This window comes from Castor canadensis, chromosome 19 (genome assembly GCF_047511655.1).
Source record: "Castor canadensis chromosome 19, mCasCan1.hap1v2, whole genome shotgun sequence".
NCBI lineage: Eukaryota > Metazoa > Chordata > Mammalia > Rodentia > Castoridae > Castor > Castor canadensis.
The window spans coordinates 8157516-8212395 of record NC_133404.1 but is presented as its reverse complement, the minus strand read 5'-3'; the positions used below and the strand labels follow the sequence as shown (position 1 = coordinate 8212395).

Sequence of the window (54880 nt, the reverse complement as noted above, 5' to 3'; positions counted from 1 at the left end):
TTGGGCTTGTTTGCACAAAAGCAACTGGGCCTTTTATAGGGAGGAGGAGCAGGGAGAGGGACAAGCAGGAGTCAGGGAAGTGAAAATTTACAAAGGGTTGGTCAGTGTAACTGTGATTAGGTCAGCTGTGCGCACAAACTGGCAGGAGTCAAAGGCAGGGTTCCACCCTCACACAGATCCTGGGAGCCAGCAGCCCTGTCCTCAGCTATTGCCAGAAACAAACAGCAAATTCTTTGATAGCTTTGCCTTTTCTTGGGTGCTGGTGTGTGTGTGTGGGGGGGGGCAGGGAACGACACCTCAGGGTTAACATGTAACTCATGTTAGCGTCTCTACACATCTGGGTTGAGGCCTGGTCCAAGAAGAGGGCTCTGCCAGGTGCCAATGGTTCGCGCCAGTGGCTCACACCTGTAATCCCAGCTACTCAGGAGGCAGGGATCAAGAGGATAGTGGTACGAAGCCAGCCCGGGCAAATATTTCATGAGACCCTATCTCAAAAAACACTTCACAAAAAAAAGGCTGGCGGAGTGGCTCAAGGTGAAGGCTCTGAGTTCAAACCTCAGTACTGTGAAGAAGAAAGAAGGGAGAAGGAGAAGGAGAAGAAGGAGGAGGAAGAGGAGGAGGAGGAGGAGGAGAGGGAGAGGGAGAAGAAGGCACAGAGGAACCTGGCTAGAGCTTGATCAAGGACAGAATTGTCATCAATTTTTTTAGCTTAGACAAAAGCAAAAAAATTAAAAAATTCTCAGCTGGGTGCTGGTGGCTCATGCTTAGAATCCTAGCTACTCAGGAGGCAGAAATCAGGGCGATCAAAGTTTGAGGCCAGCTCACATAAATAGTTCCTAAGACCCTGTTTTGAAAATACCCAACACAAAAAAGGGCTGGCAGAGTGGCTTAAGTGGTAAAGCACCTGCCTACCAAGCACCAGGTCCTGAGTTCAAGACCCAGTACTGCAAAAATAAAAAAACAAATATAAAAAGTTCCCAGCACTGTAGTAGATAAATAAAAGCCCATCATGTGTTGAGACTTTGCACAAAGGACATCACATGGTTAAGGCAGGTGCTATTAATATCATTTGGCTTGAGAAAAGTGAGGGTCAGAAAGGTTAAGCCACCTGCCCAAGGTTATACTGTCAGAAAGCATAGTGTCTGGTAGCCACGTGTGTTAGTGCACACCTGTAAACCCAGCACTGGGGAGGCTGAGGAAGAAGGCTCACAAATTCAAGGCCAGCCTCAGCTACATAGTAAGACCCTGTATCAAAACAAAACAAAAAGTAGTGCTGGGATTCGAACCTTGGCCTCACTGCTATAGCGTTCTCAGTCCCGTTCTCTGCCTCTAGCCTCTGATCACCATTAAGCCCTATGCCCACACGCCCACCTTACCCAAATCAGTGGTCCACAGTACTGAATCTGACAACTCTGGCTGCATACTGGAACTTGGGAGAGTTAAAAAGAAAAAAGAAAAAAATACTGATTCCTGCATCCCAGTGGGGAAGCTGCAGTAACTGGGTGCAGCCAGGCCACAGGGATTTTTTTTTTTTTTTTCTTTTTTAAGTTTCCAGGTGAAAGTTCCATTCCCAAGCCCTTCCAGCTGCTTTCACATCTGATCCTTAATGGAAGCCCGGTGAGAAAGGCAGGCATTTGGATTGATCACATCCTGCTGGCAGCGAAACAAGAGCAGAAGCTGAGGTTTGCATAGGTTTGCATAGACATGGGATATGGGATCCAAAATTCCTGACCTCCAGCTCTGAGTCTCTGCCGTATTCTGCAGGGGCATGAATCAGAGGGGAAAAAAACAACCACCATGTAGCCAAGAACAGAAACAAGTAGCTTAATTTCTCTCGGATATTAAGTCATTTGTATCCCCCACTGAACACGTGGGAGAAGGGATGGTGCCTGTTTTAACTATAGGAGCCAACACAAGGCCAGGGGAACCAGTGCTCTTTCCTTAGTGTCAGGGCAGAAGCCAAGGTGGCAAGGCCAGAGGGGCCTGCAGTTTTCTGATAGCGCTGGCCGCCTCGCCACACCCACGTTTTCGCAGTAAGTCTTGATCTTGGAGCTGAGAATCACCTAGGAAAGTCAAAGACTTGTTGCTGCCCTTTCCGGCCACGTCCGGGCCACCGGGCTGTGGGAGTTGGGCCACAAAACCCAGGTGTGTGCACAACAGTGGCTCACTAGTCTGGTCCTGCCTTGGTGCTTCACCCACCTGATGCGCAGAGGGGCGGCGTCCCACCTCTGGGAGAAGAGGGGTCACTGCCCACCCTTGGGAGAGCTGGGGGACGTCACTGCCCACAGCTGTGGGGCGTCACTGCCCACCCGTGGGGTACTTACAGCCTTCCCAGTTGTGGACAGCGGGAGGCCACTGTCCACACCCGGGGTGCGGGGGGAGCCACCTTAGGACCACTGAACGCATCTGGAAGGACTGAGGTTCAGCCCAGCCTTGAAGATGCCACGAGGGGAAGCAGCAAATACCAGTTCTCGGGAAACGGGGCGCCACCACGGCGGGGGGCCCCTGCCCACTCCAAGCCCCTCAAAAATGCAACAATCCGAGGCCGGCCTCAGGGTGCCCAGTGCCAGTGACCGAACAGAGGTCGGTCACACCCTGAGGGAGAGGGCGGGTGGGGACCGCAGGCCTCAGCCATCCCAGCCCAACCCCTCGGCGCAGGGTTCCCGCCGACGCGGCCCTGCGGGCCATCGGATCCCGGAGCCACGCAAGGGCAAGGGGGCGGGCTCGGGGCGGCGGGACGGTCGTCGGAGGGCGCCCTGCACCCCGAAGCCGGCTGCCAAGGCCCCCACCATGGCCCGGGGCGGCAGCCAGAACTGGAGTTCCGGGGAGTCGGACGAGCAGCCGGAGGAGCAGGCGCCGGAGGAGGGCGGGTGAGCGCGCGCCAGGCGGCGGGGACCGGGCGGTCACGGCCGCCCCTCCCCCGCCCCCGCCAGGGAGCCCCGGGCGCCGCCGGAACCTCCGCGAAGGTTCTGGGCTTTTGTGGCGTCACCGTCTCTTTGCGGAACCTTCCGCCGGCGCCGAATAAAACCCGCCGCGGAGGAGCCGGCGGCTCGAGTGCGGCGGTGCCGGGCGGGGACGTCGGCCCGGCGTGGGCGCGCGCGCGCGCGGGGGAAGGAGCCCCGGGCGGGCGGCGGCCGTGACCGTGACCGTGACCGTGACGCGCAAGGCCAGGCCAGCGGCGGGGGGGCGCGGGCCAAAGGCCCCGGGGTCGTCCGGGACGCGCTGACCGGGCTCGCCCGCCCCTCCCCGCAGAGACAGGATGGTGAAGGAGACCCAGTACTATGACATCCTGGGGGTGAAGCCCAGCGCCTCGCCGGAGGAGATCAAGAAGGCCTATCGCAAGCTGGCGCTCAAGTACCACCCGGACAAGAACCCGGATGAGGGCGAGAAGGTGCGGGGCTGCGGCAGGACGCGGGCGGCGGGCAGAGGCCGTGGCCAGGCGCAGCGCGCACAGGCCGGGGGTGGAAGAAGAGGCCTGTGCGCGCCCAGGGGGACTTGGATCCCACCCGAGTGTCCAGCGCAGCCCAAGCAGCAGCCCCTGGGCCACTCCACAAGTGTTTGTCGTGGGGCCCCAGCCTCCCCGGGCCGCACCCCAGCTCCAGGGCTTGTGGGCATTTCCGTGAGAGAGGCAGCCAGCCAAGTGGGAAACTGAGGCGCGCATGACCGCAAGCTCCGTACCGCCAGGCATCACTAGCATTGAGTCATTTTGCTTTCCTTCCCTGTTGTTGCGTTTCTGTCACCTGAGTTGTACCTTCTCGGTGTCCTGTTTGAGAATGACGGAGTGGATTTGGTCTGCGAGCCTGGTACCAGTTGTGCCTTGTCTGCATGGAACAGGGCCGGGGAAGGCTGTAACCTGACCATCCACGTGTAATGTGGATTCCGGGTCTCCTGTGACAGACGACACACAGGTGATAAGAAGTAGGCTGAAAAGGCTCTGCACGTTAGAGATCTAAATTAAACCGTTCCATCCTGTTTTCAGAAACAGACACTTCTGCTTTTTGTCCCCGAGGAGGACATGACCCACCTGACTAGGTAACTTGGAGAATCACACATGGCAAGAAAAGCTGTTGGCCTTCCCCTGTTTTCCTTCACTTGCTGTCACTTTCTTATAAAACTTAGGCTGTCCCGTCTGGGACAGGTGGGGCCCCCGAGTAAGTGATAACGATGACATCTGGGCCACTTCAGAGGCCACTTGTGGCAGTGACACCCAGATCAGAATATCTGGCTGCCTTACTAATTCTGAGCTGGAGCAAGCTTCTTAAGGAAGGGTTGGCTGGGTGGCAGCAGTGATAAAATACTTGTATTTAGCCACATGTGCCAAATGTTGCTGTCACAAGCTTTAAAATGCTTCCCTGTAGGTCTGCTACCTATTTGCGTTCTCGCTTATCTATATTTAGGTGGCTTACTGTAGCTTTGGAAGTCACTGGCTTTCCACATGGTGTGGGTGATTCATAGACAGGCTCCCCAATTCACTGTAGTCTGTTGCTGCTCTAATTTCATGCTTCAGCAGGGTGGCTGGCTGGTAGCACGGTATGGGAAAACCCTAGTCTCAGGTCCAAGCCCCCTAGCACTCAGCCGGGAGTGCGTTCATGGCCATGTGCAGATCGTTTGAGATCAGTGTGTTTTTGGCATCCTGAAGCTTGTTTTTACTTGCAGACACGCCCTTTTCGTGTGTGTAGCTTTCACCGTGTAACTGTCTGTCTGGGCAGGTCGTTTATCCTTTGTTTTAAATTAATATTTGTTAGTCGTCAGGCCCTGAATTAGTGTTCTATAAATGAGGCTCTTAGCAGGTCCCTTCTCAGTATTGGAGGGGGCTCTGCTGAACCCTCTGCCTGGAATACTTTACTCTCCCTCCCTTCCACGGAGGGAGCAAGACACTTTCATTTAGTTATCCACTATGACATCTTCCTGGAGGTTCCTTCTGACCACAAACTGGTCTGCTGGCCCTGTCCCCATCCTATGCTGGTCATCCTGTTCATGCTAGCTGTTGACTGGGCAAATGAAAGCAATGCCACAAGAAATACACTTGTAAGAAACTCAGTGAGGAAGGAGAGAGCTCTCCAAGGGCAGAGATTAGACAGAAGGGGAATTGGAGAAAATTTGGATTAGCAATCAAAAGGGGAGAAGATGGGGCCCAACTGAAAGAAACTGCTGTGACATTCCCTGAGATGGCTTTCTCCATTTATTCACCAGATCTCGCCTGTGCTGGGCCTACTGTGTGCTGGGTGCCCTGTGCAGGTCTTTTCTTTTTGGTGTGAGTCTGCATTCTGGTTCACTTTATCTGTTATGTGTTATCTTATTTTTTTCACCTAAGTTTGTCACTGTATTATTAATGTCTCTTAAAGAATGGATTAGGGCTCTGGGACAACTGAGAAGGCCAACAGTCGGGTGTCAGGCTTTGTTTTTTGCCCTGTTGTCCTGTGTTGCTAAGCATTGAGCAGCCTGGGTTTGTTGTCAGACGCTGTGCTCTGTGTGAGTCTGTGTTTGTCTCAGCTGCAGCTGTGTTTCAGAGGACAAGGTTGCCAGGTGGCAGGTCAGAAAAATAGTTCCTTTTTACCCACAGTGATAGGGCAGTTACCCTGTTGAGATGAGTTTGGTCTTTCGGTCAAGTTCATTGCAGCTTTTTGCTTGAATAGATTTGCAAGGTAGGAATCCAAACACGTTGTAACAGAGCAGAAAATCAGAGGAATTCAGAATTCAGAGGAAAACCCACCAAGAACACATCACTCCACCTCTGTACAGGGGCTTTTCCTAAGGTGATCCTCTGAACATGGACTTCTCTCTCTCTCACTGAATATTTTATCATAAGTATTTTTCCAAGTTGCTGTGTAATCTTCAAAGAAATTTTTTTCCTGGCTATATTGTCCTACTTTTAAGGTTCTGTGGCAAAAGATCAAAGTCTAAAAGGTGAACTGGTCAAACTGGGAGAAAGAGGATCCAGGCAGGAGCTGAATTAGAACCTGGAGTGCTGGATCCCAGAGATGGGGGGTTCCACTACTGGCAGTCAGATTGCCCATCCTCTGGGGGATCTGGCCTCTGATTAGATGCCCCAAGCAACAGGGTGTTCCTTTCCCGTTCTTAGATTCATTCATTTAGGCTAAGTGTCCAGTGAGTATCTGGGGTATTTGATGAGTATATTTACCTAGATATGCTAAGGGCTGAGCTCTTTAGATAGGCCCAGCCTGGTCTAGCTGCCCTCCGATCTTCCAAGCCAGGCACCTAATCCTTAGGCACCAGTTTTGGTTTTTTTTTTGGTGGTGGTACTGGGGTTTGATCTCAGGGCCTCACACTTGCCATGCAAGCCACACCTCCAGCCCTTTTTGCCTTAGTTTATTTTTCAGATAAGGTCTTGTTTTTCACCCAGGGCTGGGCTCAGGCTGTGATCCTCCTACCTTCACCTCGTTCCCAGCTGGGATTACAGGTTTATACCATCACACCTGGGGACTTTTGCCCTAACCGATCTCAAACCTCAATCCTCCTCTGTCTGCCTCCCTCCTACATGGGATTATAAGTGTGTGTCACCCACCACATTCAGCAAGACTTAATTTTTTAAATTGTCAGGGGTTTTGGTAGTGATTATTATTATTAGCTAGTATTTACTAGTTTTTTATTAGGGATTGATCAGAGATCTGTAGAACAAGGGATGTCCTAGCATCTCTGTTAATTTCCATGTTTGTGTCTTGTGGCACTTTTTTTTTTTCCCATGTGCTCTCTGGGGCCACTGCATTGAAGGATGGTTAGATACACAGTTGTTTTTCTGACAAAGTCTAGCCTCTGCAGGGCCAAGACCCAATGCCATTTATTCATTTCTAAATTCCCAGAATTGAGCATGTATTTACCAAGCACTGTCTGCATGGCAGGCACAGGTGTGGGCTCAGGCATGCCCGGTGGGCCAAGATGGCAAGACTTCTGTATCACAGTGGGTACAGCACAGTGCTAGACTACAGGCACAGTAGAGGGCAAGGCCATGGGAAGAGCTTGCAGTGTGAAGGTTGGGGCATTGGGGAGGCCTCTGTGAAAGGGGAGGGCTTTGAGCAAAGGCTTGAGAGAGGTGGGGGGGGTGCTGTGCTCACTTGAGGGGCCACCAGAGCATGTGCTGCAGTGCTGAGGAGGAATGAGGAGGTTGGCAACGCTGGAGCAGAATTGGGGGCAGGAGGAGAAGGGCATAGGGTGGCTGGGGCTTCTGGGTGACAGGCCTGGCTGGCCTCGGGAAGGCTTGGGCCAAGCAGTGACAGGTCATAGGCTCAGATGAGGAACAGGCTAAGAAGGTTTTTGCAGTGGCCTGGGCACAAGAGGGTGGCCTCGGCCAGTGTGGGTGGTGGCGGTGAGAGAAGGATGGAATTTGCATGTTTTAGTGTTCCAGGTTGATTTGAGAGGTGTCCATGTGCAAGGAACACAAGCGCGTCCTCCACCTGCCTTCACCAATTGTGAATACGTTGCATACTTGCTTTATCCATCTCTAAGTTACTGCCAAAGTTTTTGAGAGTAATTTGCACATAGCATAAGTGCTCAGCACTAAACATGGATTTCCTAGGAACAAGGAGATCCTTACCATTAAACATAGTACAGTTACCAAATGCAAGAAGTTTACCACTGGAGGGTTGCACGTCTGTAATCCCAGATACGTGGGAGGGTTGCACATGTCTGTAATCCCAGATGCGTAGGAGGTGGAAATTGAGAGGATGGCCTGATAGCTAGATCCCATCTCAACAAAACAAGGCTGGTGTGGTGGCTCATGCCTATAATCCCAGCTACACAGGAGGCATAGGTAGGAGGATTGCAGACTGAGGCTGGCCCAGGCCAAAAGCACAAGACATATTTAAAAAAATTTTTAAAAAAATTAACCAAAGCAAAAAAGGGGCTGGTGTGTGGCTCAAGTGATAAAGTTCCTGTCCAGCATTTGCAAGGCCCTGAGTTCAAACCCCTAGTATTGGGGGGAAAAAAGTTTTGACATGGGGGAAAAAAAAAATCACATTTTCCACTTGTTCTGATAACATCCTTTGTGACCTTGCTTTCCCTGGGGGGTAGGACCCAATCCAGATCACCCCCTGCATTTAGTTTTCTTTTGTCTTTTTTTTTTTGGCAGCACTGGGGTTTGAACTCAGGGCCTCATGCTTGTTAGGCAGGCATTCCACCTGCCCCTGGTTTTCCCATCTTTTGGATCTGAGGTATGCCCTCCCAATTTTGGCTTTCTGATTCTTATCTTACAATTGAATCCCAGTGACAAGTTTTTGGTAGGAATGCCTGGATTTACTGGAGATACAAATGTTGAGGTAGCACCAGCAGAGCTTGTTGACAGGTGACATTGGCATTGTGAGGTTGGGGGAGACGGTGGGAAGGGCAGGCAGCATTTGCGGTATCTAGCCAGGTGCTTGCACACGCCTGTTGCAAGTTGAACTTCACGCTTGTAAATTAGTAAAGTGATTCCTGTGAGGTGGAAGTCACAGTGGAACCAGGAATCCTGGGCTGTGGCCGTTCCAGATAAAGCCCTGGCCACGCCTGCAGTCTCCCAACTGGACTCCATGGCTGGTGCAGCCAGGGTGGGAAGGCTGCTGCTTTCTTTCTGTCCCTATTCTCGCTGTGCCCCCCACCACACCCCACCCCCAGCCCCTTCCTGACGTGTGTCCTGTGTGTCCCACTTTACAAAGGCAGCAAGTCAAGTCAGGTTCACAGACAGGCAGCTTTCTCGGGGCTGGGTTGGCTTAAATTTGGCTTGCTTAATAAAATGGCTCAAACTCCTTGCTACACCTCTCTTTTTAAATCTCTCTTTTTTTTTTTTCCTTTTCTTTTTAAAGTTTAAACTCATATCCCAGGCATATGAAGTGCTTTCAGATCCAAAGAAAAGAGACATTTATGACCAGGGTGGAGAACAGGCGATTAAAGAAGGAGGCTCGGGTAGCCCCAGCTTCTCCTCCCCCATGGACATCTTCGACATGTTCTTTGGTGGTGGAGGACGGATGGCTAGAGAGAGAAGAGGTAAATGCTCTGAAAGAAATGTAAGCAATTACTCCTTGCTGGAGTCAAGGGTGAGCCTTGCTTTAAAAGGGTGTGGCTGTCCTGTTTGGGGCCATTTATTTATTTTTTTTTCAATTGTGCTGGGGCTTGAACTCAGGGCCTCACACTTGCTAGGCAGGCTCTGTACCACTGAGCCACTCCGCCAGCCCTTTTTTGTGATAAGTTTTTTCGAGATAGGGTCTTGTGAACTATTTTCCTAGGACTGGCTTCGAACCACGATCCTCCCGATCTGTGCCTCCTGAGTAGCTAGGATTACAGGTGTGAGCCACCGGAGCCCGGCTTTGGGGCCTATTTAAATAGTTGATCACTATCTGGTACCCAGGCTGCTGGATTCTCTTAGCATGTTTAGGAACTGTCTGACACCCTTCAAACACCCCATATGAAGGTATGAATGGGGTCGTGGATACAGAGGAGGAAGGTCCAGTTTATCTTGTCCTCTTTTGCCCTGTTGAGGACTCAGGTACCAAGTGTCCTGAGGGACAGAAGCGAAGCCTCTGCCACAAGTGCCTCTCTCCCTTCCCACCTGCCCTTCCTCCCTGGCTCTTGGTCCCCAGCCAACTCTCTCATATTCTGGGTGGGTCTCCACCCACAGGTTGGGACTCCACCCATGGCCTCATTCCCAACAAGTGCAGAGGATTTTCCAGGGAATAGAATTCGCCTCTTCTTTCAATTTTTATAAAAGAAACAACCTGCCTGTTCATCAGGCCTGTGATTAGCAGCTTTACCATCACCAGGAGGAGAATGAGCACATTTTCCTGGAAGGGCCTAGGCCACTGCGTTTGAGTTCTAGGGCTTGCTTTTGTAGCCTGTGGGCTGTCACCTGCCATCTGTAGTCTCTTAAGCCTTGTCTAGTTCAATGCTGACAGTCTGCTTTGGATCTTAAAACCAGAGTGATAACCAAACTTATTAGTTCTGGGTAAGACCAGAAGAAACAAGCTCGTGCATTGGATTTAGAAAACTAGTGAAGAGGCCCCTGGATAAATGTATTTGTTCTCATGTTATAATTGACTTTGAGCTTTAAAAAGACTGAGTGTCAATTCTCTAAAGACAGTGTGCTGAACAATCACAAAGTGTTTATGAGGGAGAAATCCCCCTTGTCCTCTAGGTTTGTCACCTGCTCATTTAATTGATGGTGTGGACGTGATTAAAACCTTGGGTATTCACTTGCCTAGCCCTCTCACTGTCTTGAGATGAAAAACGTCATGTCCTTAATTAAGTCATCTCCAAAAGCTTACAGCTAGTAAACCAGGACACCTGGTCCCAGTGATTGCAAGAACTCTGGACAACAGGGAAGGTCCTCACAAGCAGGCAGAGCACTGGATCAGACAGTCACCCACTCTGGGAACTAAATGCACACCGTCCTGACTGCAGAGACTAGATTTCAGCAGAGGGAAAAATCCCCATTTGGCCACAAATCATGGAAAGGCTTGGAGAGTAAAGGCTTGGTGCTCAAGGAAGAGCTTCTGGAAGGTCCAGAGAGTGTGGTGGCCGCACATTCCTCTGTAAGGAAATGGCTTTTTTCCTGAGGAGCCCATAGTTAACCAGTTCCATTGGTTAACTGCCTTCCTTTTCTCAGCTAGTGATCTCACCAGCCTCAGATTAGTCTCAGGAATAAAGGCAACCATCTTTTTCTTGACCTCCATAAATGACTGGGTACTTACCTCAGAGTGAGACAGGTGTTAGTTCTTGGTTTTGGTAGAGGGCCAGCAGGACGGGTTGGCAGGATTGGAAGTATTGCTTCCTGCAGAGAGGAGTGGACGGCCAGGCTCAGCTTTGGGCAGGAGTCTCTGGACATCTGAGAGTTACATGGGTGAAGTTTCAGGAGCAGTTTATTTAATACATATTACTCACTGGTTTTTTTTTTCTCTCCTTTGGTAAGGCAAGAATGTTGTACATCAATTGTCTGTAACTCTTGAAGACTTATATAATGGAGTCACCAAGAAATTAGCCCTCCAGAAAAATGTAATTTGTGAGAAATGTGAAGGTAAATGTTAATTAATTTTGAATGAATTTCATAGTTCTGATGTGGTTTCCTAGGTCAGAGGAAAACAATTTATCTTTTTTTTTTTTTGACAGTGTCTTACTGTGTAACCCAGGCTGGTCTTGAACTCATAATCCTCCTGGCTCAGCCTCTTAAGAGTGCTGAGTTTATAGGCATGGTGGCCACCATGTTGGCTTATCTTTTCAAATTTGAGTGTCAAGCAGTTTGCAAAAAGGTAGCCTTGAAGGCTCAGTCTGTTTGCCTGAAAGTTTTATTTGGGTTATACATTTATTTAACATGTTGACATCACTTCAGAAATCTCAATCAGGACAGGTCACCTAACCTAGGGGCTGGCAGAGGTTTTCTGTAAAGGGCAAGATACGGACATTTTCAGTTTTGTGGGCCAGGTGATCTGTTGTAACTACTCTGCCATCACAATACTTAAGTGAATGGGTGTGCCCATGTCCCAGTAAAGCTTTATTTACAAAACCTGGCAGTCTGGAATGGTTTCATGACCCCTGACTTGCATATAAGTGTATTTGACATAAGCTTTTAAAATCTGAGTTTTCAAGAGAAGTCTGGTCTGACCCTGGAGCCACATTGGTCCACAGAGAATGTGACGCCCCACTCCCAGAGCGTGCATCCTCTGTTCTCTGCAGCCCCAGCCTCATCAGTCAACCTGCAGGCGTGGGGATTTTGCACCCTGAAAGAAAACACATTTAATGGGACTGAAGTATTGAGCTTGGGTTGATGCAGCCAGAAACAATTGTTAGAGAGGAGGTGTTAACATGCGCTATTACCTCTTAGCTGAACTCCTCCTCCAGCCCCTTCCCCATTGCCTTTCACGATTATAAACAGAAGTGCAGCCCCACTGCCCAGTGCCGTGGGTCACTACCCTTCTGCCATGGAGGGGCCCGGGAAGGGAAGAACATAGCTCTTCCTCCTGTCGCCTCTCACCCCTGCAGGCATTGGCGGGAAGAAGGGGTCGGTGGAGAAGTGCCCCTTGTGCAAGGGGCGGGGCATGCAGGTTCACATCCAGCAGATCGGGCCGGGCATGGTGCAGCAGATCCAGACGGTGTGCATCGAGTGCAAGGGCCAGGGCGAGCGCATCAACCCCAAGGACCGCTGTGAAAGCTGCAGCGGAGCCAAGGTCATCCGCGACAAGAAGATCATCGAGGTCCACGTGGAGAAAGGTGAGACTGCGGCTGCGCGAAACCAGTGGGCAGGCACTCTGTGCTAGTCCTGGGCCACCAGGTAGGTGTCCTGGGCCGGATCACGACATACTTAAAAAGAACGGTGTACCTAAATTCCCTTTCTGGTCCCTTTCATGACCTCCCTGGCCTTATTTTCATATCGTGTCACCTGCCAAAGTTTTCTTGCTCCCTTGAGGTCACAGACAGCCTTGCTTTACAGTTTTCTCACTCTCTGAAAGTGGTGACTTCAGTTCTGCTCAGTTGCCCTCTCCTGCCATTCTCAGAGCTTATCTCTGGAGTCTTTAGAACGGACTGTTCTTCCTAACAGCTTTCTTGCTCACTGGCTGTCAGAGCTTGTGTAAGTCTCTGTTAGCTGTGTGATTCTTTCCCCACGTTCCCCTTCTGCTGCATCACCTCCCAAACACAGCTCCTTCCCGTGCTATCCATTTTGCCTATGGCATGTTTGAAGGCAGATTTCGGTCCCAGCTGGTTGCCACCATCCTCTGATCGTTCTTGAGACTTTCTAATCCAGCAAATATACTGAAGATCAGAGATGAGACCAAAAGTCAAAGAATCAACACTCCACTCAACACAGGGGCTGTTCCAGGACTTCTCACTTAAACAAAAGCTTTTGCCCTGTGCCTGTGTGGACACTGACATACTAGAAAGGGAACTGGCTGGCTGTCCTCTCCTCTCTAGAGCCATGCACTGTGGGCACCAGGACATGGGCAGTCAGCTCATGCTTGCAGTGTGGCCTCAGTGTAGCATCACAGGGCCCAAGGCTGGGGAGGCTGGTGTGAACCAACGTAGAGCCTTATTCCATCTCTCCCTGCTGCACATTTGGCCCAAGGCCCATGGCGCAGAGGAAGTGACACATTTCCCAGTGATAATCCCAGGCATCCCTCCTCTGTCCCATGCCCGAATGTGATTGGGATTTTCCATGAATGAAGGACCCCCAGGGACTCTGTGTCCTCCTTCAAAAGCTCTGAGCAAGTCTGCATGCCATGAGAAGCGGCTAATCAGAAGGGGATGATGTTCCATAGGTATGAAAGATGGGCAAAAGATACTCTTTCACGGAGAAGGAGATCAGGAGCCCGAGCTGGAGCCTGGCGATGTCGTAATTGTGCTTGATCAGAAGGATCATAGTGTCTTTCAGAGACGAGGCCATGACTTGATCATGAAAATGAAAATTCAGCTTTCTGAAGCTCTTTGTGGCTTCAAGAAGACGATAAAAACACTGGATGATCGAGTCCTTGTTATTACATCCAAATCAGGTAAGTACTCCTTGTCCTTGTTCTGTATGTTGGTGTAGGAGCAATGGCAAGATCACCTGCTTTCACACTTAAGGCAGACTTTTTTTTTGTCTTTCTTTTTGCAGTACCGGGCTTTGAACTCAGGGCCTACAGCTTGAGCCACTCCACCACAACCCGATTTTTGTGAAGGTTTTTTTAAGATAGGGTCTTGTGAACCATTTACCTGGTCTGGCTTTGAACTACAGTCCTGATCTCTGCCTCCTGAGTAGCTGGGATTACAGGCATGAGCCACCGGTGCCCAGCTAAAAAGCTGTCTTCTTTATGTTGGCTATTGTGACTTGATTTTTTTTTCTCTATCTAAAGTCATTACTAGTGACTAGAGAATTTTATGAATTTATTTTATATTGTTAGAGTGGGAGGAGGAGCCTCAAAGAGGAATCTTGGGGTGAGAGGTCTAAAATTCTAGCTGGAATCTGCCAGTTAAACTTAAAATTTTTAAATTTGTTATATCATAGAATACAGGCTCTTTTCCATCAAGTGGGATGCATGCTGATTGCTCCTCACATTCCGTTCCTCTGGCTTCTGTGTTGTCTGTTCTACGTGAGAGCCGTCTTAAAAAAAGACACCGTGAGCCTAGTGTCGGACACCCTTCTGTACACACCCTTGGGAGCCACAGGGAGCAGCCCGAGGGAGCTCTGGGCCCAAAGGGGTTCCAGAGGCCTGGGCTCAGTCTCTTGGCAGCTGTGTAGACACCAGGGCTCTCTGCTCCCAGGAGGGTTGGTGTTCACTGCAGGTTAGGGTCTGGGTGGGCACCAGAACACCTGCTGAGAGCAGGGCAGAGGCCAGGCAAGGGACCTTGATTTATCGGTGCTTCTGAATTACACGTGAAGTCAGTCGTGCACAGTCAAGAAGGTCTGGACAGGTGTGGAGGAGGCTCAGTCACCAAGGTGTCATGGGCTCGGCCCATGAACAAGCAGTGCTGTTCAAGCCCCTCGCTGGCCACGGGGTGAGAGAATAGCTTTGTCTGAAGCTAGAGAGGCAGGTTGAGGGCTGCGTGGGAGGAAACCAGTTGATAAGCCTGCCCCGAGCCGTGGCAGGTAGTGATAAAGACTCTGGAGTTCAGAGCAGAGGTGTTTGTGGGGCGAGCAAACACCAGAGCCACTGCACCTCCCTGGCCAGGGACCTCTTCTGCCTCTGCCCATCTCATTATTTCCATCTCTTTCTGTTCTCCTCTTTCTGGCCTTGCTCTCTGTTACTTTCTTCTCTTTGATTCCTTCTAGTTCCTCTTCTGGTGATAATGTGAAATAGAATTATATTGCTAAGCCTTGATCAGTTTGTGGTGTTTTAGAAAATCTTTTTATTTGGAAACAAGTTCAAGCTTTCAGCCAGATGTGGTGGGGCACACCTGTAATCCCAGCAACTCAGGAGGCTAAGGCAGGAGGATCTGGAGTTCAAGGCTGACTTGGGCTACATCATGAGATCCTGTCTCAAAACAACAACAAAAGAAAACTTACAAGAAGTTGTAAAATCAAGAAAGCCACAGCCCATCCATACATAATTTGCCTATTATTAACATTTACCACATCTGAATGTGATTTTTCTCCTTTGCTTTGTGTGTGTGCGTGCACACTTAAACCAAGGACTGGTGGAAAGCAGTGCGTGATATTCAAAAATTAAATGCCTTTCTTTAGGCTCCATGCCACAGCCCTCCCCTCACTTGAGTCATAAAGTTGATTGAGGATCACAGTTCAGAGACCCTAGGCCCACTGGTTGTGCGGGCACTGGCTTCTGAGTCACAGCCAATTCTAGCCCTTCAGAGAGCCGGGGCTGGCAGCATCAGTGTGTGACTTTGGAAAAGCCTGTCCTTGGTCAAGGGTGGGTGATGTAAGGTCAGGTCAGCCTGGCAGAAGTTCCTGGAGCTGGGCTGTGCTGTGGGATGGGAGCCCAGTGCTCCTGCCACCTCCTGTGACCCTAGCAGGGGAACCTGGGAGCCAAAGAGAGAAGAATGAGGAAGGGTCCCCAGAGGGAAGGGGGTGGCAAACCCAAGCAGCCATTCTCTTGCTGAGAAGGAAGGGAGGGTGTCAGAAAACCTGCTGGGGATTCCTTTTGTTATTTTTCTTGCTTTTTCTTTACATTTATCGTTTCTTGTCCTCTTCTTCCCTCGATTTCCTGTCCCTTCCTTTCCTCTTCTCCCCCTTCCTCTTCCTCCGTAGAGCTGCCTTCCTCACCAGAGCCCCTCAGCTGCCTGTAGCCTTGCTGAGAACTGTTAATGACAAGTGACTTGGGTGTCCCCCAGGGTGTTACCTGCTGGAGGAGCTGGCTGGGTCATCTTCCTTTCTTTTGTAGTTAGTCTTGGGGTTCCCAGCTCCCAGCAAGCCAGAAGCAAAAGTGTAGGGAGCTGGGCACAAGAGCAGGAGGCAGTGACACCTGATAGGAACTGGGAGGCAGAACTGTGTCCAAAACCTCCACCAAGAGCACAAACTTTGGGGTCACCATCCTATAGTCAGTGGCTCTGGGGGCCACATCTGAGTCATAGTCCTGCCTGTGAACAGCCCCTGGGATAGTCATCAACACACCGTATTTTAAAGAACTCATATGACATACTTGAAATGTTTCCTCTGAAAGAGGTTTCACTTTGTGGATAGTCCCCTTGTGTGGAATGCAACGGGGCTGCTGACTACATTAGGGTTAAACATCATCACCACCCCTTCCCCACGCTTTCTGAACATGTCTTCCCTCTTCTGTCCATTTTTATGACTCAGTGAAAGAGCAGGAACTCTTTCTGTCCTGTGCGGCTCCCTTGCCTGGATGGAGGGAACTAACCATTTTGGACCTGGGTGGGGAAGACTGCATCCAGGGCTGGGGCTTTGGTGCCTTTTGAGATCTCTTCCACAGAGTAGCCAGTGGAGATGGCAAGAGGAGACCATTCCAGCTACTGGGCCTCCCGCAGGTGCTTTGTAGCCAGGAAGGGGACTGCCAGTGGCCAAGCCACCTCCCCAGGAAGCTGGCTGTCACCTGTGGGGATGGGGCAGAGGCGGGGTGGGGCTCCTGGGAATCCCCTTCCTGCTCTAAGCTGTCCCTAAGTCTGATGCTTGTGGCAAGAGGCAGGCTGGGAGGTTGTCAGCCCAATTGAACCAGCTGGGGTGTTCTGAGTTCTGGTTCCCTTGTTTTACCTCTATACCTTCCGACGAAGGCTTCATTGTGTTTCCTTCTGACCCAAGTGCTGGAGGCCGACTGAGTGTGGGCCAGAGAGCCCCAACAACCCCTTGCTCATACAGTATCTTAAGGGGTAAGGCCCCTTCTTGTGCCCGCCACCCCAAGGCTATTAGGGCCTGCCCCTGGCTCTGCCTGACCCGTCTGGCTTCCTGTTTCCTAACTGAACCTTCTCTATGGCAGGCGAGGTGATAAAGCATGGAGACCTGAAATGTGTGCGTAATGAAGGGATGCCCATCTACAAAGCCCCCCTGGAAAAGGGGACTCTGATTATACAGTTTTTAGTAAGTGCACTGTGCTTTCTCTCATGGGACATATTACTAAATGCCTTAATTTGGAGGTGAAGAAACCAGCGTTCTCTGTGCACTCACCCTTTGCAGGTAGTCTTCCCCGAAAAACACTGGCTTCCTCAGGAGAAGCTTCCTCAGCTGGAAGCTCTGCTCCCTCCTCGGCAGAAGGTGAGGATCACGGATGACATGGATCAGGTGGAGCTGAAGGAGTTTAATCCCAGTGAGCAGAACTGGCGCCAGCACAGGGAGGCCTATGAGGAAGATGATGACGGGCCCCGTGCCGGAGTGCAGTGCCAGACAGCATGACAGGACACCATGCAGTGCTGCCCAGCTGGACTAGACATGATGAATGTAAAGTTGGCACAATGAAAATGGCGTCGCTTTAATGGCCTCCTGTGTATGTGTTCAGCATTCTCCACTGCTGAGTGTCTTTGGGTTTTCTTTTGTTTCTCTTTTGGTTGTAATTTTAAGTCACAGTTTGATTTATATTTAAATGTTTTAAGTGTAAATCACCTCTAGTCTGCATATGGAATCTGTTTGTTGACACTTTCAGGACATGCTTTGGAGATGCCAGTGACTGTTTGCTTCTAGTGGCTTTGACATAGTTCAGTTCCACAGTAAAGCACAGCCCAGAGAGCAGTGCTCGGCCCCCACAAGCCTGAGGCACAAAGTGGCTGTCCTGGCCCATCTCTAGTCTTGGTTTCTGACCCCTGTTCCTGGGCAGAGTCACTGAGGGCATGATCTCAGGGCTGCTAATACGACATCTTGGAATCTCAATTCCAGATGAAACTCTTCAAGAATAAAAGCACACGTGCAGATCAGACTTGGCTCCATGTGCAGGTTCACACTGAGTGCGGGGCCAGCCTAGTTCCTACTGTTCTGCCCCTCGAATGGTCGGAATAGGGTGTGTCTGATCATCTCTCTTGGAAGTTTTCTGAACTTTCCAAGCCCTGTGATGAGGACAGACCAGTGTTTAAAATATGCAGGTAAAACCGTTTGCCTGTGACCCCCATACTGTGTTCTTTGTGGTTTTGATGATTTTCTGTTGACAAACTTTACAATGTTCTCCCACCAAAGTGCTTACTTGAAAACAAAACCCTTCCATGTCCCTGGCTGCCTCAGTGTAGCAGAAGCCAAGGGAGAATGCTGGCACTGTGTGGTCCCCTGGCACAGCCAGTTTCTCTGACTGGTCACCCCTGATGGCTTGAAGGTCAAATGGCACAGACCTTCTCAGTGTTTCCCCCTTGTTCTCCCAGGTTCAGCTCCTTTCCAAAGGATTGTGCCTCTTGTCACACAGCCATATCACAGAGGGCTTCCTGCTCAAGTGACATTTGGTAAGAACAGGGCTAGCCAAGCTCTGCCTGGTTAGTTGTCATGGACTGCCACCATCAATGACAGCCTCCTTGGAGGCTTCTGGTTTAGTTGTTACTTTATTTCTGTCAGGTAAAACTGCACTTTGAATAGGGTTACCTAACCGTTAGCCATTATTGCTTTTTTCCACAGATGATGAAAAACTGCTACCTTCAAGGCTGATGGGTTAACCTGACATATCCATCCTTATTTGATTATATGGCACTGAGAGTTTGACTTAGACCAGGGACCTCCTCGAGGAGGGTCAAAAGGCAGATCAGACCCATAGCAGACGAGGCAGACCAGTTGGACAGACCAAGTTCCCAAAGAACATGGCTGATTAATGGGGTGTAATTTGCTCTTAAGTTCATATGGAAAGAGCTCACTTATGCCCGCTTTGCCCATTAGTCAGGAGAGACAAACCGCCTCTTCCAACTAAGCCTATGTGAAAACCAGTTTATCAGTGGACCACAACTCCAGGGTGTTGTTTCTGTGCTGTAACTTCCTAATAAATTACTGCTAGAACTGTAGGTGGTGATGGAGCAAAATTGTGTTCCGCTCCTTCTTGCTATGTAAGTGGAAGCTGGAAGGTGCTGCTTAAGATTTTACTCCACCTGTGCATGTCACTTTAAAATTAAAACTGAGCTGGTATGAGATGACTGGCTTGCCTCTTTCTTTCTTGAGCACCTGAACAATATTGAGTGCCAGCTGGCCTTGGGTTGGTTGATAGAAGGAGCTTGGGGTGGGTGAATGCAGAGGTGAGGAAGTGACTCACCTCTGCTATGACTGCTATGAAGAGCTGGGGTGACAAATGCAGAAGGTAGGGAAGAGGCCTCTGCAAGGCGTGGCATCTGAGCAGCCCCTCAACAGTGAGGGCATAGATCTCTGTCGGTCTGAGGAAGGCACATGGAGGCAAAGGAACCACTGAGGACATGGCTATGGAAGGGTGAGCAAGGCAGAGCCAGCAGAGGGCCATGGCAAAGAGCAGGCCTTACTTTGAGAATCATGGGAGCCTGGAAGGACCCTCAGGCCATATGAGGCTATGATCAAATATCAACAAGCATCAGACTACCTAAACTTAGCTACTTAAACTTCCATTAATGTGCCAACCCAGCGGGAGGGTGTGGTGGGGTAGGGGGACATTTTTATTACAGCAGAAAGACCCTGGATAGGCAGGACTACCGAATGTTGCCATTCAGTCAGATAACCTGTTTCCTTCAGAAGTCCACTCTGAAACGGGCATCACTGCATGAGTCACCCCCGGGAAGAGGGGCCTGCATTTCTAAGTGGAAGTTCAGTAAATGATCTCTGAGGATGGTATTCACTTTCACCTAATGACGCCAGTTCCTCTCACTGTTCTCCAGCAACAGGGTGAACATAATAAACAGGTGTCTGCATAAGAATGCTTTATGTGAAAGTATGAACAGTATTCCCAATAAAACAGGAAAATTGTTATACCATAGCTACAAAATTTAAGTCTTTGCTACAATATATGCGATGTTTCTTTTAAACATGCCTAAAAAGAAGGAATGTCACGGCCAACTTATACATTCTCTGCAGCGTCAGGCCTGAGGATGGTGACATTAAATGGGACAGTCATAGACGTGAATTTCTTGATCGTCTCCCACAGACACAATCTTTGAACCATTTCCATTGTATCTTACTCCCCAGACCTGTTTAAAAAACAAAACAAAACAATTTCTACTAAGACTTTGCTTTTTATTCTGAACCTGGAACAACACTTCTCTTCAGCCAGCCTCTTGCTCTTCCTGCTGTTCAATTATTGTTGTGTACTCCTACATGCTAGAGAGTTGTATTTCTACAATATGACAATTTACAACCCTTTCAAAGATTCAGAATCCAGGAGGAACCGGATGCCATGAAGATGGCACCCAAGGGACTGACATTTGTGCTTCCAGGGGAAAAAGGCCCAGAAGCACCCCTGCGTCACTGCCCACAGGGAAAACCGCAGACTGCTCCTAACTACCCCGTGCCCACCTCATGGGCAGCAATTCTCACTTGTTGGCAGAGGTGCGGAGCCAGACAACGTGGCATTGTGTACCATTGGTTTTATTTGCTGTGTGGTAGTTACAGCTTTACACCTCCTCAGAATTGATGTGACTGGAGTTTCTCTCATTGGAAATAACTTCTTGATCACTAGGCAATGCTGGGTGGTCAGGCTGTCACCTCACCTTGAGATAGGTGTCTAGCCCTGATTTTAGTGTGGTCACTGGGCCACGTGACGATGTCACTTCCACTCCAAACACCTTCCTCTGAAACAGCACCACACTGACCCTACACTCAAGACCACACACAGAGCCAGCACTTATTCCCTAAGAAGAACATCTAAATCCAGGAGGGGCCTATGAAGGTATGACCCGCTTCACCTTAGGACTTCAACAATTTAGGACTAAAGGTAAAAGCATGTTAGCCTTAAGTTGCATTCCAAAAGGAGAGACATCTATAGGTTTAGTTAAAACCACACAAAATCTATGAAGAGTGAACTTCATGCTGCTGTGGGCATTTCACTGTCTGCTGACTGGTTCCTCTAGACCCTTGCTACAGAGAGTGCCTGGGCTCAACAGTGCTGGCCTCAGGTGGGTGCTTGATATAAAAACTATCTCAGGCCACACAGGACCTACTGCATCAGAAGCCCCCCTACCCCACCTTGTTTTTGTGGTACTGAGGTTTGAACTCAGGACCTTGTGCTTACTAGGCACACCTCCAGCCCTTTTTTGCTTAAGACTATTTGGAGTAGGATCTTGCATTTATGCTAACGCCAGCCTAGACTGCGATCTCCCGTTTACATTTACCACACAGCTAGGATGACAAGTTGCATGCCACCATCCCAACTTTTTTTGGTTGAGATGGGGTCATGAACATTTTGCCTAGGCTGGTTTCCAACTACAATCCTTTTAACCTCTGCCTTCCAAGTCGCTAGAATGATGGGCATGAGCTACTGTGCCCCAGCAGTTTCTGAGACAGGGTGCTGCCAAGATTTACCTGCCTCAGCCTTCTGAGTGCTGGGATTTATTGATGTGCCACCACACCCAGCCCAGAATCTACATTTTAAGCAGATTCCCAGAGGATTTATGTGCACATTGAGGACTGAGACGTGCTGCATTAGAACACCTTTAGCATTTCATATGCACCTTGGCTAAGATAAAGATAGTCTCTTTTCAAAGATGGCAATAAAGGCACCATCACTAAAGTCAAACCATTTGTTAAGAATTGCCAGTTTCTACTGTATTAAAAAAAAAAAAATCATCTCTGGACAGTTCTAAAAATAGTGTTTAAGCAAAAACTCCTTAAGAGGGAGGTCCTTCCTGAGCCAGTCATGGACCAGAGGTGCCCAGAAGAGGGCCCAGGCATGCCACAGGCACAGGCTGCATAATTTCAAAGAAGGCAGCATGACTGAACTCATGCCTTCCAGCCTGAGTAGGGACTTGCTCCCTGGGTGCTAGGCTGACAGCACATCCCAGGCTCTGCGGCCCACACACAGGAACACAGGTTGATGGACACTGAAGCAGACAGAGCAGCTCTGTCCCAGGGGTTTACACTCACAACAGCAAGATTAGGAAGACTGTTTTGCCCCAGTGATCACACAATGGCAGCAATCTAAAGACAAACAAACTGAAATGATAATTACTTATACCTGATCCTGGTGATCAAAGAAGGTGTGAACACAAGTCCTTGTTCCGACATCCCAGACTTTTACGCTTTTGTCAGATGAACTATTAAAAAGCAAACATCAGCATTAGAACACAGACCCCAAAGCCCACACTCCTTCACTGACCTCACTGACTCCTGTCTTCTGAGCCCCCTTGGGGCCCTCATCCTCACAAGGCAGCCTGGTCGTCCTACCAAGTGCTAATAATGTCAGGAGTTTTGGGCCTCTTTCTGGATGGGAAGAAGGCCTGCAGAAGTTTCAAAATAAGGGCTCTAGAGGCCTCTAACGCACCTGCACTGGCTTCACCCTGTCCCCTCATGCTTCTCAGCCACCTTAGCCACCCTGGGCCTGAATAACACTAGGGTTCAGAGGCACATTTTATAAGCAAATTTACATATTTAAGTTACTACTAGAACACAGGTATACCTCAGAGTAAGTAAGAACTTATAAAATGCTTGGAAGATGAAGATAGTCTTCAAATATGAATTGCCTTAAAATCTGAAGACTGTGTGACTCCTTATAAATTCAAGTTGCCTTTGTTTACTGCAGTTTTAAAAGTTTTTACTCAATGAAGTCAGTTGTTCTTAGATGGAACAAAGATAACTTCTTGTGAGCCAATAAACTCAGATTTTCCTTACAAGTCTAAGTTTCTTATTTTTTTGAGACAGGGTCTTATGTATCTTAGGATAACTGAAACTCAATGTGTAGCCCAGGTTGGCCTCAAACTCATGATCCTCTTGCCTCCATCTCCTAACTGATGGATTACAGGTGTGCATCACCATGCCCAGCTCTCCCAAGCAACTGAGAAACTGCTAAGAATCATAAGTACCTGGAGACAAAGTGAGTATCATCAGGACAAAATGCAACATTCAGCACCCAGGAGGCATGGCCACTCAGTGTGCCAGCCAAGTTGGCATGTTGCCTGAAATGGGAAAGGTTCACACAAAATGGAGATGTTAATTTTTGGGATATAATCACTGAAGTGGAAAATATATTATTAACTCTGCTCATATAACTGGACTGAATCTGCTATCCTTATAGTAACCATGCTACTGTTATCAAAAAATTCCCTTTTCAATGAAGTAGTACAATGCATCACAGAGATTTCTACAGTGACATTAATCCATGGTGCATCAATCCCACCATTAGCCAAGAATAAGATCCCTAACAAACAGAAAGCTTAAGAGGTCAAAATAAGAAAAGAACTATACTCCACAGGCTCAGTAAGCTGACTCCAAGAGGAGATGACTGAGAATCAGGCCTCTGATCAAGCAGCAGGCCCGGGACGCCTGCCCCACGAGGCCAGTGTCTCCCATCTAAGAAAGCAAGATGTGCTCTTTGTCATAGATGGGCTGAGACAGACCACTTAAACATATCCAAGAACAAGACAGCCATTTTCCCTTTTAAAAAAGAGAAACCAAGTCACCTAGAGCAGGAGAACCACCCTGAGGCCTAACTAGGCCAGTTAAGCAGCTTTACTCCTGGAAACAGACCTCAGTTAGGTATTACAAAGACAGCCTCAGTGGGATGCAGTGGGATGCAGTGGGACGCAGTGGGATGCAGTGGGACGCAGTGGGACGAGGAGAGGTAAGAAGTGCTATCTCCAGCAGCTGAGAGGGCCAATAACGTAGCACTGAAAGTCACAAAGTGAAATACTCAAGGTATTACCACTACTTACTCGTGCTGGCTCTGCTACTAATAAGCACATAACACTTTAAAGAGACAGCTTCTCCTCTGGGCCCTAGCACCCTCTTTCAGCTCTAATGTCAAAAGCCGCATGCCTATCTGATAACTTGTCATCCAAAAGATGCCAGAAGTAGGTTAGAAGAAACAGTGTTACTACTCCCAAGTTCAAACTCTCAGAAAAGTTCTCCCGGCTCATCACGCACACAGATGGTACACGTGTGACACATATGCAGTGGGTTAGAATGTCACATTTGGGAGTGATGACCCAGAGATACACTGGGCAAGGACAGTTGATGGCAGTGACAAGGCACAGTATCAAGCACACATATCAAACGTGATCATATGGGGGAATACGAGTGGGGACTGAGAATGATGGGAAAAAACACCAGGAGAAAGGGGCCTGCCCAGGCTCTCAGTGATAGAGCCATGGACCAAAGCTCACTTCTACACTGGCAGTCCAGGAAGACCACGAAAGGCTCCCAGCCTAGAGCTGCAGCGGGCTCCCTACTAGGGCACTGGCTGGAGTATCTGCGGGAAGAGCCCCATACCTAGAAATGGATACTCTAATTTTTTTTTTACTGTCGCCGTAGGCCAGCTATAGCCCAGGGCTCCATTTCTTTGACTGCTCTGCCGCTTTAGTCACAGAAGAAGGTACCATCTGGGACCTTCTTCAGAATGTACTAGAAATACCCACATAACCACAGCCTTCCTCTTGGAGCCATTTCTCCTTAGTTCCCCTCCCTGGTTAGTCAGGCCTATACACACTACATAGCTTTTTTGGGTACATAGCCACCCAAAAGAATTTAAAATCAGCCAACACAAAACAAAGCAAAAGGGCTACCTGAGAAAAAGTAGCAGGTACCTGATCCTATCAGGGATACTAGGCACCTTTATCTCCACACACACCTTGACAACACACACTAAGCTGAAAGGCAAGGAGGCTGACTGGAGCAGGAATGACTGGGAGACCAGGGTTTCTGTTATGATACACTTGTATCTCTATTAGGAGCAGCAGTGACGCAGCACACTCCCTAGTGCTCCTGCTAACAACAAGGGCTGAGACCTTTTATTCTCAACAAGGTAACTTACACATCGTAGATCTTGATGTAGCCGTCATCTGAGGCAGTGACAAGGAGCTGAGAGTCTGGGGAGAAGGTCAAGGAGCGAATGGGCATAGCATGGCCTGAAATTCATAAGAACCTTGTTAATCTGGTCTCCTCATCCAGCTTCCCATTTCCTGTGCCCCTGGAACTGTCCTGACTGGACCCTTCCTAATGTCCTAGAAATACCCATGTAACCTGACCTTCCTTCTGGAATCATTTCTCTTTAGTTCCCCTCCCTGACCAGTTGGGCCTGAACATGCACTGCTTTAGAAAAACTCAGTGTGACAATAAACATGGCCAAAATGGAAATATGCAACAGACAACATGTTACTTCCCTACCAAATCCTTCTTGTAGGGAAAGGATAAACTAAGGAAGCAATGCATTCACTTGGTTAGAACACAAAACAGTACAGAATACTTAATAGTCTCCCTCCTACCCCATCCCTGTTCTTTGGCTAGTCAGTCCTCCTCCCCAGACTGCCAGCATACAGAGTGAGCACAATACTCTCGTCTACCGTCAAATTATAACAAAAAGGAACTGCCTTCCAATCATGAAGTTCTTTAGAACCAAAACTAACAAAAATCAGATCTAATATGGCTGGGGTATATTAACACATAAATAAAAAGTAATTCCCTAAAACAAGCTTTTAACACTTAAAGAACTAATATGTCAAGGTTAAAATCAGTGGTAAGTCTAAAACTTAGACTTTGGATTTTCCAGCTAAGAGTAAAGTATTTTGCAAATGTAATACTCATGTACCACTGAACAGCACTTTCATGAATAATTCTTCCTTTGTGATCTGGTGACCCACTTGCACAAAGTAAGGCAGGCTGTACCTTCAAGTGTATGCAGAAGTTTTCCAGTTGCAATATCAAAAATATTGATGATTCCATCTATGGCTCCACTGGCCAGATATTTCCCATCAGGACTCTGTTCGGAGCACATTAGGAAAATGAGTGCTGTGAGGCTGGGTGTTGTTAAGCTATCTCTTTCGAACAAGCAATCTCCTGCTGGCTGCAGGTCTGACTGGTGCCTGGCAAATCACACCAGCAGACAGCAACTGCCTGACAAGACTAACGTAGGATCCATGCCAAGAACTGTAACAAGCTGGAAAAGTAAACTCAAAGAATCAGAAAGAGAAGAGAGAATAAGGTTTCCTTACATATGCGATACTAAGGATGAATTTTCCTCTCGTGTCCAAAGAATATTCCTTTTTCCCACTTTCCACGCCAAAAGTGTTCACCTTCCCCACATGAGTTCCTGTGGCTAGATACTGGGAATCAGGAGAAAAGGCCAAAGTCCAGGCGTCCACTGAGAGAAAGAAGGAAAAAATTATACCGAGAAAAGATCTGACCTTAAATTTAAAAACTCAACTTTTACCAAATGATACCTTTATTAAGTTAGAGAAACTGAGTCCCATTCAGAAAATATGTTGCAAAGATGCTAATTCTTTACATTTAAGGGCTTCTTAAATTTTTAATAAAAAATAGGACAATACCAAGTGCTAACAAGGACATAGAAAAACCAGAACCCTCATATACTGGTGGCAACAGCCACTTTGAGGGATAGGAACTCTGAAAACCAGTTTGATAGTTTCTTAAGTGAAAACAAACACTTACCATAATACCCATCAATTCCACTCCTAGGTAGCAACTCGAGAAATGAAAACATGTACACACACAGACTTATACACGCATGCTCACAGCAGCTTTATTCAGAATAGTTCAAACTGGAAACGATCCCAATGTCTATCAGCTGGTAACTGGACAAACATGAGGTACCTCCTCACAACAGAATACCTCTTAGCATCAAAAAGGAACAAATCCATGCTACAGCATGGGTGAACCTCAGAAACATTACGCTAAAGAAAAAAGCCAAGTGCTGGTGGCTCGTGCCTGAAATCCTAGCTATGTGGGAGGCTGAGATTGAGAGGATCTCAGTTCGAGGCCAGCCCCATCTCTAAAATAACCAGAGCAAAATGAACTGGAGGTGTGGCTCAAGCCACAGAGCACTGCTTTACAGGCCCAAAGTCCTGAGTCCAAACCCTAGTCCCACCAAAAAAAAAAAAAAAAAAAAAAGGGCCACCTAAGACAATAAAATTGCACTTGCATGAAATTTTCCAAAAAAGGCAAAACCACAGAGGCAGAAAGCAACTGAGTGGTTGATTGAGGCTAGGGGACTATAAGTGACTATAAGTGAGCTTGAGGGACTTTTTTGACAGGGAAGTTCTAAAATTGGGTGATAGCTGCACAAGTATAGAAGTCCACTCAGTGAACCATACACTTAAAATGGCTAATTGAACAGTGCAATGATTATACAGGTGAAATGTGACCCGAATTAAGCTATAAATAAATGAAGATGCACCCAAAATATTCTTACATAAAACTGTAACATGACAACAATTTACTACAAATGAACAGAGAATCGGGAGCCATGTAAAACATCCATTTGCTGTGAAGTTGCAGCACACATCTCAGCTAGGCTCAAGAGTTCAACCCAAGTCTGACTTGGGCTTCTTTAGCCCAAGCATGAGGGAGGTCTCCAGACTTGGATGTGGCTGGGCGAGCCCAAGGGCAGTGTATATCCACCTGGGCCACTGAGGACATTTTAGCACTTCTTTTCTTAGCTCTCTGGGAGCGCTGCCCTTCAGAGGCAATCTTAACAGCTTTGGGAACTGGGTCAGTCCCTAGTGACCAAGGAACAATCTATTCACTGCCTGTCTGGATCATTTTTCCCAAGCCCAGTTTCATTTGGGGACAACCCTGAAGTCCCACCCCTTCCCAGGAACAGTGCTTATGAAGAAAAGGCTCCTTCCCAAGTCACCTTCCTCATTCCTGGGGCAAGGTTCAGGAAGGCCATGTCTGGAATCCTCTCTACTCTTCTTACCCAATGGGACAGTGAAGGAGACCTCTGTGAGCTTATCTCATGGAAGACTGGGACTAGAGCACAGATGAGCCACATCCCCCCATCTCAGGGTGATGGGGGGCAGGTTAAAATAAAATTTTCTTGAAACATTTTCACATACACATCCAACTATAATTAAATAATCTACTTATTAAATATGTCATACTTATAGATTATGTATAACTATATATACAATACACACATATTTATTTATTAAAATATTTAGCTGGATCATTTTACTTGTGAAATATTTGTTTCAAAAGCAAAATTTACTTTAATTTACTTTAAAGGGTGTGGTGACCACATGCTATAGTCCGAACCACTAGGAAGGCATAATTAGGAGGACAGAAATCTGAGGCTGGCCTGGAGCAAAAATGTGGCACCTTATCTGAAAAATCACTGCAGTAAAAAAGGGCTGGTGGTGTGGCTCAAGTGATACAGCATCAGCCTAGCAAGCATGAGTTCAAACCCCAGTACTGCCCTGCAAGCCCCCTCCAAAAAATAAGTGCTCAATTAACCAACAAGACCTGAAAAGGCTCTTATAATCAAACACTCAGGTAGCTGCACCTGTCTTTGCCAACTCCTGTATAATATGTTCGAGTGGGGCCCACTTAGTATTACATATTCTTATTCCTCTTATACTTACCTGTTTACAGAAACAATGGCTTTTAAACAACCTAACTTTTATTCTTCAAAGCTTAAAAAAAAGATTCTTCTATATTATTTTTACATTTCCCTATTAACTGTTTTGCAATTTAGAACTTTCACTACCAAATGTCAGGTTCAATAGAAGGAACCATTTTTATCCCTCAATCAGATCTCACGCTCTAAGACTTAATGTAAGCATTTGCAGAATAAATGTCTGTTTCCATTGCTGAGTGTCTCCTCACTGAAAGAGTTGTCTCCCTCCATGGACATCTGGAATGCCTGACATGCAGGGGCCTCCACTGACACCCCTGGTCTTCTCAGACCTGGAAAGCTGCAGTTGGTGGAGTGCCCAGCACTTCATCTTCTCCTGCAGCTTTGTTTTCTCACTTTACTTCAGGGTCAGAGTTTTCCTCTCTCTTTCTCTTTTTTTTTTTTTAATTGCTTCTTTTGTGGTGGTTCACATTCTCTGTGGATATTTTCAAGCTAGGTATATCTTAAGTATCCATTTTCCCTACTTTCATCAGACTTATCAAAAGAGCTGGACCTTCAGTGAATTCAGCTGTCAACAGCAATGGCTGCTTTTGTTACTTGCTTCCGAGGCTAAGTGCGCCAGCTTCCAGACCACCCAGTCTGCTTACAAACTCTGAGGCCTCCATTCTTTGCAATATGGGAGTAATCAGATGGTGGCTACTGAGCATAACTGGTGGGAGGCAAGTCCACTGGAGAATCATTTCACTGAAACACCTCAACAGTTCTTCCATAATCAACCCAAGAAGGGGCAAAAGGGGTATGCCCGAGACACCAGATCCTCTAGTGGTCACCACCCATTGAAACAGAAGAGGGTCCACTGCTGAGGATCATGCAGGCATTTATAAACAGGAGGCTAAAGAGCTAGGTGCCAGTGGCCCATACCTGTAATTCTAGCTACTTGGAAGGCTGAGTTTAGGAGAATCACAGTTTGAGGCCAGTCCAGGCAAATAGTTCATGAGACCCCCCCAACTCCAAAATAACCAGAGCAAAATGGAAGAGAGGGGTGGCTCAAGTGGTAGAGTGTCTGCTTTGCAAGCACAAAACCCTGAGTTCAAATCCCAGACCCACAAAGAAAAAAAAACAACAAAAATAAAAACAAAAACTGAATGCTGGATGCCAGTGGCCCATACCTGTAATCCTAGCTACTTAGGAGGCAGAGATCAGGAATATCAAGGTTTGAAGCCAGCAGGGCAAACAGTTCTTGAGACACTATACTGTAAACACCCATCACAAAAAAGAGCTGGTGCAACTAAGAGAAAGGACAGACAAATGGGACTACATGAAATTAAAAAGCTTCTGCACAACAAAAGAAATGGTCTCTAAACTGAAGAGACCACCCACAGAATGGGAGAAAATATTCGCTAGCTATACGTCAGACAAAGGACTGATAACCAGAATATACAGGGAACCCCAAAATCAATAAACCAATAAAGAAGTGGGCAACTGAACTAAACAGAACTTTTTCAAATAAAGAATCCAAATGGCAAAAAAACACATGAAATGCTCACCATCTCTGGCCATAAAGGAAACGCAAATCAAAACCACACAAAGATTCTACCTCACCCTTGTTAGAATAGCTATCATCAAAAACACCACCAACATGGGAATGTAGACTAGTACAACCACTCTGGAAAAAAATTTGGAGGCTACTTAAAAAGCTGGACATCGATCTACCATTTGATCCAGCAATACCACTCTTGGGGATATACCCAAAAGACTGTTACTCCAGAGGCACCTGCACATCCATGTTTATTGCGGCACTATTCACAATAGCCAAGTTATGGAAACAGCCAAGATGCCCCAGCACTGACGAATGGATTAAGAAAATGTGGTATCTATACACAATGGAATTTTATGCAGCCATGAAGAAGAACGAAATGTTATCATTCGCTGGTAAATGGATGGAATTGGAGAACATCATTCTGAGTGAGGTTAGCCTGGCTCAAAAAACCAAAAATCGTATGTTCTCCCTCATATGTGGACATTAGATCAAGGGCAAACACAACAAGGGGACTGGACTATGAGCACATGATAAAAGCGAGAGCACACAAGGGAGGGACGAGGATAGGTAAGACACCTAAAAAACTAGCTAGCATTTGTTGCCCTTAACGCAGAGAAACTAAAGCAGATACCTTAAAGCAACTGAGGCCAATAGGAAAAGGGGAACAGGTACTAGAGAAAAGGTTAGATCAAAAAGAATTAACCTAGAAGGTAACACCCACACACAGGAAATCAATGTGAGTCAATGCCCTGTATAGCTATCCTTATCTCAACCAGCAAAAACTCTTGTTCCTTCCTATTATTGCTTATACTCTCTCTACAACAAAATTAGAAATAAGGGCAAAATAGTTTCTGCTGGGTATTGAGGGGGGGAGAGGGAGGGGGCGGAGCGGGTGGTAAGGGAGGGGGTGGGGGCAATGGGGAGAAATGAACCAATTCTTGTATGCACATATGAATAATAAAAGAAAAATGAAAAAAAAAAAAAAAAAAAAAAACACCACCAACAAAAAATGTTGGCAAGGATGTGAGGGAAAAAGGAGCCCTCATACATTGCTAGTGGGAATGCAAGTTAATACAACCACTCTAGAAAACAATATGGAGGCTTCTTAAAAAACTAAACATAGAGCTGCCATATGATCCAGCAATTCCACTCTTGGGGATATACCCAAAGGACTGCGGCTCAGGTTACTCCAGAGGCACCTGCACACCCATGTTTATTGCGGCACTATTCACAATAGCCAAGTTATGGAAACAGCCAAGATGCCCCACTACTGACGAATGGATTAAGAAAATGTATTTATACACAATGGATTTTACTCAGCCATGAAGAAGGATGAAATCTTATCATTCACAAGTAAATGGATGGAACTGTAGAACATCATCTTAAGCGAAGGTAGCCAGGCTCAGAAGACCAAAAATCATTCTCCCTCAAATGTGCACTTTAGACCTAAAACAAATGCAGTAATATTATTGGACATGGGTCACACGCTAAAGGGAGAATGCATACGGGAGGAATAGGGAAAGGGAAGGAAACCTAAAACTTGAAAGTGTTCGATGTGCCTACTGTAGAGGAGCTAAAAAAGTAATCTTAAACTGACAGGAAATAGTGAAGAGGTCAGGTAGATATTAATCAATTCAGGCTGTAATACAATTGTGCATGGAAGCAATGCTAGGCATCTCTCTGTATAGCTATCCTTATCTCAAACTAGCAAAAACGCTATGTCTTTATTATTATTGCTTAAGTCTTTTCTTCATCAAAATTGGAGAAGAGGGCAGAGCAGGTTCTGCCTGGAAACCAGGGGGATGGGGAGGAGAGGGAAGGGATGGGGGAGAAATGGCCCAAACAATGTATGCACATATGAATAAATGAATAAACAATAAGTTAAAAAAAAAAAAAAGGATTGGGTGTAGGCCCTGAGTTCAAACCCCAGTACCGCAAAAAAAAAAAAAACATTGCCCAATACAAGAAAGGGCTGGTGGAGGCTCAAGTGTTAGAGTGCCTGCTTAGCAAACATGAGGCTCAGTGTTCAAACCCAGGTAATGCCCCCCTCCACAAAAAACAACAACCAGAGGCTCAAGTAACGTGAAATGGCATGTTGTTAGTTCCACATCCACCCAGCCCACTGAAATCTTTCCTTACTTTTATCCCACATAATGTTTAGCAAAGCTGAGAGGTAAGATTACATAGTCCGGAAAAAAAAAAAAAAATATATATATATATATATATATTTTTAAGTCTGAACACATGGTTCACTCTTGTAATTCCAGCTACTCAGGAGACAGAGATTTGGAGGATTGAGGTTCAAGGTCAACCTGGGTAAAAAGTTTTCGAGATCCCATTTCAAGCAAAGGCCAGGTGCAGTGGTGCACACCTGCCATTCCAGATCCTTGGGGGAGCACAAATAGGAGGTTGGTGGTTCAGGCTGGCCCAGGCACAAAGTGAGACCCAATCTCCAAAAGAACCACAGCAAGAGGGCAGGCAGCAAGGCTTCAGGGGCAGAGCGCCTGCCTGGCAAGTGCAAAAGCCATTTTCAACCTCCAGTACTACGAAAATAAAAAAATCAACGAATTTGTTTCTTAAACTGATTCATGCCTACTGCACATCAGAAAACATATCTGTGAGGATATAGTGCTCTGTTCTAGATGTCTAAAAGGGCAGTGAATGTATTAATTCATAGTGTGGCAAACAGAGAATGGCTGGACCATCCAAATATCCAAATACAGGTCAAAAATTCCAAACTGACAATACTGAAATCCAAAAAGCTCTGAAAACTATGAATTTTCCCCTAAGTATTGTACCAAAATTCATTTGGCAGCAAAATTGGACCTGAGCTAATATAAAGCTATTCCTAGCCTTTTTACCTCACTTAGCACATAAACCCATGTCTAGCTGAAGAGATCAGTGTGTGATTAGAACACTTTCTTTCCCAACAAAGGCACTGTGTAATGTACAGCTCATGCACCCACACCTCCCTTCACAAACCTGAAATCAAATCCTGAACTGTAAACACCACTGTCCCTAAGGGCTTTGAAAAGTGATTGTGGACCTCTGCTACCTCCCCTAAATGTAGAACTCTTACCGGGTCCTGCATCTATAGACTTTATCTGTTTGCCGTTTTCCAAGTCCCAGAGTCGAATATGAGCATCAAGAGAGCTAGATGCAGCGATAGGCAGGGTATGGCTGATGTCCACAGACACCACCCCCAGCTGATGTCCCTCCAGGCTCCACTGCAGGTCCAGCCTCTCATCACGCCTTCAATGGGAGACAGAGAAAGGGATTTCTTCACACACAAGATACTGTAGCTGGCATCAGAAATTCTGGGTCCCCGGGACTATGTGTTACCAACAATCTATGAAATGCAGAATTGAGGAACTGCAGAGCAGCAGAACACCAAATGCAGCCAGGTCTGAACTTTGGGTTTTGTTTTGTTTTAAATACCAAACAACAGGAAAATGAGTGAGAAAAAACAAACTGCTGATTTAACAACATTGCCATTGTTTTCTTGTCTAGAAAAAGTTAATACTTTCCCAGTAGCAACCTGGGAGCCCAGAAGCAAAACATTCACCCCAATCTTCCATGTTTGGGGAGAGATGCTCACCATTTCCAGACCTTTACCAGGTCATCCAGGGATCCTGTGACCACTGTTTCAGAGTTTTCCTTCTTGTTTGTCCCCCAGGCAACTGACCAAATGGCATCATCATGGGCTAGAATGGAAAGTGCTTCATTAGAAAGCTTCCAAGCATATAACTTCTAAATTTAATGTGATTAAAATGAAGCCAAAATACTGTCCAACAATTCTGAGGTAACGTCCACTTCTATCTGCTTTTTTTGTTTCCCATAGAGCTTCTGTTGGAATTGTGGGAGCACATATGAAAACTGGAGGTTCTGAAGAAGCCACACACCCTAAAACAAAAGTTCACCAGGTGGGGAGAGAGAACCAGAATACGCCAGGTCTTCAGACTCCAAACCCAACACTCTTTCTGTTAGCATGCTGTCCAGCACACATCAGTCTGGAACCAGCATCGAGCCCCCCAACCAAAAAAAAGACTTAAACTTGATATGAGATACAAGTTAAAGATCTTTGAAAATAAGTGGTTCAACTGTAAACAGCACAGGCCTAAACATACGAGTTGCCTTTTACCACAAATGTCTTTATTATGCTTAATGGGCCATTTATTATACTAATCCTTTCATAAGTGTTGTCTCAATCACAACCACCTTAGGAAACAGGTACTATTAAGATAATCCTTGCCAGGTGTAGTGGTGCACACTTGTAATCCCAACACTTGTGAGGCAGAGGCAGCAGGATCAAGAGTTCAAGGCCAGCCTGAGTAACATAGCAAGACCCTGTCTCAAAAAAAAGCGCTGGGATGTAACTCTGTGAAAGTGCACTTGCCAATCATGTGCAAGGCACTGGGTTGGATCCCTCCCCAGTACTGGCACATGGGGTTGGGGCAGGGGGCAGGGTAGTGAGGGTGAATCACCTCATTTCACAGACAAGGAATCTGAGGCTTGGAGAAGCCTCATAGCTTCCAAAGGCACAAGCTAAAAGGGGCAGATTTAGCAAACCTGATCTGTTAACTCATGTCCACCTTAAATCTAACTCTGCAAGCTACGTATCTGGTGGACTACACTGTGGGGTTTGCAGACCCTGTGTGGATACAGAAAGTCAAAAAGTTTTTGGGCACGGTATCCTGTAATCAGGAGGCAAAGATTAGGAAGCTCTTGGTTTGAGGACAGGCAGAGGCAGGTGGAGCAGGGAGTAGTTAGTAAGACCCCATTTCAATCAATAAGCTGGGTGTGATGGTGTGAGGTCAATTAGCAGAAGGCATAAGTAGAAGGATCACAATGAGAGGCTGGTCCCAGGCAAAACCACTTGAGACTCTATCTGAAAAATAACTAAAAAGCAGGGCTGGGGGTGTGGCTCAAGTGGTAGAATGCTGCCTAGCAAGTGCAAGGCCCTGAGTTCAAGTCCCAATACCACACACACAAAAAGTGAACGTACACAGATGCTTTACCCATGCCTGGATACAATTCCCCAAGGTTGTCTTCCCAGAACATGAAAATAAAGGCATTATACTTAAGCAGCTGGAGTCACGTGCAGGGGCATGAATTCACTTCCAATCTCCAAACCCAAGCCTGCTAGCTTGCTGACTGGATGGCAGCAGCCTCTTACTAAGCAGTGATGGATGCCCAATTAGCCTAGTAGGTACTTACACTAGAAAACCAGGGAGGATGCTCTGGGCTTAAACTTCAGCCTGCTCAAGTAGTAGTCTGTAGTCTGCAGAGTTCTGAAACTCAAAAGCATTTCCTCCTTTCACCCTGGCATCTGGCAATCTCAGAGTTGCATCTTCCTCAGGTGGGAGGCTTTCCTTGCAGAGTTCTCTAGTGTATCACGTGATTCCTGCTTCTCACTAGCTAGTCAGGTTTTTTCTTTAATTGTATTTGTTCCTGACTGCCTCTACCAAGTGAGTACACCTGGGAACTGCATGTCTGGTCGGCATGCAAAACCTTAACAAAACCAGGGCCAACGCATTTTTCACAAGTGAATTTGCTTGAATGGCAAGCTCCTTACCTTGCTCTTGTTTGAAGAGAATACTGTACTGAAAAAGAACAGAAGCCATGTTAAAGCAATGGTCAGAGTTAGCTATCTTGCATCCCTCCCTGGAGCCCTTCGAGTACACAGTGATTGCAATGTTAGCCACTCCCTCTGCTGTCGCTCTGACCAGCCTGCAAGTTCCCTGATTCCCATTCATGCAAGATTTGTACAGTCATAACAGAAAAAAATAAATTCTAAAGAAACTGATAATTTCCCCTCCCTAACTATTAACACCTTAACCCACTGAAAACCAATAAATTATGTTTTCTTTTTTCTGCCCTGATCACAGAAAGCTAAAGGCCCAGTTTGCAACAGTACAAGACTACTACAGATCCTGTACACATAACGTGCTACCTTTGTCCCTAATCTTAAAGATGTTTCTCCTGTTCCACCTCCTGTTCTGTGTACAAAATTTTAAGTTTCCTCCATCCCACTATAAACTGTGGTAAAGGTTTAACTAATCCTACTCGTAGTGTGGTGCTTTCTGGTACCACCTAACCCTGTGACGACTAGGTGCCAAAGGTCATCCAGCTCTTTAGGAATAGGAAAAGAATTAGGCATTAGTTTCCTGACTACATACCCACACAACCTATTGGGCTTGAACTTGTCAGGGACCAACTGATGTTCTTCCTCTCAACGCAGGCCTTACCTGGTTGGTCATTTCCTTAACCAAGGATGACAGGCTAAAGGCCAGACAGCTCTGTGGAAGCAACACCAGGATTTCAGTAAGGGGGTTATCATCAGGATGGGGGGTGGGGGAGCACAGGAGGTTCCTTTTCACCAAGACAATAAGGCAACCCTTTGTTGTGGAGTTGTTCTGATACCTTTCTATGGCTCAGCCCCTTGTGTGTATGTGGGGTCCCTTTGAGAACCCTACCAGGAGGGGTGGTCTTCTTTCTCCCAGGGACTCAACACCATGGATTCTTTTCCCCAAGTCTGATTATAGAGAGTGGCCAGACTTTGTCTCTTACTGCCCTTCAGAGAGACAAAAATCATAGGCTCTTTTAATTTTAAATATAATTTCTTCAACTCAGTAAGCAAGCACGGGGATTGGGGGGGGTGATGGTGCCCAAAGATAGAAAGTTCTTTCAGAGCAGGCAGAGGCCTCAACCAAAAATGCCTTTAAGAGCCTGTAAGTATGTAAATAAGGACAGGGGCTGTAGGGAGACACGTCTCCTCAAACACACCAAAGTCTTCAAGAATTTAGCTTGGCTAAATACAGACTTAGCTTATTTTAAGAACAGATTTAAGCCAGGCATTGTGACATACACCTGTAATTCTAGCTATTCAGCAGGCAGAGGCAGGAGGATTGTGAGTTCAAAATCAGCCTGAGCTACATAATAAGATCCTGTCTCAAAAAACAAAGCCAAGACAAAACAAGAACTATTTAATTTCACAGACTAAGGGTTCTTTACATTTGTGCACCAGAGACACATGTAGCAGCCTTATAAAGCCTATAAGCCCTATCTCTGGATGTTTTTAGATGTATATAAATACAAAGAATTTGAAAGAAAAGCAAGTTTACTGCATTCTCATTACAAGGTAGTTGTGCTCTGTAAGGTTGCCACAAATACTACATGAGCAAGTAAGCAAGCTGCTGCTCTGCAAGGAAACAGATTTGTCAACTGATCAATATGTAACTGGCTTTTATGTGTGCTTCTGTTTAAGGGCACTTTAATGGCTATACATTAGCAATTCATTCATATTGAACTCATGCCTAGACAAAGCTTATCTAAGGAACATATTTTTTCCAAAAGATACATCACAGGCTTCTTGCACTTAGCAATACTGGATAACACTTCAGCACTACTCTCAGGAGGTACCTTAACCATAAAAAAAAAAAAAAAAAAAAGCCCCCAAATTCAAAAAGTATGCCCTCAAAGACTGCAGAAAGGATGCTTGCTCACAGTCTGGGAGCTGAAGCAAGGCAGAGTGTCAGTTGATAACTGGGCACCAAGTGACTCAAAATTTTCACCACCTTGCACATGTCCTCCAAAGACCACAGGAGCCTTCCAAGTACTGCTTTTGGAGTTATAGATACATTTTAGCAAGTAGGCAAATTCACAAACACAGAATCCACCAATAGTAACAGACTATATGTTGAAATATAATTTCATCAAAAACTAAAACTAAATTTGTGACAGCACAACATGTGCTTCTTTATTAATGCAATAGATAATAAGTTTCAGCAGGAAGTCTAATAACCACCATAATTTCAAAGTGTGAGGAACTTAATATCCTGCTGAATGTGCTGGTACACACCTGCAATCCCAGCCCTTGGGAAGCTGAGGCAGGAGGATCTTGAGTTCAAGGCCAGTCTGGGCTGCATGGTAAAATGCTGTCTCCAACAAAACAACAACAAAACAGAAACAATACCCTGATATGAAATATCTAATTTCTATTCATAACAAAGTTGCATTGCTAATATTGTGGTCTGTTGCCTACACTCATAATGGAAGAAAATGCTAAATTTCAGCCAGAAGTTAAGGAACATAGCGCAATTTTTCTTTTCATCCAAGTTCACAGCCCCCTCAGTTCTATCCACAGACAGTTTAAGAGGCCATACAGTAAAGGCATGATGTCTAAGTAATCCTGGCCTAGAGATCTTAATCAGGTGGGCAGTGTTTTATTCATTTGTGACTCAAGAACAGGGTCTTGCCTAGAGTAGAAAGACAGGAAAGAGCTCAGGCCAATTTTGCTGAAACAAGCAGCAGGCGATCTCTACTTGAACACCAGTCCTCTGCCCAGACAAGCACAGGTGTGTCCTCCTCTCTTCCAATCTAGGCTTCATTTTTGACAACTAAGAGAATTAACAATGACAAAAAAGTAGAAAGGCTTGCAGGTAACCAAATTCCACAAAGCCAGCCTCCCCAAGACAGAGTGTGATTTTATCAGTGAGTACACATTTGGGGGATGTCCTGTGAATCAGGTCCTGTTTTAAGTAGTACACATATATATTAGTTTACTGAACCTAGGTTACTCGGTTTAGTAGGTATCATTATCAGCTCCATATTCCTGCTAAGAAAAGTGAGACTTACAGAGGTTAAGGAAGCTTCCCGAGGTTAATCTGACTCTAAAAGGTGGATACAAGCTACAGTATAGGCTGCCGACACCCATCACCTCTTACTCCAGTATGTTATCGCGTGACAATCTCAGAGCCCTGAGACCTCTTTTTGCCATCTTCTCTCTTTAGGAAACTTTCCACTCATTTTCCCAGGCAGAACTCATTGCTCACTCAGTTTTTTCATGAATACTACACATGCCTCTATAAAGTACTCGGGCACGTCGATTACCCACAATACCCGATGGTACTCGAAGTAACGAGGACCCGGCCTCTGCTGGGCGCTGTCCAGTAATGGGGAGCTTGCTACCTATCAGCGTGACCCCAAACTGGAAAACTTCAGATAAGACAGTCCATCCACCTACAGAAAAACGACCTCCCGCACAAGAACCCAGCCCTAATCTCAGGGTTACACAAGAACATTCTCAGAATGAAAGAAGGGCCCAACTGCGGGCCTTCGCTCTCCCCTGGGGACTGTACCCAGGATTGGCCAGGGCAAATGGAGTCACAGAAGCCACCTCAGGCCCCGCGGCCTGGAGCATTCCTGAACAAACCTGCTTAGAGGCAGACCTCCGGCTCTCCCTCGCTCACCCGCCCTCCGGCCCCGGCCGCCAGCGGGCCTAACGACCACCATCCCAAATAACTGAGCGCTCCAACTCACCACGGCACAGCCTGGCCGCACCTCTGACGTCACACCCGGCGCGACAGCGACGCGCAGTGATGTGCTCTCAAGGGGTGGGGCGCAAAGTTAACCCCTCCCCCAGGGCTCCAGACACGCCTCACTACGTAGAGTGCGGGGCGGACGCGGCGGAGGATGGGCGGGGCGATCAGAGAAGCCACGCCCTCCCTGGTCACGCCCCCTTCTGCTCGACTCCTCCCGCCGCAGGGCGTGGCCGCTGGGAACCTGATCTTGGAAGCGCAGTGATGACTTCAAGACTTCAGTTGTAAAGCAGATACCTTAAAAGCAACTGAGGCCAATAGGAAAAGGGGACCAGGAACTAGAGAAAAGGTTAGATCAAAAAGAATTAACCTAGAAGGTAACACCCACGCACAGGAAATCAATGTGAGTCAATGCCCTGTATAGCTATCCTTATCTCAACCAGCAAAACCCCTTGTTCCTTCCTATTATTGCTTATACTCTCTCTACAACAAAATTAGAAATAAGGGCAAAATAGTTTCTGCTGGGTATTGAGGGGGTGGGGAGAAGAGGGAGGGGGCGGAGTGGGTGGTAAGGGAGGGGGTGGGGGCAGGGGGGAGAAATGACCCAAACCTTGTATGCAAAAGAAAAAAAAAAAAGACTTCAGTTGTTTCTCCAGCAGCAAGTGGCAACCCATTAGTATGACAAGTATTTTTAAGCAATGAGATGGAAGGCAGGAGACCCACACCTCATCCTGAGGAGGCTGCCCATTGCTTCTGCATGCTGGTCCATTCCCCAATCTCTACGCTGGAGGGATGAAATGTTTGGGGGCGGGGGCAGACTATATGGGATAGTTCCTGAAGGATACCTGTTTCAGCTAGTCATGGGAGACATGACACAGCCTGTCACGATTAAAACTGGCTTACAAGTTCAAAAGCATAGAAGGTGAAGGAGACCCTTGAAGTTAATCAATCTGTCTCCGTCTCTCTCTCTCTCTCTCTCTCTCTAGATAGTGGTTCCCAGGCCCTAGTTTATCAGGACCATGATCATTTTATTCCCCTGCCCTAATTTTATACTTGACCTAGGTGGGTTTCTACCCCGCTCTAATCTTGTTTATCTTTAAACACCCTTCGGGTGGGCTGGCCTAAACTGGTTGGATCTAAGATGAATTCCAGAGTGACCCCAGACAACCTCTGACTTCAATATAATACCATCTGCATGTTAAATGACACATACCCCAGTGCCACGGCAGGTGACAACTGCTATGATGATGACTGGAAAGAACTATAAAAGGAGCAAAACCAGAAGGTGCCCGAATTCTTGGAAAAGTCTCTGCCCATTCCCAGAAAATACATGCGCATATCTCCATATATATGTAGATATAGATATAGATATAGATATATCTAGATCTAGATATATCTAGATATATCTTTTACCCTATATCTTGGCCAAGAATAAAATTTTCCTTCACTGTACAATCAGTGCTCAAACTTGTTATTGATTCCACAATTCCAAGAGGGAAAAAGGACTCTGTCTGGGGTCGAAAAATGGTAACAATTCCAAAAGACTCTTAGACAACTAGATAAACAAATTTGCTGAATAGCCTCATAAATCTCCCAGGACCCATCCTCTCTCTGGTCAGCAATTCCCTCAGTGACGCCTTTGTCCATATAGAAGTCATCCAACCCCAGAAGATCATCTGCCTGTCACTAGTTTAGAAAGTTTGAGTTTAGAAAGTTTGGGGGTATGGCTCAGTGGTAGAGCACTTGCCTAGCATATAGTAGGGTTCAAACTCCAGTAACACAAAACAAGAAAAGCAAGCAAACAAAAAAAACAGACGAGCAGACTTAATTGCGAAAATACTTATGGTGCTTCCCAAAAATAAGGCAACTTTGAATGTATCCAACTAGGGGCACTTATGCCTGAGGCTAAGGAAAATGCATAAATTTGGAGGCCAGGGAGGCTCATCTTCAAACTGGAGGCAATTCCCCTTCCATGCACCTAAGTGCTGAATGGACCCTGCAGTCTACTGAGCTAAATACACACCCTGGCTCTGCTATGGCTGCAACCTGGATTCTTGCAGTACAGAAAAGACATACATCCCCCAAAGCAATGGCTTGCAGTGGTGAAATGAGAGTGAAAGGTTACACTGCTTTCTATGTAACCTGGTGTCTTGGTTTTGGCCAATCTATCCTATTGTTTTTGGTGGTGAAGTTTTGGGGTTTCTCTGGATTTAGAAATAGACAGATAACAATGTGACCTCTTCTAAACCAAGATAATTGAGCCACCTTTTACTTTTAGCTTTTGGATTTAAAGAAGTAATTTTGAAAGACTCACACTTTAAGAATAATTCTCTATCTATTTTTGGTGGTACTGGGATTTGAACTCAGGGCTTCATGCTTACTAGGCAGGTAGTCTACTACTTGAGCCACTCCACCAGTCCTGTTTTGTGTTGGGTATTTTTCAGGTAGGGTCTTGAGAATTATTTGCCCAGGCTGGCTTCCAATTGAGATCCTCCTGATCACTGCCTCCTGAGAAGCTAGGATTATAAGTGTGAGTTACCATGCCCGGCAAGAATGGTAATTCTTAACTATATCCTTAATTCACAACTATATGATTAAGTAAATTTCAATCTATGCAATTTGAGTTTATGTGGGGTTTTTCCTGAACATTAACTGTAAATACTCTACTTCTAATTATTCTAAATTATTCACTTTTATGCCTTTTAATTTTATCTGTTATTTTAATACTGAGGTTTTCTCCTTATATGTACTTGTTTCCAAATCTGCTACTACTAATTTCCAAATTAAATGAGTTTTTTTCCCCCAACGGATCTGTCTTTTCTCAAAATACTGCAGATCAGTTACAGCAAATACAACAGCAACCATCAAGGAAGTAACTGGGCTACTCTTTGATCATGACAGCTATGTGAAAGTAGCTGCAACTTCTAAAAGGCCCCTGAAGCAAGTTGCTTTGGATAAAAATTAAGTTAGTTAATCATCTGAAAAAGGAAATACACTAGATTGAGAAAAATAGAATTAAAAGATGTAAGGGGACAGAGGGTAAGTTATGTTTCACCTGTGCAGGTATTGGGTCATACACAAAAGAAATCTATATTTAACCATGAGTCATGGTCAAAAAGTTTGTAAATCATTGCAATAAAGGCCTTTAAAAGACTTTCTAGCTTTATAATTTTACATGAGAAGAACTCCAAATCTTCATTTAAAGGGGTGCATGATTAGAGCTGGGGCTGTGGCTTCAGTGGTACAGAGGCTGCCTATCACACTTGAGGTTCTGAGTTTAAACTCCAGTACAGGCAAAGAAAGAAAGGAAAGGAGGGGGGGAGAGAGAGAGGAAAGAGAGAGAGAAAAGAAAGAAAAAAGAAAGAGAGAGAGAAATAAAGAAAAGGAAAGCAAGCAAGCCCTGGACACATGAGGTCATTGTCATGGCCTTTCATGGAGACTGTGAAGCAGGGATATTAGGCCTATTTTGTGCCATGTATCATGGATGCCTCTGGTGTCTGATGAAGTCTATGAATCCTGTCTCACAACAATGTTTTTAAATCCATTCAAAAAAACCACTCCTGCTACTCAGGAGGCAGAGATCAGGAGGATCGTGGTTCAAAGCCAGCTCAGGCAAATAGTTCACAAGACTGTATCTCAAAAATATCCAACACAGAAAAGGGCTGGAGGAGTGGTTCAAGTAGTACAGTGCCTGCCTGCCTAGGAAGTGTGAGACCCTGAGTTCAAACTCCAGAACCACCAAAAAAACCCCACAAAAAACAAAAAACCCACATAGGTCAAATGCAGAGGTATGTGCTTAACTTATCATCCCAGCTACTTGAAAGGAGATTGGGAGGATCCAAGTTTAAAGTCAGCTGGGCAAAGAGCTGGTGAGAACCATGTAACAAATGAGCTGGGCTTGCTGGTGTGAGCCTGTGATCGCAGCTACTAAGATGTAGGTAGGAGGATCATGTTCTGTATCTAGCCCTGGGCAAAAATATGAACTCCTATCCAAAAAATAACTAAAGCAAAAGGGCTGGGGATGGGCTCAAGTGGCAGAGTGCCTGCCTAGCAAGTGCAAGTCCCTGAGTTCAAACTCCAGTACTGCCAAAAAACCAAAAACAAATAAACAAACAAAAACCATGGAATAAAAGGAAAAAAATAGATCAAAAGCTATCAAAGTATGATGAAAGATCAAAAAGTTAGGAAATAGTAATAGTCCTTGTTATTAATGCAGCAGATCTATTACCTTCTGTGACTTCAAAGTAACAACGAGCATGAATGATATTTTGAAGTATCTGCAACGGCTGTAAGTGATAGGAAAATCTCTTTAATTTGTGCACAGTTACTGCTAATACTTGTGCATTTGTTACACACCTTCCTAATTAAAGAAAATCTTAAATTATAATGTGGAGATAAAAGCACAGTTATTTTCCTATCAAAGTGCACAGCTCCCCTGAATTCCTGCTGTAGAGCAAATCTGGAGACTTGCCAATGTCACTGCAAGTCATTTAAATATCCAATAAGAGCTGTGATCTTGTATGTAAGGAGGGAATGAAAAAATTTTAGAATAATCAAGAAAAATTGCAAGCTAATGGAGAAGTAGCTGAGGTATGTGGCATGTTCTGCAGAGCTCTGTCAGCCATGAGGAGGCCAAGGCTGGGAGCTCTGCCTGGAGATCTCAACCCCACTAGCATGTACCTATTCCCAAAGAGTGGCCCACTGCCCTTCCAACCAGCCCTGTACAGAGCAGACCCAGGGAGAGGCTGAAGCAGGGAGGGTGACACAGGACCTTGAAGTATCTGCAACGGGGCACTTGCCCCTCACCCATTTTCTCCACTTAGAGTCACATGTGCAAGCATTTCCAAAGGGGAAGGTCCATCCCTCACCTGTCTTCCTCTACACATCCCCACGATGTGGCCACAGCCCTTGCTTGCACACCTCCAGGGACAGGGAGCTCACCACCTTCTGGGGAGGAGGAGCTGCTTCTGCTGCACTTCCAGGATCTTAGCTAACTTCCCAGAAAAGACCTGAGTCTGTAGGTGAGGAGCGGGAAGCAGATGAAGGCCCCACTTTCAACTTAGCACAGACACAGAGACGGGAGCTCCGTGGGCACCAGCTGCCCTGCGTGGGTCCCCTAACGTCCTGCAACACAGACTATCTGTGATCCTCTTAGAACCCCATGTGACAAAGCCCAGACAAAGTCAAAGACCCCACTCCACCTTTTCTGATGTTCATCCCAGACGCCCTGTCTGGTCCTCACAGCTGGCATCCTGTTCTCTTTCTTCCCCCCTCCCCGCAACTTCCTGCAGCCCCTCTCCTTCTGTGGGTGCCACTCCTCACTCTGCCTCCTCTTTGATCAGATAGGATCTTCTCTCCTCCATGCTCCAACACACAGAATCCAAGCCTTTTAGTTTCTAGTTTGCCATAGAGGTTAAACATCTTGGGTTCAGTCTTGGATGGGTAAGATATATAACCTCATGAGGACATCTCTAATAACTTTTTTGTGTGTGTGGTACTGGAGTTTGAACTCTGGGCCTCATGCTTACTAGATAGGTGCTCCACCAATTTAGCCACTCTGTCAGCATGGGGACATCTCTAAACTGGGGACAATAACAGAATTTTCCTTTAGGATTAAGAGATGGCATATGTGAGATGCTTCAAACAGTGCCAGGCATGAAGGAAACAGCAAATGTCAGCTATTATTGCTCTTGCAACTGATATCCTGGGAAGAAGGCCCTGAGAAAAGTCCAAGGTCCAGACAGTTTAGGGTATGTTTCACCTCTGAAGCTTATAGCCAGAGTAACTTCCAGACTTCACCCAGCAATGATGCCTTTTGGGCATTTCCTCACAAGGAACCTTCTAGAAAGCTATACACCCCATCTAAGTCAGTGACCTATATCCCCATTATTACAAAATGTTGTCATGCATTCTCACATGTGTGCGTTGTTTATAAATCACATGTCTGTACTAACTCTACTAATATAGTTAGGTATACATTAAAAGAAATACAAAAATGGATTTGAAAAAGAATGAGGTAAAAATAAACCTAACCAGAAGGTCTGGTACTGTCTTCCCAAACCCCAGTGAATGGTCTTATTCACCATCACGGGCATCCAAATCCTACTTTGGAGACCCTGATTTCTCCAAACTTTTGGACTGGTTACAAATATTCGGAGGGTTGCAGTGGCCAAAAGGGCAGAGCCATGCACAGAAAAACACGTCACAGAGAACTGGTACCATGGCTGAGGAATAGGGATTAGCCTAATTTACAGGGAGAAGGCAGTGACCTCTCCAGGGTCACTGGGCCAGCATGGTGGAGAATGGGAACCTATGCCACACTGGGAGGAGGACATTTCTTTTTTCATTTCTGTTCCCACATGTTAGGGGAGGGATGGTGAGGAACAGGCAGCCACAGGAAGGAAAGGGGTGGCTGGGGATGGAGGCAGGAGTTATAGGACCAGAGGCAAGAGTCTAAGGACAAATTCAAACCCACTGGGATACATGGCTCCTGTGTCCTGCTGGTACAGGAAGACTGAACCAGGGACTCTCCTGGAATTGGCTTTCCTATCATGCAGCTGGGGGTCCTGGGTAGCAGGTCAGTCTAGAAAACACCAAGCCATAGCAAAACAGCCACCAGCCTGGGGTTTTACCACCGTTGGCCACAGGGTGGCAGTCACCACCTGTGCGTGGCCCCTTGGCCAGGGCCTGCTGATGGAGTAGCAGGAACCTGCCAGCCTTGTTTCCCTCTAGACTGGGGAGGCAGTGAAGGTCTCTCCTGAAAACATATCATACCATAGCCTTAACTCCTGGTGGTTTTCAACACGAGATTCCCAGGCCAGCAGCATCAGCATCTTCTGGGTATTGGTTCAAAATGCAAAATTCTCAGGCTGTGCCCCAAACCTATCCTAAAAGAAAGGGGCCACACCCAGCAAGCTGTGTTTAACCAGCCCTCAAAGGGGAGTCTGATGCAGACTTAAATGTCTGAACCACTGCTCTGGGCCAGAGAAGATGCAAAAAGCCAGGCACCATCAGTGTTTGTTGTTACCCCCTGGGATGGTACAGGGGTCCCCCAAAACCTGGAGTGAGGAACATGTAAACCCCACATCCTTTAGAGGCCCTGGAGACAGAGCTGTGGGGTTCCCACAGGAATCCTTGTGGGTCCTGGCAGTGAAATCCCAAAGGGAATGATAGACAAGGCTAGAGCAAGAAGAGAGAGCCCTTGGAAGGGCAGCTGGGGCCTCCCACCCTCTTCACAGGCCTGACTGAAGGGCTATCACTCACAGGCATGGTCGAAGACTGGTTCTTTTAGTGGTTGGGGTAGGGATGGATTCACCAACTGCTGGCCAGGGGTTTGTGGCCACCTTCTGCCCATGGCTGTTCTGCCAGTGTCCACTGGTTAGGCCTTCACAAGGACATACCAGAGATATCTGAAGGAATCAGCTAGAATCCCTATTCCCAGGAGGATCACAGTGACTCTGTTTCACCAGGACTTCAGGCCATCAACACAGATCGATTTTCTTTTTTTTTTTTTTAATTGTCTTATTATTCATATGTGCATACAAGGCTTGGGTCATTTCTCCCCCCTGCCCCCACCCCCTCCCTTACCACCCACTCCGCCCCCTCCCTCTCCCCCTCATCCCCTCAATACCTGGCAGAAACTATTTTGCCCTTATTTCTAATTTTGTTGTAGAGAGAGTATAAGCAATAATAGGAAGGAACAAGGGTTTCTGCTGGTTGAGATAAGGATAGCTATACAGGGAGCTGACTCACATTAATTTCCTGTGCATGTGTGTTACCTTCTAGGTTAATTCTTTTTGATCTCACCTTTTCTCTAGTTCCTGGTCCCCTTTTCCTATTGGCCTCAGTTGCTTTTAAGGTAACAGATCGACTTTCTGACCAGAAAAACCTCACCCATCTGATTGTCCCCTTATAAGAGATCTAGAAATTGTGTATCCCCATTTTACAGATGATAAAAGTTGGCACAGAAAGAGCACATGGCTAACCCAGAGCACCTGGTAAAGCCATAACTGAGTCCAGGTCCTTTGAGTCCCCATGGAGCCTGGCTTTCTGCTCCTCAACACGAGGTGGGCATGTGCCAAAGAGACAGGACAGGTGGTCAGGGCCTGGGTCCCTCCTCCACAGCCTATAGTGCCCACACCCCTTGAAGAAGGACTGCAGCTAGGAGTGGTCTTGCGCCACACTGGGAGAGCCAAAGTACAGCTAGAGCAACCAGGCTCTGTGCTGGGGGCAGAGGGAGGACTGGACAAGGCCAATGGTATGTGAAATTCTGCTGTAGCTGGGCCCACAACAGGACCACTGGGCTTCGTTGTCATTTACCCGCTGATATAAAAAGCAGCAAAGTCAGGCTGCAAAACTGGCCCCCAAAATAATTGAGACTAGGAGGGTGGCCAAGGAGGCCAGAATGATGGGCCTGTCAGCTCCCAATTGTGGCAGGAGTTTGTGGTTTGTGTGTGTGTGTGTGTGTGTGTGTGTGTGTGTGTGTGTGTGTGTGTTTTAGCTGTGAGCTAGCGCAGGAGTCTGCAATGAAGGAGATAAGAGAGGTTGGTAGGTAAGTCTGGTGAGAAAGGTGGAGGGGAATCTACCTGGATGACAGGAGTCTCAAATCAGGGAGGGGGTGAAGGAGGAGCAGGGGTTTCTTGCTGTGCTGGCAAATGTTTAACAACAGGCTCTTCAAGGGAAAAAACTAAACCTGGGTTATAGCATTTGCCAGTTTCAGCAACGTGGGCAATTCAAACTACTTTTTTGAATTATAGTCAGAGCAGATTGGGCTCTGACTAGCACACCCCTGAGCGGTTCTGACCCAGAGTGCATGGTGCACCTGCCCTGCTGTGTCCTCTCAGGGACCTGCCAGGAAGTGCTGTCCTCTGGGGAGAGCGAGGTGCGGGGATGGTGAGAGAGCTGAAAGTGCAGGAGTTCTTATTTACAAAGTTAGGGACAGTCGTTAAAGGGTTGGGTGGAGATGGCAGGTCTTCAGGGGAAGGCTGAGCAGAGGGCCTGGACCTGAGTTTCCAATGAACTTGGACTTTCCTTCCAGCTGCAGCTTGTGTACAGGCTCTGCCGGGAAGAACAGGTGCTCGTGCCAAGCTAGAAAGCCTGGGAAAACTCCAGGGATCCTGTATCAAATGCACTTGTGAGAGACAAAGGGAATTCAAGAAGCAAAGGTGGCTTTAAGACAATCTCACTACAAAGATCCCACCCACACACACCTCTCTAATGCAGAGAGAGGGAGCCAGTGATCCAGCCGGTGTCACCAGCTGAAAGCTGCCACTTTGCTAAAACTGAGAGTGGAAGAATGAAAACCTGTGAGACCTTGCTGTGCAGTGGTGACACTCACGCTGTTTGGGAACAGTAATGAACTGACATGGCAGGAGGGGAGGTGACTGAAAGTTAGGAGTAATTGGTGGTCTGTGTGTGCATAGTCAAACATCACCAGCTGTTGCTTTCATGACCCACACATCAGAGGTGTTTCTGTTTCTCTAAAATTGGTGATTTTAAAGTCAACCAAGCAGGTGACGTGAATTAAGTGAGCAGGTTTGGTACCTGTTCTCTCTTGACTAGTCATCCTGAACAGAACTGGATGTAAAGGGAGTAGTCCATGTCCTACGCCAATTGCAGGCCTCTGCCCAATTAGTGGGGACCAGAGGATGAAGGAAAAGAGGCATCTGCTCCCAGTGTTTGGTCAGGAGGCAGGGGACCTGCCCCATCAAGGCATTATTTGTGATAGGGTGTGAAGGTTGTGCCACCACGGAATAGCTAAAAATCAATAGTATCTTTGCCCACAGGGACCTGGGAGGCAGGGCTGGGGGGAGTGCTGCAGGGCAATGCTGGCAGAGGAGTACATATGGGTTCTGACCTCAAGCCAGGCCAGGACGAAGAGACCGGCCACAGAGAGGTGCCTGGATCCACAGAGAGAAAGATCCTTCTTGCAGGCTCACCTGTTCCACAGGGTAGGGACTGCTTTAGACGTATGAGCCTCCTCTCCCAGGGAATATACCAGCTGCAGCAGAAGAGGCAAATGCAGGACTGGCAGAGTGGATACCAGGACCACAGGGTGCCCTTGCAGCCACCCCTCATTGCCCTCCTACCATGGCTTCAAAATGGTCCCTTTTGACAAGATATTGTCAGGAGGGCTGCAAAAGACAGCAGGAGCCTTCAAACCAGGATAAGCCCCAAGCACTGGACCCAGCCTACACGAGGCTTTCTCTGGGTGCCCTCCTCCTCAGCAACCAGATCTCTGAGTTTCTACTGTGCACATCTGTAAGACCAGGCAAAGTCCCCATGGAGCTTGGGGACTGTGATCTGCAGTGAGGCCCTCCTCTCTGGCTCAATGCTCACACTTCTCACAGTCTGGCACCTCATACACTGCCACCCCTCTCTGGAGTCTCCAAACCCAGGGGGTCATTCAGCACCCTGCCCAAACCATGCCAAGAATCCTCATACCAGGGGCTCTGGGTACCTAAGGGAGGTGACCTAGCCCCATGACATGGCTCCAAGACATGTAACTAGAACAGGACTCCTGGAGAAAGGGGAGCAGTTTCAGAGCAAGCTGGTTTTTGGGTCAAGGGCTGTTACAATTTCTATGACAACCAGGCTGAGGCTACCTGGGAAGAGACAACCCTACAGAAGGAGCGAGGGGTCCCAGTTGAGGGAGAGGGCTGGAGGGTCTCCTGTTGGGAGCTGAACTGGGTAGCACAGAATGGTGAAGCGACATTCTTCTCTTCACTGTGCCCCTCTCTAGCTGGGTAACTGATGGGCACCCCCCACTCGGAGCCCACCCTGACAATGTCCCCCCTAGCTGGACCTAGGTCTCTGGGAATCTCTCCATTCGTGCTCTCTGGTCCCCTCTCTCTTTTTCCCTCAGCTAGGAGAGTAGCCAGAGCCGGGGTTCTAAGAAGTGATCTCAAGCCCTGTGCTGGTGGTTCACTCCTATACACTGGGAGCGATGGGAGAGGCTGAGATTGGGAGAATCGTGGTTTCAGGCTAGGCCTGGCAAAAATAAAAGTTTAGAAGACCCCATTTCAATAGGAAAGTAAGCCAGACTGGGCAAAATAATGAGACCCTATCTCCAAAATAACCACAAGAAAAAGGGCTGGAGGTGTGGTTCAAGTGGTAGAGTGCCTGGTTCGCATGCCTGAAGCCCTGCGTTCAAACCTCAGTTTGAAAAAAGTGATTAAAAAAAAGTGACTTCAGAAGCCAGGTGTGGTGGTACACAGTTGTAATCCTAGCACTCTAGAGGCTGAGGCAGGAGAATTTCAGTTCCAGGCAGTCAGCCTAGACAACATAGTCAGACTTGCCTCAAAAACCAAAAACAAGCCAGGCACAGTGGCTCAAGCCTGTAATCATAACTACTTGTGAGGAGGACTGCCAACCTAGGTAAAATATTTGAGAGACCCCATCTCATCCAATGGCTGGGCACAGTGGCATGTGCCTGTCATCCCAGCTACATGGGGAAGCACAAATAAGAGGATCCCAGTCCATGTTGGTCCTAGCATAATGTAAGACCCTATCTCAAAAATAACCAAGCCAAGGTCAGGGGTGTGGCTCAGGTGGCAGAGGCCCTGCCTAGCAAGTGCAAAGCCTGAGTTCAACGCTCAGTACCACCAAAAAAAAAAAGAAGAAGATGAAGAGGAGCAGGGAAGAGGAGCGGGGAAGAGGAGGAAGAAGTGACCTCAGCTCTTCCAGCCTCAGTTTCTCATCTGCAAAATGAGAAAGTTTTTGGTGGAGTTGTTATGAAGACAGTTCATCAGAGTCTGTGGCACACAGCCCTGCTTTTGGTTGGCAGAAAGTACTCCATAAGCTGGAGTTATTTGCGATGTGGTCTTCAGTTTCTGTTTTGAATATTTCATTTTCCTAAAAGGCAAACCCAGATCTAAAGAGAAGACATGCTGACTTGGGATTTCCCAGAGGTCCAGTGACATGTGAGATGACACCCTGGACACCCTTCTCCATCTCTGTCCTGTTCCTTTTTCAGAGGACTGCAAACTATGGATTCCTGGCCACTGGCACTCCATCCTTTCTCCTTCTCATCCTTCCTGCTCTGTATTTGAATTTTAAAAGTTTTTTGCTTTGTTTGTTTTGCAGTACTCAGGTTCGAACTCAAGGCCTCTTGCAAGGCTGGCGCTCTACCACTTGAGCCACACCCCCAGCATGAAAGCGCCTTCTTTGACTTCACTAAGGGAGGAGACCAGGCCCTCGCCGGCTTTGCAGGAAGGCAGAGGCTGGGAGCATGAGTCTTTCAGAGGTTGAAAGTAGCTAGACATGTAACCAGGGCTTCTGCTTACAAGTTACAACTGCCCACATGGGCAGTGACAAGTCCAGCAGCTCTCAGGCACCTGGCCACAAGGGGAGGGAAAGAACTTGGCAAGTATCCAGGAGCCCTAGATTCTGGCCTCAGCTTCACCACCTATGTGCTGTGTGCCTGGAGGGCACAACCCAGTTCCCCCTGGACCCAGTTTCCTTGATCACTCGCACATGTGATCCCCTGCAGTGGCCAGAGTCTCAGTCATCCCAGAAGGGCACTGAGCTTTGGCCTGGCAGGGCACAATTCTGTCTTCCTGGAAAATGACACCACCTTGGGTTAGGTCCCTAGGGATGGGGGTTCCTGCTCCGTAGGAGTTGCCTCCAAGGGGCCCTTGTCAATTAATTTGGCAGCTCAGTGTCCAGGGGCAAGTGGTTTTTGAGAGGTATAATGTACCCATGTCAGAAATGAGTTATGGGATTCGCTGTGGGGCTGTGATCATTCTCCCTCCACTGCACCTCCCTTGTGACTTGCTTTGTCATCTGGTCCCTGCAATTGCATGCATCATTGCCTGGCCACCCCATGGTCAGCCAGTGGCCATGGGGGACTCGTTGGAGGTGCATTATCGGCCACTAGTTGTAAGGATGATGGAGGGCAGAGCCATCTGTGTACACATTAGGCCCTTTGTTTCCAGGCTCCATGGGGAAGATGAATGAGACCTGTCTCGAGGCCTGGAACAGATCTTGGGCTGGGTGGGGTGTTGGGTAGAAAGTGACCCATGCCCATCTCTGCAGACAGATTCAGAGCAAACAGCTTAAGTGGATACAGCTGAGAAGAGACACTAGGGACAAGAAAACCATGTGAGTCAGGTGAGCTTTCTGCGTGACCTGTACCAGTGTCCCCCGGTCAGAGCTGATACCTGACCTTATGGGGCTGAGGGTCTGACTGCACCATACAACAGGCTGTCTGTACTCAGATTAGCTTATTCCCACTCCTCACTGTGTGGTAAGAAACCCAAGGCCTGAAAAATCCAGGGGTGTGCCCAAGGTCACCCCCCGATCAGCAGCACAGCCAGGATAAGTGATGTAGTGAGTTCATAGACACCACACCGTTTGGCACAGATGCAATTCAACACACCTCCTGAGATAAGGTCTGATAAGGAATGGAGGAAGAAAGGAAGGGAGGGAGGAAAGAAGGAAGGGAGGGAAGAAGGGGGAAAGGAAGGACGGGAGGAAGAAAGGGAAGAAGGGAGAAAGGAAGGAAGGGAGTTAGGAAGGAAGGGAGGAAGGGAGGAAGGGAGGAAGGGAGGACTACATATCCTACTCTTTGGGAAAGTATTTCAGGCAAACTTCCCAAGAGCCCTCTTATGGCCTACCCTCTGGCCCAGCAAGACAACTCCTAGGACAGTTCTTCAAGAAAACAATCCTAAAACAGAAGGAAAAAGCCCCTCAGAGACATAGATACTCATGGCAGTGCCCCCCATAGTGTTAAAAGAAAAAAATAAAAAAACAGCTGGGCCGGGTACAGGGAGCTCATGTCTGTAATCCTAGCTAATTGGGAAGCTGAGATCGGGAGGATCACAGTTCAAGGCCAGCCTGAGCAAATAGCTCTTGAGACCCCATCTCCAAAATAACCAGAGCAAGCCAGGCACCAGTGGCTCATACCTGTAATCCTAGCTACTCAGGAGGTAGAAATCAGAAGGCTCATGGTTGGAAGCCAGAGCCAAGAAAATAGTTCATGAGACCCTATCTCAAAAAACCCATCACAGAAAAGGGCTGGCAGAGTGGCTCAAGCCTAAAAGCGTCTGCCTAGCAAGCGTGAGGCCCTGAGTTCAAACCCCAGGACTGCAAATAAATAAATCAACAAAACAAAATGGACTGGAGGAGTGGCTCGAGCCGTAGAGCATCTGTTTTGCAAGTGGAAGCCCTGAATTCAAAATCCCAGTTACACATACACACAAAATACGGGCCAACCCTAAATGTCCAACAGAAGGGGCTGTGTAAGTTATTACACATTTGTATGATGGGATTGTCCACACCAAAGACCCTAAACTGGGAGGGGAGGAGATTATGCCATTCTGGAAGGTCTGGGCATCTTGTAAGTTTGAAGGCCCACCTTTTCTACATGTACATGGATGACATGTTTCTTTCTTTTTTTGGCACTAGAATTTGAACACAGGGTCTCACATTTGCTCGGCAGGCATCCTACCACTTGAGCCTCCTGCCAGCCCTTTTCTGTGTTGGGTATTTTTGAGACAGAGGCTTGTGAACTATTTGCCCAGGCTGATCTTGAACTGCATTCTCCCCAGTAGCGAGGATTACAGGCATGAGCCTTTGATGCCTGGCATGATATGTTTCTTAATTCTGTTCTACTGATTATTTGTTTACTCCTCTACCAACCCCTATGATTTGAAAATATGAAAGCACTAAGACATTTTATATCTGGTGAGATCACTTCCTCCTCTTTGTTCTTCCTTTTTATAATTGCCTTGGTTATCCTCACATCAATTTTAGTGACATCTGACAAATATGAAAATCTTATTAGTATTTTGATTGGTTTTTTAATGTAATTTATAGAGTGATTTGTGGGAGGATGGTAAGTTTTACAACAGTGAACCATTCCAACATATGGTTCTTATTGTTATTTAAATGGGGTCTCAACCACGTTGACCAGGCTGGTTTCAAACTCACTGGCTCAAGTTTTCCTCCAACTTCAGCCTGCAAATTAGTGGGGCTACAGGCACATACTGCCATCAGTGCATTACTTTTGAAAATTTTTTAAAAAGTAAAGTGAATGTCATATGAAATCCTGGAAGCTGCTTATGCTGTAAAATTACCATTTGATCACCCGGAACAGAAACTAAAAAGAAATATAAACATGCGAAGAGTGAGTTTTTTTCTTCGCTTCATTTTCTACAAATATATATATATATTTTTTTTTTGGTGGTTCTGGGACTCGAACTCAGGGCCTACACCTTGAGCCACTCCACCATCCCTGTTTTTGTGATGGTTTTTTTTCGAGATACGGTCTTCTGAACTATTTGCCAGGGCTGGCTTTTAACTGCAATCCTCCTGATCTCTGCCTCCTGAGTAGCTAGGATTACAGGCATGAGCCACCAGTGCCTGGCTCTACAAAATATTTTCACTTAAAAATATATATGCTTGGGGGCATGGCTCAAGTGATAGAGCACTTGCCTAGCATGAGCGAGGCCCTGGTTCCAATCCCCTGTACTGCAAAAAAAAAAAAAAAAAAAAAAATTTCAAAATTATACACACACACACACACTCATTTTTTTAAAAAGAGGGCATTTGACAAGGCAGAACATATTGTTCAAAGGAGAGCAGCCTGAGGGAAGAACTCTGGTGCACCTCATTAGGAAGGTTGGGGACAGGAACCTTGGTGTGGAGGCAACACAGTCTCTCAGAGCATGATCATGACAATTTCTGTGTGGGAGCTGTGGGGCCCAGGTCAGAGACCCCAA

At 46.9% G+C, this 54880-nt stretch overlaps 2 protein-coding genes and 1 non-coding gene across 7 annotated transcripts; 1 reads left to right on the top strand and 2 right to left on the bottom strand.

Annotated features, from left to right (window-relative positions):
* The first annotated feature begins 2713 nt into the window (after nt 1-2713).
* Nucleotides 2714-18951, top strand: Dnaja4 (DnaJ heat shock protein family (Hsp40) member A4). 3 transcript variants are annotated; one of them, XM_020157572.2, is made up of 8 exons: nt 2714-2870; nt 3253-3391; nt 8796-8976; nt 10895-10999; nt 11962-12189; nt 13233-13463; nt 16839-16939; nt 17036-18951. In XM_020157572.2, exons 1-8 carry the CDS (start codon nt 2791-2793, stop codon nt 17249-17251), a joined length of 1281 nt encoding a protein of 426 aa, XP_020013161.2. In that variant the 5' UTR covers nt 2714-2790; the 3' UTR covers nt 17252-18951. The 3 variants fall into 3 exon arrangements, with proteins under 3 accessions (XP_020013161.2, XP_073917879.1, XP_073917878.1); XM_074061778.1 differs by lacking the exons at nt 2714-2870; nt 3253-3391 and adding an exon at nt 3881-4032; XM_074061777.1 differs by lacking the exons at nt 2714-2870; nt 3253-3391 and adding an exon at nt 7093-8168.
* A 735-nt stretch (nt 18952-19686) lies between these two features.
* Nucleotides 19687-39229, bottom strand: Skic8 (SKI8 subunit of superkiller complex). Of its 3 annotated transcripts, none has more exons than XM_020157575.2 (11): nt 39160-39229; nt 36087-36137; nt 35414-35441; nt 33437-33542; nt 32918-33090; nt 25918-26066; nt 25592-25685; nt 24741-24834; nt 22795-22887; nt 21951-22029; nt 19687-19968 (listed from the first exon to the last, which is right to left on the bottom strand). In XM_020157575.2, exons 2-11 carry the CDS (start codon nt 36096-36098, stop codon nt 19879-19881), a joined length of 918 nt encoding a protein of 305 aa, XP_020013164.1. In that variant the 5' UTR covers nt 36099-36137; nt 39160-39229; the 3' UTR covers nt 19687-19878. The 3 variants fall into 3 exon arrangements, with proteins under 3 accessions (XP_020013164.1, XP_020013162.1, XP_073917880.1); XM_020157573.2 differs by lacking the exon at nt 39160-39229 and adding an exon at nt 39053-39157; XM_074061779.1 differs by lacking the exon at nt 36087-36137 and having other exon boundaries at nt 35414-35436; nt 39053-39168.
* Nucleotides 39230-41967: 2738 nt separating this feature from the next.
* Nucleotides 41968-42096, bottom strand: LOC141419330 (small nucleolar RNA SNORA16B/SNORA16A family). Its single transcript, XR_012444117.1, has one exon. It is a non-coding gene; the product is annotated as a small nucleolar RNA SNORA16B/SNORA16A family (small nucleolar RNA).
* Nucleotides 42097-54880: the final 12784 nt, after the last annotated feature.

Excerpts from the sequence above, each read along its gene's own strand:
- Skic8 (XM_074061779.1), bottom strand. The coding sequence starts at position 39,132 with ATGGTGGTCGTTAGGCCCGCTGGCGGCCGGGGCCGGAGGGCGGGTGAG. Across the intron at positions 25,686-25,917 it reads TCATCCTTAGTATCGCATAT|AGTCCTGATGGGAAATATCT; the intron begins GTAAGGAAACCT and ends TGCTCCGAACAG. Across the intron at positions 22,888-24,740 it reads TACATCAAGATCTACGATGT|GCAACATGCCAACTTGGCTG; the intron begins GTAAGTTACCTT and ends TTCCCATTTCAG.
- Dnaja4 (XM_020157572.2), top strand. The coding sequence starts at position 2,791 with ATGGCCCGGGGCGGCAGCCAGAACTGGAGTTCCGGGGAGTCGGACGAG. Across the intron at positions 11,000-11,961 it reads AATTTGTGAGAAATGTGAAG|GCATTGGCGGGAAGAAGGGG; the intron begins GTAAATGTTAAT and ends TCACCCCTGCAG. Across the intron at positions 16,940-17,035 it reads CTCTGATTATACAGTTTTTA|GTAGTCTTCCCCGAAAAACA; the intron begins GTAAGTGCACTG and ends CACCCTTTGCAG.